This window comes from Glycine max, chromosome 6, assembly GCF_000004515.6.
Source record: "Glycine max cultivar Williams 82 chromosome 6, Glycine_max_v4.0, whole genome shotgun sequence".
Taxonomy (NCBI): Eukaryota; Viridiplantae; Streptophyta; class Magnoliopsida; order Fabales; family Fabaceae; genus Glycine; species Glycine max.
This window is the reverse complement of record NC_038242.2, coordinates 2674674-2745293: the sequence shown is the minus strand read 5'-3', so window position 1 is coordinate 2745293 and position 70620 is coordinate 2674674. Positions and strand designations below refer to the sequence as shown.

The 70620-nt window shown below is 32.3% G+C and overlaps 11 protein-coding genes and 3 pseudogenes across 26 annotated transcripts in view; 9 read left to right on the top strand and 5 right to left on the bottom strand.

Moving 5' to 3' along the window:
• The window catches only part of LOC121175033 (pollen-specific leucine-rich repeat extensin-like protein 3), a 3577-nt gene extending 2924 nt beyond the window's left edge, over window positions 1-653 (bottom strand). Inside the window, exon 1 of the mRNA XM_041016227.1 lies at window positions 1-653. This exon is cut by the window's left edge and continues 2924 nt beyond it. The gene's annotated coding sequence lies outside the window, so the exon portion shown is untranslated.
• A 3424-nt stretch (window positions 654-4077) lies between these two features.
• Window positions 4078-4797, top strand: LOC100500315 (cytochrome b6f complex subunit petM-like). Its single transcript, NM_001249320.3, has one exon. It carries the CDS (start codon window positions 4168-4170, stop codon window positions 4534-4536), a length of 369 nt encoding a protein of 122 aa, NP_001236249.1. The 5' UTR covers window positions 4078-4167; the 3' UTR covers window positions 4537-4797.
• Window positions 4798-6232: 1435 nt separating this feature from the next.
• On the bottom strand, window positions 6233-9581 carry LOC100500074 (uncharacterized). Its single transcript, NM_001249517.1, is given in 7 exon segments — window positions 6233-6385; window positions 6739-6863; window positions 7075-7190; window positions 7363-7477; window positions 8878-8937; window positions 9048-9117; window positions 9462-9581. Coding segments are annotated over 7 exon segments (687 nt in total). The 5' UTR covers window positions 9539-9581; the 3' UTR covers window positions 6233-6261.
• A 5755-nt stretch (window positions 9582-15336) lies between these two features.
• LOC100780143 (probable transcription factor KAN4) lies at window positions 15337-18417 on the top strand. Its single transcript, XM_006581165.4, has 6 exons — window positions 15337-16064; window positions 16380-16456; window positions 16644-16683; window positions 17225-17336; window positions 17720-17819; window positions 17945-18417. Exons 1-6 carry the CDS (start codon window positions 15554-15556, stop codon window positions 18095-18097), a joined length of 993 nt encoding a protein of 330 aa, XP_006581228.1. The 5' UTR covers window positions 15337-15553; the 3' UTR covers window positions 18098-18417.
• Window positions 18418-20754: 2337 nt separating this feature from the next.
• Window positions 20755-24017, top strand: LOC100779604 (xanthotoxin 5-hydroxylase CYP82C4-like; annotated as a pseudogene).
• A 131-nt stretch (window positions 24018-24148) lies between these two features.
• Window positions 24149-27188, top strand: LOC100779080 (cytochrome P450 CYP82D47). The gene is made up of 2 exons (XM_006581164.4): window positions 24149-25333; window positions 26332-27188. Exons 1-2 carry the CDS (start codon window positions 24398-24400, stop codon window positions 26989-26991), a joined length of 1596 nt encoding a protein of 531 aa, XP_006581227.1. The 5' UTR covers window positions 24149-24397; the 3' UTR covers window positions 26992-27188.
• Window positions 27189-30267: 3079 nt separating this feature from the next.
• LOC100787630 (cytochrome P450 CYP82D47) lies at window positions 30268-34499 on the top strand. The gene is made up of 2 exons (XM_003528163.4): window positions 30268-31417; window positions 33580-34499. Exons 1-2 carry the CDS (start codon window positions 30422-30424, stop codon window positions 34207-34209), a joined length of 1626 nt encoding a protein of 541 aa, XP_003528211.2. The 5' UTR covers window positions 30268-30421; the 3' UTR covers window positions 34210-34499.
• A 2169-nt stretch (window positions 34500-36668) lies between these two features.
• LOC100778017 (cytochrome P450 CYP82D47) lies at window positions 36669-39015 on the top strand. Its single transcript, XM_003527656.5, has 2 exons — window positions 36669-37904; window positions 38231-39015. Exons 1-2 carry the CDS (start codon window positions 36936-36938, stop codon window positions 38867-38869), a joined length of 1608 nt encoding a protein of 535 aa, XP_003527704.1. The 5' UTR covers window positions 36669-36935; the 3' UTR covers window positions 38870-39015.
• Window positions 39016-43923: 4908 nt separating this feature from the next.
• LOC100777480 (wall-associated receptor kinase-like 14) lies at window positions 43924-49748 on the top strand. The gene is made up of 4 exons (XM_003527655.5): window positions 43924-44959; window positions 47819-47893; window positions 47994-48579; window positions 48937-49748. Exons 1-4 carry the CDS (start codon window positions 44200-44202, stop codon window positions 49643-49645), a joined length of 2130 nt encoding a protein of 709 aa, XP_003527703.1. The 5' UTR covers window positions 43924-44199; the 3' UTR covers window positions 49646-49748.
• Window positions 49749-52073: 2325 nt separating this feature from the next.
• On the top strand, window positions 52074-54972 carry LOC100780682 (uncharacterized). The gene is made up of 5 exons (XM_003528156.5): window positions 52074-52235; window positions 52347-52419; window positions 52572-52937; window positions 54201-54541; window positions 54680-54972. The coding sequence occupies exons 1-5, from the start codon at window positions 52164-52166 to the stop codon at window positions 54896-54898; spliced, it is 1071 nt and encodes a 356-aa protein (XP_003528204.1). The 5' UTR covers window positions 52074-52163; the 3' UTR covers window positions 54899-54972.
• Window positions 54973-56496: 1524 nt separating this feature from the next.
• LOC106798997 (octanoyltransferase LIP2p2, chloroplastic-like) lies at window positions 56497-60497 on the bottom strand (annotated as a pseudogene).
• Window positions 60498-60767: 270 nt separating this feature from the next.
• LOC102666973 (exocyst complex component SEC3B-like) lies at window positions 60768-62818 on the bottom strand (annotated as a pseudogene).
• Window positions 62819-64350: 1532 nt separating this feature from the next.
• Window positions 64351-67277, top strand: LOC100778556 (UDP-N-acetylglucosamine transferase subunit ALG14). 16 transcript variants are annotated; one of them, XM_014777228.3, is made up of 7 exons: window positions 64372-64435; window positions 64619-64709; window positions 65201-65420; window positions 65489-65643; window positions 66441-66587; window positions 66675-66734; window positions 66906-67277. In XM_014777228.3, the coding sequence occupies exons 3-7, from the start codon at window positions 65243-65245 to the stop codon at window positions 67080-67082; spliced, it is 717 nt and encodes a 238-aa protein (XP_014632714.1). In that variant the 5' UTR covers window positions 64372-64435; window positions 64619-64709; window positions 65201-65242; the 3' UTR covers window positions 67083-67277. The 16 variants fall into 16 exon arrangements, with proteins under 16 accessions (XP_014632720.1, XP_040872197.1, XP_006581225.1 ...); XM_003528153.4 differs by having other exon boundaries at window positions 64373-64435; window positions 65504-65643; XM_014777233.3 differs by having other exon boundaries at window positions 64386-64435; window positions 64619-64662.
• A 907-nt stretch (window positions 67278-68184) lies between these two features.
• Window positions 68185-69266, bottom strand: LOC100775336 (probable calcium-binding protein CML41). Its single transcript, XM_003528150.5, has one exon. It carries the CDS (start codon window positions 68969-68971, stop codon window positions 68408-68410), a length of 564 nt encoding a protein of 187 aa, XP_003528198.1. The 5' UTR covers window positions 68972-69266; the 3' UTR covers window positions 68185-68407.
• Window positions 69267-70620: the final 1354 nt, after the last annotated feature.

Genomic DNA, 70620 nt, shown 5'->3' with positions numbered 1-70620 from the left:
TCTTTTGCGTTGTAATGTTTTTAATTTTAGACATGTTTGTTTCAATTATAGTTTAATTAGGCAAGCAAAGGTTGTAAAAGTTTCTTTCCTACATTTGCGTTTTGTGTAATATAGCTTAGGCATATACCAAAGTCAACAATCATGTATGGTTAATATCTACGCGGTAAAGAAACACACGATTCCACTTTGTTAGCTTGTCCAGTTTATTTTTATATCTTTCACTCTCTTTTTTTTTGTGATTTTTTTATAGGCATTTCAAATTTTTATTTTCCTACTTTCTCTATTCCTTAAGAAATTTCCCTTTTACTAAATAGGATCATTCAAATGTTTCCGTAGACTAATCTTTAATGTCTTTGTTTTAAGTTTTTTTTCCTCCAAAAATGCTCCATTCCTTTTTCTTTTTCTTTTTTTTTTTAATTTTGAATACTACTCATGATACAATATCCTTCTTCCTATAAGTAAATATATTTGAACAAACACACTATTGAAATTCATTATTTTTTGTATGTTTTTTTTTTCTCTCATATCATATCTATACATCTTCCTCTAAGTATTTAGTATCAGGTGTTCATGCAATATTTTTCTTTCATATACTTAATTTTCTTTTATATTACATTATCTCCCTATATTTTTTTGGATGAATATTTACTATAACATTTATGTTTAAAACCTATAACATAAAATATATACCAATGACATAATATAAATAGCCTTTTTAACTTGTTTCATTTCATTACTAAATAAAATCTCATATAATACTATCCGCTATGTAAGAATTCAAATTATATATTCAATTAGATAAACGTAAAATTTCACATAATAATACATTCTCTTAAACTATGATTCTTTTAGATACATGAATTTTAAAAACTCTCATATTCAATGTTTTATGTATAATCTTATGTAAAAAATAAAATAAAAAATCTACAGACTTTTTATCAACGCCTATCATTTTTATGTCACAGTTTATTTATTTATTATTATTGAGCATTATATTTTTTTCATAGGAAATGTGCATAAATATATAAACATCAAATATGTACGTAAACAACACAATTTTTTTTTGAAACGTACGTAAACGAGTATTATATTGAGGTCTATTAGTTGAGAACTAAGGTATTTATTATAGTCTCAAACTTACTATAACTTGGGAGATAATAGGTAGTACCCAAGCGATACACGAGTAATTTTTTTTATTATATAGATAATTATATTAAAAATTTTGATTATTTTTTAATACTCTCGAAAGAAGAAAAAATCAATTTTAATACCTAAAATATAAAATTTATTGATTAATAAAAAATAATAGAAGAACAATAAAAATAAAAATAATATAATATAATTAATATTCAATATAACTGTAAAATTAATTTTGACACTACTAGTTTTCCAAGATCAAATAAACTTGCATAAACAAATGAAATTACATAACAAAATCAATATTTTGATTTTATGGTATGAATGCAATGTTATCCCATTTAAAATATCATTAAGTTGATGACATTAATTAAAAAATTTAATGGTAATAGTTATGGACAAAAATCATAAAAATCACTAATATACAATTACACATGATTGCCAATTAAATTAAATGCTAATGATTTTTGTAACTTTCAACCATTTAATCAAAATTAGTATATTATTAACATTTTACTTTGTACGGGATTTCCTTTAGGTGAACTTTTTGTTCGGGAAAATATATATTATTTTTTGAAGAGAGATCATGAAAAAACTTATTGTAGTAAAACATGCAAATGATGGACATTCTCAAGCCGACTTATCTCTTTATTACAAATAAAAGCAAAATTACCTAATTGATGGGGAAAAAAAATCTAAGAGATACAATATATTTTAAGATGAGTTTAATGGTCACCATGTGATCTTGATCTAGTTACAAATTATTATTGATATAACTTTTAAAGTAATTATCATAAAAATCAATAATCTTATCCTACATGATAGGTTGTGATTGAATGATTATGTAATTTTTTTTATAAGTGCATAATCTTTTTTTTCTTGTAAGATTCAATCACTTATAAGAAACATCATTTCTCTATGACATATTTCAAATCCATATTTTTATTTAAGAAGCACATATGACCGAAAGGAGGCCGGTAGGGGTTCAGATATTTGATATTCTAATTTTTATTTAAGATCAAAATGAAGTTTTTCTAATTTTTGGATTTTTTTTAGTAAACACTTATGGATTTGTTGATAAAAAAAAATTACTATAACTTATGGGATCAACTATATGGGCAATGATCCATGTACAAGCCTCATTAATCAATGAGATTAAGCATTTTGCTTCGTCAAATGATTGTGTTTTGTTATATATATATATATATATATCAAGAAGAAATTTAGTGATTGATGGTGTAGCTAGTTTGGAGCTTTGGCCCATTCTCTCCCCCTAGTGTTAGATGCTATAATGTTCTTAGTTTGCGTGGAGATGTTATTTGATTCCTATAAGTATTTTTTTGAGTATCCAGGTCTTAGATATCTTGTTATAATCTTTTTGTAGAATGTAAAACATACTTAATTTCCAACATAATTTAAGCATAAATATACAATGCATGAGAAATATCGGTAAGAACATGGTGACCAACATGATAGCTAGCAAGAGAATGAACAACTAAATTTGCTGGTCTCCTTACAAAGCCAATTTTATAGTTAGGCAAAGATTGAAGCAGTAACCTAGCTACGTTGTTGTACTAGACCTCGATCCATTCTGTCAGATTCTCCACCTCCTTCTGTAATTAATATTCGTGGAAGAGTCGTTGACATGACAATCTATTTGGATGAAAACCTGATCAATATGCATGTCCTTCAGTCAACTAATGGTTTACCTGATAGCAACACAGCAGCAGATCAACACTCAGCCCACATCACAGAAAACATACACAAACAGGCCTAAGAGAGGGAGTAAGAAGCCCGCTTACCTGCAGGACTTCGTGTAATCGCATTTGGCGCTAAAGCTCTTTAGTTCCTTAGTCCCGTGTGCTTGTAGAACTCTCCAGAATCTGTTATAGCATTCTGTTAGTTGGTTGAAGAGGAAATTCTGTTAGCTTCAATAGTATAAATGTAATAAGAGGTGAAATGAATGGGATATCAGAAAGCTTATCTCTATTTTTGCTCTTCCTTATCTCCTCCTATAGCTTAGAATCGTATCATAGCCTCACCTTCGTGTACTTGTGGGAACACATCTTTGATAATTGATTTGGCTATCACAAACTGCCCCCCATCACCATGGTACACACGCCCATGCCCAATAAAGCTGCATCCACGAAATCACCCTTGGGATAGTATTTTGCTTTGAGAGCTCGCGATATCATAGCATAGAAACGTCACCCTTGCTTACTCATGGACTGATCCAGAAAATACTTGCATTTTTATTTGGTAAAATTTTTCTTAATTAATCAAATATTATGAGAAAAAATATATTGTGTGGGAACAATTGCCCCATAATCATTAACATGCATCCGTCCTGTGCTTGTCCAACATGACCAAATCAAAGCCATAGATATCTTGGAAGCCAAGGCTGCCATTATCTGTCCTCTCAATGAGTTTTTCTCATCTCTAAAGTTCTTTTATAGTTTACACTAAAAGTGCATACCAATTAAAATCTAAAGTTGAGGAAAAAATTTAAAATTATTATTTTTTGAATAAATAAAGATCGACCGAATGATTAAATTATAACATTTAACAAAATTAAAAACAGAGATCCAAAATATAATTAATCTTTATTTTTTAAAAATATTCACACACATACAATAAAAAAGTAATTTATATATTTTTCTGACAAATATAATTTATATATTTACAAATATTTGTTTACTACATATTTTAATTATATAAAATAAATATTTGACCCGTGGCTAAAATTAAAATACTTGTTCCTAGGTATAGCAAGTGAATTGAGAATAAAATAATAGGTGAGACGCGGAGTTGTGACCCACCATTCCATTTTTGTTAAGCATCAAAATCTGATCTTCAGTTGTCATTCGTGGGCTACGAGCCAATCAGTTTGAGAGTCCCTTATCCAAATAAATACCCACTTTTCGTGCCATTAGATTTTCCGTCGTTGAAAATCCCTTCCTATCCACAGGTAAGTTTGGTTGATCAATATTTTTTTTTTTTTTGCTGGGTAGCAGTGAGGATCAAATTCAAATGGCTATGGCCACAGCTGTCGTGTGTCCTCAGAACATCACCGGAGCCATCGTGGGCTCACCCAAGAAGAGAGTGGTGCACGTGAGAGGGTTAAATTCATTTGGGGGACTGAAGGCTAGCAATGGTGTTGTCTCTTTGGGACTTCCTATGAGCACTGAGAAGTGCTTTGCTAAGGTTGTGAGTTCAGTGAAAGCAGCAACATCAAATGGAAAAGGAAAGGGTGGAGGGGCACTCTCCTCCACGTGCAACGCCGCAGGTGAGATATTCACGATTGCTGCTATCATCAATGGACTTGTTCTTGTCGGGGTCGCAGTTGGGTTTGTGCTCCTGCGAGTTGAAGCATGGGTCGAGGAGTCCGAGGCAGAATGAAACTTTGTTGAATCAGATAAGCAAGTGATTAATTAATATCCAGAAAGTTGTATGTTTCTATATTGATGCTCTGCTTGTTCTTGTTTTCATAATGACTTGTATATTTACCTGTGAAGTTTCATCATTTTCTTGTTTTGTTCATAATTGGCATGAGCTGCTGCATTGAACCTAGAAGTGAGTCTCTGGCTCTCTCCAACGAGAAATCATATGTAATGTAATTCTTGCACACCCATTAAATATGAGAAAGAAGTATACATCAAATAAATTAATTTTTGAAATTACAGACTCGACAGTTTAAATCTTATCACAAAAATTTATTTTTAATTTTAAAGTTGTTGATATTGATAATTTTTTTTTTTATAATTTTAATTTTAAAGCTGTTAAATATTGATTTTTTGATCATTTTAATTTTGGTAATTTCAAAGGTTAAAAATATTTTTAAACACTAAAGTAATATGTTTTTATATTTTAAAGATTAAATTAACCGTACTCGAAATTTCTGTGAACCGGCTAACATCGCATGAGGCAGTAGGATTGTTCCGACTTCCGGTAGCAATCCACACGGAGCGAACGGTATGAGAATGAAGAAAATCGTGTAAGGTCACAGATAATCTTCCATGGATAAAATTCTTTCCAAATTTAAGACTGCGGAAAGGAGATTTATATCTTAGTAAAACTATATTGCCACCTTCTTACTTCGATTTCATGCACACACGACTTGTATTCCGCTCAAGAAAATTAACTGATGATATATGAAAGATAAAAAACGAACTTATCAAATTATAAATATTTAATAAAATTAACAGTTAAAATAACTAAAAAAGGTAAACTAAAAAAGTTATAATTTATTTTAAAAAATAACAAACAAATAAATAAATATATTAAAAATAAAAATAATGAAAATATAAAAATTTAAAAATTAGAAATTATTAAAAAAAATTATTTATCAAACCTTTAATTTTTTTTCAACTAATAAAAAAAATTAAAAATTAATTAAATATTTTGCGGAATATAATTTATATCACCTTAATAAAAAAATTATTATATCGGCAGAAAATGATTAATGTCAATCACTTCTTTTTATCTCATCTTAAATCATCGTAATTCGCAGGGATGTGTAGAAATTTAGTGGGACCAGATAAAGATACTAAAAACCATAATTTGCGTAATGATAACTAGAAAAGTGCTTACAGCACTCCCGTGTTACCAAAACCAGCCAAACGTGCGTGATTTTATGCGACGTGCGTGCGCATACATAAAGGGAAAGCGACTGCATGCTGCGAGTTAACGTGAAATTTAATAAGTTGTTTATGATAAAAAATTGCAGCCAGCATTCTAAAAGAATGAGGTAAATAATATAGTTTGCAATGGTCAGGGTGTGATTGGGTTAATAATGGAAGGGACATGGATTAACGAGATATCCAACGGGGTTTCAAAAAAGAGAAAGTGTTTGCAACCTATCAATCCCAGATGTATGGGGTTAACGATGTCTCTAATTTTCTGAATAAACCAAATTTCTAATGAATTGCAGCCAACATTCTACCGCAAGAAAGCGTGTTAAATTAATTAAATCAAACTGGTAAGAAAAAGAAACTAAAATTGATAAAAACATTTATGGAATTTAAAGAAACAGCATTGCAGCTGCCAAAAAAGCAGATGACCCTGGATCAAAACTCTAGCCAGAAAATAGTTAAGCAGGATTCGATCAGTATGTAATGAGCTTTCTCACACTGAAGGTCTCTGACATACAGAAAACAGTTGCCAGCTTATAAAAGCCATCACCAGGGATGTGAAGAGCTCAAAACCGACCACTTTGGGAAAGTGCCACCCCAATCCACGCCTCAGATAGCTGCAGAAGACACAGTTCATCAAACACTAAACTACAGCAAATGACATAAAAAGTTCATGTTATGGCTGACTAAATAATTACTACCATCTAGCTAAGTAACATATCTAATACGTCTACCGACACCATATGAACGGCCATCTTATCCTAATGGACCATTTGTACAGGGAGACTAAAAGGAAAAATATGATAGCAACAGTCTATGAAAAAGGTAGGCTCAAGAAATATTTTATGCATGGTCCTCAATTCAAAGACTTGAATAGCATAGGAAAAAAATCATAGAAAAAATTAATTTGAGCATGAAATTACACATTTACATATCATCATAACAATAATTGTAATGAGCCAGGAAAGACCTTGTGATAGATGGCATGGTTGCTACAATCCCTGCACTCAAATATATAATAGGGATGAGGGTCTTGGGTTTATTTTTTCGAAGCCACATCAAAGATCCAAGTGCAGCAAGGGATATGCTCAACACCTGTGCAGATGCAAGTGCAGAAATCTTTTAAATTACAGATAATACATATACTACAAACTGCACATGAATTGAAATGTGTTTTCATTTTTCAATTATAGCACATACCAACATAGAATTAAAAGAAGTTCCAAATTCCAGGAGAATATTATTGACCAAATGTATTTCAATCTTAGAATGAAAAACAAAAGACTCTTAACATGAAAGAACATACCAAATTTGCATTAGCCTCAAGGCCCTGAAGAATGTAATCCCAAGTAAATTCTAATCCTCTGGCACCAACCCAAAGTGGAGCCAACCGATGCAGCACAGAGTCAGCAAATGCCCAGCCTGTCACAAGAAAAGTGTCAACAAGACCCAGATGAAGATCAGAGAAGCAAAGTAACAGACAAGAGACATCAGGGGCTGGCCCTAGAAGGAGAATATCACTTCAAGATATACCAAATCGAGACATAAATATTAAAAAAAAATGAACAAAATGATATTAGCCTGTGAGACATACCAAGTCCAACTGCTTGAAATTTATGATTCTGAGAGATGTTCCTGTGAGTCAACTGGGTCAAGGCAAAATAAAGCCCAGCAACATCTATAAAACCTATTAACGCCTTCAAAAACTCCTGAAGAATAAAGCCATTTGTTATCATTCAAGACAATAAGCGTAATAACAAGAACTATAAATAGCCATTGAGAACATCCAAGGGCATTGTATTATAAATTCACAGCCATCTATTGTTAATTTGTTATGTGTCTAATTTTTTATCGTCTAATACAGAAGAAGACCTCTGTAATTCCTCAAAACATAAGCAACACAACAGAAATGAAAAGAAAGGATGGCAACAATAAGGGGGAATGCTCATTCCTTTCCATTCACACTCCAATTCTCATCTTGATATAGGAAAAATCCATTGTAATAAACATGAACTTATTTCTTCTGATAACTCAGTCTGAATATTAAAAACACCTGCCCAGTTCTCATTTTTGCATACCATTCTCTTTCTTTATCAATATATGCAACTGTAACCTGTACCCTCCATGTTCATGTATGTACATAGTTCAACACATGGAATGCACAGCCAATTCACTATCACTAACTCCATCTCAACGGAGAAAACACAAAGTAGTATATTGGTGGAAGGAGTGTCAGCAATCAAAAAACAAAGAAATAGACGACAGAATCCAAACATAATACTGAGAGTTGATTTATTTATTTAATTTTTACAGAAACACAGTTTGTTTATAAAATTTGGCTGTTCTAGCAAGTAATGGGCAACTTCCAATGGCACATAAGAGATCAAACTTCACTGTCTCAACTCTCAACAGTCCACCTTAGAATTTAAGATAAAACTATGAACTGAGCAAAAGTTGACATAAAAATAGTTCTGTTAGGTAGGAAACACAGATACAGGATATAGAAAATTTTTAAAAATCACAGGATACGACACAGCTATAATAAACATATAAAATTAATATGAAATGACCGTAAAATAAAGATCTTAAATTACAAGAGAGAATTCATGTTTTAGAAGTGAACATAGTCATCGTAGATGCTAAGATTTATGGTATTTCAATTTGTATCGGTGAAAAAGTTAAAAGGAAAAGTAAAAATACCCCCCCCCCCCCCCCCCCCATAAAAAATACAATTAAAAGTATTCTAAATTTTCATTCAGTGTTCAACATGAATATTATCCAACACAACTACTATATTTAGAGTCAGTTTGGATAAGGCTAAAAGTCCTTTTGACAGATTTTGAGAGCTTCTATACTGGGAAAAGCTCTATATTTCCAGTAGAGAAGCTCTCAAAAACACTTATACCTTGTATTGAAACAGGCCCTTGGAAGTTTTCTGCTTCTTAGCATGCTAACCATTTGCAATAGCTTTCAGCAATGGAATAAAAACTTTGGCTATAAATATGGAGGTCTTCCTTTAAGGCTTAAAACTTAAATTGTTATATAGCATCCCTCCATAAACAGTATACACATCAATTCAAACATATACATAAGTAATTCAAAGACATACCTGATACGGATCAAAGCTATCGCTCTCTGATACCTTGAGAAAAGTAGCTAGACAAATAAGCTGCCACAGTATCAGACCAAAAAAAAAAAAAAAAAGAATGAGATTGTTCATTGTTATCTATCTTTGTACAACTACACAACAATAGTAGAGAATTCAGTATATTCACCAACCTTCACTAATGCCGTTGCAAGATAAACAACAGCGGCTTTGATAGAGGTGCCGAGTGTATCATACTCAGATCTGCATATTGAAACTTATTACTATACTAACATAAGAAACCACGTACGAGACCTAGCTTTTCGAGCACGCAGAAAAAAAGGGAGGGAAATTCCAAAATTCATCACAAACACAAGATTTATAGTTCATCGATATACTGGACAGACTTCACGATAAGCTATTGATTACAGGTATTCGTTGAAAGAACATTACATCAAGCAATTTCTCGGCTATAAGTAACAATTGAAGCAGGCGAAGTTGCGAGAGCATAAAATTAATAAGGGAAAGGCTAATTGTTTAAGCAATTGAAAGAAACAGGTATAGATCTGATGTGCAAATTGTGAAGAAAAAGGGAAAGAGAGAGTTACAAGGGCGTGGCAGAATAGTAGACGGCGTGGGGGCCGAAGGTGAGAATCGCGCAATTGAAGAAATGAAAGACCGTCATCTCTCGCAGATCCAGATGAAATCAGAAGAAAACACTCCACAGGCTCACTTCTCCTCAATCCACTCCTGTTAGTAAGTATATTGCTGCTTTTGATTGTTTTAACTTTTAATTTTCATATTAATTATTTTTTCTTTTTATTAATAACTTTTACTTCCTAAGAGAAAGGATGTTCTCTCCCAAGTTGGAGAAATGCTCGGTCTAAGAACATCTTTTTGGACGAAATACAAATGTTTTAAATATAGGATCCATAATCGAAGAGGTGAAAGCATTTCTTAATGATTTATTAGTTTATTACTAATTAAATTTATATTTCAATATTGTGTAATATTTTAATTAATTGAATAATATAAAATTATAAGAATTAGAATATAAAAATATGTAAATTAATATAAGTAATTAAATTATGTTATGTGATAAAAAAAGAAAATAATAATTAACAAAGTAATTTATGTGTGTAACCCTTACATATGTATTTTTTTATTTTAAAAATAATTTAAATAAAATAAAAAATAAAAAACCCTTTTGCATTGTCATGCTTACAATTAAATTTCTACATGAGGAAATTTAGCTTGTAGCATTTTATTTTTCATATGCTGCTTGAAATAACATTTGATTTTAAAAATACATATTTTTATACCATTAATTATTAACCAATTATTTCAACAAATAATTTTATAAAAAAATAACTTAATTAGTTGGCTTAACAAATTTCAAGTAATTTTTTTTAGTTTTCAGTCATTTTCTTAAAATATTTATGCAAGATATAACTTAATATTAGTCAATAAAAAAATAGAGTGTTTAACCAGTCATTTAAGTTAAATCACAATTTATCAAACCATCTTATAATTTTATTTGATGAAGATAGAGACAATCAGTAAGTGCCTTTATTTCATGATCTTATAACCTTTTTTAAAACATGACTCAAACTAGTATTTAAGTATATAACTTATTATTATAATTCAACCCAAAGATTTTACATAATAATATAAGATTTCATTATATTTATATGAGAATGATGTATTTATTAATAGGAGAATCGTCGTTTAATTCCTATTATGTGTAAATTAGACAACTGATATAAATAATGATTAAGATTAATTTTTTATCTATCATGTTGTGACTTATGAAAAAATTGTGATATCTGACTTATAAAAAAGTATAATTTGTTATTATTTTATCCTCAATATTATTTAATTTTTAATTTATAGATGCACACATGTCTTTTTGTTTTTTATATATAAAATTTTACACTATTTATATTATTTATGTTATTTTTAATGAAGTATTTCATATTTAAATAAAAATAAAAAGAATTTAAAATTAATTAAAAACCTAAAAATACAATTACTTAAAAATACATTTTTTCTCTATAAAACACAATAAAATTTATATGAAAATATAGATTCCTTTGTATATAATAATAGATTTTATTGAATATTTTTACCAAAGATGCTAAAGTGCCATAAATGAAATAGGAAAGTTACACGCTTCCAACTAATTTTTTCAAGGTACAATAAATTTATATTAAACATTTATTTATCTTTTTTAGTCATCTATCCTTTTCTTTGAGTGAACTCATGATATATACTTTTAACTTAAAGTTAAGGATTAATGTTTTAAAATATTAAAATTTGTTTAAATAATTCACTTTTTTTAAGAAATGTTTTTTATATATACAAATATAAAAATCAGATCTTTAATTTATTATCAAGGCTGGTAAAAAATTATTATAAAAAATATCTCAATTGATTAAACGACATACATGAGTTGTTTTTTTTTTTTTTACATAAAAAGTACATGTATTATTCATCCAAAGAATCAAATACATCTTCGATAAAAGAAATCCACATGATGAGAAACATCTTCAAACCACTCCATACTGTGAAAAGTAAAAGAAGCCATCTAATGTGCAGCTTGGTTTCCTTCTCTCTGTGAAAGTTAATCCTAGAAGAAATTTGCATCTTCAACTATACCAGCAAAGTAACTTGTATTTGAGGCTATATTGGAAAACCAGAAATCAAATAAGCGCTTGCATCAAGTTTAAAAAATTGCTCCAAATAAGCACATATCTGCTGCCACTTGCAATGCCCACCGAAATTCAAGAGCTTCAGTTACTTCAGGTTAAAAAACTGAATTTGACATCCTTGTGGCTCCCGCTTACTTCACCAACATCAGTTTTGATGCCTCAATTGTTCAAGGTGTAAGATCCAGTTGGAATTGTTATAAACTACGAGATACCATGAGTTTGTTTGATTCATAATTTCCAATAGATAAATAAAAAAAAAAATCTATTTACTTGTGACCACAGATTGTAAATATGTGTCCTTTTCTATCCTTCTTTCCGTTTCTGACAAACACATAATGCCTGCCATAAATGATAGAAAAGCCTGTCGTCTTGTACTGAATTTATCTCGACCAATAATCATATAATGTACATCTAAAATCATCTTAAATATCTGGCCTTTTCCATTCTTCTCTCCGTTTCTCACAAACTCGAAATTACCCTTAATTTCATACTACTAGGATCATGGAATATTCAATATTCAATAGGCAAATTAGTTACACCCATTCCGGTTGCCAAAACGTAGCTAACATCACACATATATGATATGACCATTTAATTCTTGGTCTTCGCCTATCTCTTTGCTTCATTGTTAGCTGATCTTCAAGATTAGCCTGATTCATAACCTCTATGGATTTATGAAAATTTGATTTCAAAATTCTGATTTCCACATCGATTATGCACGTTTTCGTTATTGGGACACTAGAACCAAATGCGCATTAAGATTTTTACTATTAAATCAGAACATAAAATCATGCATGTTAAATATATAGTAGAGATCCTGTCCACCTTTCACAATAAATTGCCATCTCCATTTCTATGGTTTTGCTGTACGTCATTGTGGATGCATGGGGGTGGGGGGAGTTGGTTTTTATTTGGTGAAAGGGACTTTACGATTTTATTTTGTTGTCATCACATTCGCTGCCGGGTTTGATTGCTCAGTAACTTGTCAATGCAAGAAGGAATGTTGGAGAATATGACAATTGACAAATGCAATAAGAAAGGGAGGGAGAGATGTTAGAAACGTTCAAATCATTAGACTAAAATACGAGTATGATAATCCGCCCGTTGATTAAAATCAATATAAGAACTTTGGTTTCTTCACTTTCTTTCTTAAACCAAATATATTGCGGTAGTGTATATAGGAATTATGGTAAATTATTAGTCGTTCGATTGATGTCCTTCTCTCACACGTAATGTGACTGTGCTAATTAATTGTCAATGTAATTTGGACTATTTGTCTCCTTTTTTATTTATTGGGAGTAGCATGACCCGAGTAATCGAGGAGGAGATTAAGAATCATTTTGGTAGATGTAACTAAAACCAATTTTCAGTGGCAGCTGCCATATGCCCAACAAAACTGATTACAGGCACATGACCTTCTGCACGAGAGTGGACCCTTGACACAAGTAGCTACGTGCAGTGCTCCTGCAGCCACTACATATTTGCAGCTGATCAATTAGCTAGCTTGTTGAACCACTTATTTATCTCTCTGCTTCCCACGACACAAATTAAACCTCTTCCACTTTTTCTGCGCAAGAGTTCCATCTCCTTTTTCTATTTTTTTTCTTATTTATTTAGTGCACGTTGATTTCAATTTTCTTAACAAATATATATATATATATATATATATTTTTGAAATCAAGCTCTCTTAAGAAAGCTGTCATTTTTTTTTACTTGGAAAATTAATATCAAACACACATAGGATAATTCTATTCCCACGCTTAAAAGCAGTATTCCATAATCAGTTGTCGGTACCAGTAGACCAGGAGTACGTACTAGTATTTATTATCATAGTTTCAAAATCTACGGTCCTTGTTGGACCATGAATAATAAATTGACGAGTGAATTTAGGTCTACGTATGCTCTGATTTCATTCTCCCTGCTCTGCGACCAGCGTCTATCCATGTTGCATTTTGGGGTTAGAATATCGCTGTTAGCCTGTTAGGTTTGACTGATATGTGAAAGAAAAAGAAGCTACATATATTGAGGAGTTAATTAGCTTAGCTAAAGGTTATCAGTGATGTCTTTTGAAAATGAAGGGAGCTTTTGACCTTCGTGTTCACTCATCAGCGCATTATTATCGCATGATCACTACTTTTGAATGACAATGTGCCATTTGCGTAACAGACTTGCTTGCCTAAAAGCTGCCATGCTTGACAAAGTTGGTACCTAGCTACTACCTGGACACAATATACAAAGTTAATTTACTTTCATCATGTCGTTATGATTAATGAAGTATACAATAATTTATATATCAAGTAATATTGTGGAGCACATAAGCCTAAACGGCGTTGATTTCGGTGATTTCATCCTTTTGGTCAAATTTTAAGGGGAAAAAGCTAGCTGGAACTCAAAATTTGAAGCTTTCTTCACATGGTTGTACATTTTTTTTTTGAATTAGTGATCCTTATTTCCTCAATAGTTACCGCAATCTTGTATAACTAGATTTACGCCGTCATCCTACTGGTCCTAACTAACTTAGCTAGCTACAACAATGAAGGCATGTACATTTTTTGTATGCAAAATAATTAAGCTTCTTAATTACAAAATATTTATAACTTGTAGAATATATATAATTAGAAGAATCTTAGCGACATTTTCTCTACAATTCTTTCATATACTTTTACATGATTTTGAAAATTACAAATTTTGATAGGTTTTATTAAAGAAATATTAATTGAGAAATAAAATCTACTAAAATTAATGATTTTTAATAAATTATAACAAATTATAGATAAAAAAAATATTCTAAAAAAAGTGTCTACCAACATTATAGGGTGACTCCAATTTTCATTTCAATATTCTTAAAATAGTACTCATCATTTTGTTTTTCTCCAATTCCAACCATTCCTGACATAACCTCCATTATATCGCCCCAACCTAATTAAGTAAAAAGAAAAGAAAAAACATTTTACCTGCATTCCGCGTACCTGCTTCCCTCTTTTCTCTTTGCATATTCCTTTGAAGATTAATCCATTAATAACAACTCCCTTTTGGCTAAAACCAGTACTGTCCCAAAAGAAAAAACTCCAATCCATTCTCTTTCCCCAGTGACAACTAGTCTCTGCAATATTAATATAATTTCGTCACCGCAATTAAAGCTTTCCGTGTCTTCCTTCATCCCTAGCTAGTGAGATGCTACTTAAATTAAAGGTTTTTACCACCTCACGAAAGTAACATAAATCATAAGCCTTTCTTGATATATTTTTTATGGATAAATTTTAATTATTAATTTTTTTATTAACGGAAAAATCAAATTTACTATACATTTTTTTCTTTCTTTTTACTACTAAGTCAAGATTTTAATTTCTATAATTCAATCATACATAAACACATCTATTCATGTATAAAAGATAAAACCTGTAGTTTTTTTTAAAGAGACTACTAATAAACTACAAAAGACAATTCAATTTGAATCCAATAGAATTCCTATATTTAATACAATTGCATCTTGAAACTAGATGGTATAGTGTTACTCTAGTTTTCTTTTTAATAAGCTCTTTCAATCATTCATTTCATTTTCTACTTCATATATATCTCAGCTCCTCCTATTTTCTACTTCTATAATTCAATCATACATAAACACATCTATTCATGTATAAAAGATAAAACCTGTAGTTTTTCTAAAGAGACTACTAATAAACTACAAAAGACAATTCAATTTGAATCCAATAGAATTCCTATATTTAATACAATTGCATCTTGAAACTAGATGGTATAGTGTTACTCTAGTTTTCTTTTTAATAAGCTCTTTCAATCATTCATTTCATTTTCTACTTCATATATATCTCAGCTCCTCCTATTTTCCATGTCTTACTATATTTGCTTCACTATGTCATATACACATCCTTGATTAAACTCTATCATTCTTTTCCTTTCGATCTTATGTATATTGTACCACCGCACTGGTCACTTCTGTAACTGATCCAGATCTCTAGCTACAAATCCCCATGTACACTACTTGGCATACAGGAATGGCAACCTTTGCACCCTTGCCAGAGCCAGACCTATCCTTAAACATAAGCCCACCCTTCATTTCAGATTCTGATGCCAAACAAGTGGGAATAAGCTGCAACGGATTAACATTAACTACCAAAATGCTTTACAACGATATGTGCTCAACCTCGGATTCTGGTAGCAGTGAAAGCGATTTAAGCCACGAAAATGGTTTTTTCCTCATGGACACTGCCTACAACCTTGGCCATCATGAACCGACTTTGAGCTTAGGCATCGAAACAGAAAATTTGAATCCTTATCCTGTCCAACAAGGAGCACTCTCGAGAAACAACTTCAGTCATCACCTCCACAACTACCAACCTCACACCAATACCCTTGATTTCAAGAGAAATGCTAGAGTCATTCATGGTGTGAAAAGAAACATCAGAGCTCCTAGAATGCGATGGACTACGACCCTCCATGCTCATTTTGTTCATGCGGTTCAGCTTCTTGGTGGTCATGAAAGTAAATCGATCAATTCAAGATTCTAAACTTACTTGCATGCTATGATTAGCAAGGTTTTAAATTGTTTTCATGGTTACTGTCGCGATTTCTTCCTGAACCTTTATATATATTATAGGAAATTGTAGACAAATGGTCGATGCAGTTGTGGTTGCAAGTGTAGACTTCAAAAACCATGGTGTCATGGCTGAAATCGCGGTTGCAGACCAATTTTTAAAACCTTGATGATTAGTTTCTCCATTGCTCCATTATGAAAGTTTGATATCGTTAATTCATTTGGGATGTTTATCTAATTTTGAGTTATTTTGCCGGTCGCAGGGGCAACTCCGAAGTCAGTGTTAGAGTTAATGAATGTTAAGGATCTAACTCTATCTCACGTGAAGAGTCACTTGCAGGTGTGGGGTTATACTGTTCCTATCTCTCTGCATTCTCCCTAGACTAAATATGCAATAAAGTTCCTTAGTCATTTCCTCCACTAGTGGGGGAAGCTAGAACAAAGACTAAGGACAAAGGGGTATCTAGATGGTAATCTTAGCGTTGTGGACTTTTCTTCTCATTTTATTTCATTGGGTGTTCATGCAGATGTATAGAACAGTGAAGAGCTCTGACAAAGGCAGCGCAGGTAGTTGGATGTTTCCTCTCAAGGACTCCATTTTCGTGTCTTCTATTATTGTTATTCTCTTTGTTTGAAATCCTTGGTGATTCGTGTGTGACAGAAGTTCTATGATTTGCTCTAGTACCGTTTTGCATTAAATATAAGAGAAATTATATTCTTATAACTTTTTTTCTAACCATTTTTGTTTTATAAAAGAGTTGCTATGATACCCTTAAAAGTCTAAGGGTTTTGGACCAATAAATAAATGAGTTTGAACAACTAAAAGAAAGAAAGAAGAGTTTCCTTAATAATAGTGTTACAATTTCTCTTTTTTTATTATTAAGAGAAAATAGAGAAAATGAATTATATGTGATAAAACGAGATAAATGATAAAGAGATAAACATATATAATAAAAGGAAAGAAAATATATATTCAAAAAGAGAGTTCTATAAGAATAGTATATGTAAAATTGGTTGGGATACGACTAACTTTTAAGTCTACATGTGAATTATTAAGCTGGTGTCTGATAAAGCAAGAGCAATGGCTCTATCGGTTGTGAAATTGTAGGTTATGGGCAGACAGGTATAGGATTGAGCCAAAAGCCAGGGATTGTCGATCTGCATGGAGTCTTAGCTTGCGAGAGACCCGATTTACCACAGCCACTGCTAAAATTCCAAAGGTATTGATTGCATTCCACACCTCCTCTCTCCTATAATTTAAGTTTCTTTCTTTGTAGATATTAATAATTCTTTGTTCTTTTATCAGCTAAATTAAAGTGAACATAATTTCTTTTTGCTGAGAATGCAAACATAAACAGTACTAGGATATTATAGTGGCTTTCACCTAATCGTTATTCTGATCTTAAGTTTTCACCGCAAATCTGATTACGTTCAATTTTAGCTTAGAAAAACTGAGATTATGATTGGTATTTATTTCGAATTTTGGACTCTCAGTATTTTGCTTTGCCTCTATAGTGTGCTAAAATAAGCTTAACTATTTCTTTAGTTCTTTATAACAAATTTACGTACGTTCTAATTTTCTTCACTTACTTTTTACACTCAGGGCGTCATGGCAATCATCAAAAGAGACAAATTCAATAAATTATACACAGAACCCCATAATCAATTCGATGTATTCTCATCTCAAAGGAAACCAAACCATGGTAAGTTGTAACCCATAGACTCAAACACGGCTTACAATTACACTGGTCTCGGTGCAGTTTGCATGTACTATATGTCTTCGAAATAGCTAGTTAATTATATTGGTGTAATAATAATATTTAAACAGGTGGGTGGACAGCATTATGGAGGCCTGTCAAATTGCATGAAGGAGAAATTGGATTCTTGCTCTTTGTCACGTTCCGATATGACGCTTGACCTAGAATTTACCCTTGGAAGGCCCACTAGTTGCAAACAGACCACGCGGAATCAAGAGAATTAACTATTCTCAAGTGTTGTCGAATATATTGTAACCCTTTTCCTTTGTCAATTAAGCACTCCTCCAACATTATATGGAGGAAGAGTTCGTATGAATGATTTTTTATCCATGATATATATGTTTTTATGAGCTTTTGTCTAGCTAGAAAAAAGGATGAGGGAAGAGGATAAATCTTTACTAGGAATCACTGGCTTCTGTCCATAGAATTCAGAATATGTCTTTGATGTCATTTTCAGTGCAAAGTATAAGCGTAGAAGAAATATAAATAGCTCTTTTAGACAATGGACCATATGTTGTAATTGTTCGGAAGAGGACCCATGTTGAACAGGTGGGTCAAGATTTATGCTTGATTGTCATGATATCATTCTAAGAGCATATTTCATATTTGTAATTGTATCTAAGAGAAGAGATTTGTGCTTCGTTTTTAAAAGCCATAATTTTTTTTTTATCAAAATGTTCAGCATTTATAATTCCATTTTTCTTCGGAATTTAATAGCTTTGAATTTTTTATTATTTTTGTTTACAATTTTTATAATTAATTATAAAAGTATCTCTTAAATTTATTTCCAAATATTTATTTAAGAAATCACTAAAAAATAATAATTTATTTTCAATATTTTTAAAATAAAATAATATGATATTTAATAATTTTTCATAACAGAAATATTTTTTAAAATCCTAAAATAATTTATTTTCTTTTTCCTCTGAATCTGTTCAAACTTTTAAAAATAAAGATCTTTAAGATTATGTAAAAAGGTGATTTATGTTTAAGAAAATTTACGTAAAATAATTAAAAGTTATTTTTCGTTTAATTATAATTGCCAAAGATAATATTTATGTTGCAAAATATTTATAATTTCGTTTTATTCAAAAGTAAAAAAAAAAAAAGAGTCCATTAACCTTTGTTCTTGCGAAAGTAAAAAATTAAGAAAAAAAGGCAAATAATTAAAGCCCAGCCGTTCAGGGCACTAATATGCTAGAAATGATGCTTGCACAATTTATTATTATGAACTCCTTGCAGGCTTTATAGGGCCGAGTACTCTAAATCATTTAATTAATTAATGCAACCACAAGTGCGTTATTTATTTATTTATACTGAAATTCACTTCTTTTTTTTAGAAATACTGAAATATACTTATATCATTCCATTCATAACCAATCATTCAATAAAAAAATAACATGATAACAAATATAGAGATTAATAAAATATAATCACTCTGGCAAGCTCATGACTTTGTCTCATTACAAAATCAATACAAAAGGTTGGATTTTGGGCTAACAAGCTTCTACAATCATCTATTAAAGCTCCCAACTCAGAAGTTATTGAGTAGCATAGTCTTAGGTAAAGATTGCGAGGGTAAAGTTTTGAATATGTATTCATTAGTTCAACTCATCACTTTGGCAATTTTTTAAAAGATTTAATTGTATTTTTACTAATTTGGACCCGGTCCAATTTTAATCTCCTTCCAACTTTTTTGAGTAAATTTAAATTTTGTTTTGTCAAAAAGATGAATATATATATTTGAGTTATAAATAATGTATACAAAGATTTAAGGCTAAATTAGATAAAAGTTGAGAACGTATTAGAAATTTTAATATTTCTGAATTTCAAGACATAAAATAAAGAAGGCAATTTTTTTTTAATCTTAAGAATAAAAATGCTTTAAGACGATCTCTCAACTCATTTAAACATTGACTAACTGAATTGCTGTGATGCTTTCTCTAGGAGTAATGAATCAATTTTTAATCCAAAACAAACATTTTTTTGTATGTTAGATTAAATGGTTGACTAATTGATGATTTGGCATTGTGAACACTAACTGAACTATTATTATCTAACCTCGTTCTGATCACAACATCATCGATTCTTGTCGTTTACTCAGTGTATCTATTCTAGTGTTGAATTTTTTGAGCGAGTCAGCAATTAAACATGAAACAACCAAGCTTTATGACCATCAAACTCGATCGATGATGAGTCTCCTTTAGTTTTTAGTAAAGGTTCTTCCCTCTTAACAGAATGGGAGGGTAAATAAATTAGACTACCAATGATTTTTATACCGAAATGGTATTTCATCCCTGTTCAACATTAATTATGTTGTGTTTGGTATGTCATTTTAAGATGGAATGAAGAGATTAGATGGATAAAATCTATTTCTTGTTTTGTTTTGGGTGACGTAATTTTAGTGATACCAAATAAAACCTCAAAGTGGAGAAACAGATGGTAAGTCATGTTGCATCAATATCATGTTAATTTTGCTAATAACCTAAATTTCGTTTTCGCATCGAAGCAGGTCCAGAAAACTTCTCAAAATAAGTAGATTTCCACTTATTTTTAAAAATTTATCCAAACATCTAAAAAATTACAATAAAAATTATAATAAGTAATTTTTTAATTAAAATAAATGTTTTTATTTTAAAATAAGTTTACCCAAATCCACCATTATCATTAATTTCCCTCTATACAACACCATTAAAACCATCACTTCAATCACCAATAAATATAAATATAAGGGGAAGAAATAAAATAATTACAAATGAGGTAGTGGCAGATGTTAGCGTAAAAACTATATAAAATTATTAGATATGAGGAAGTGGCATGAACAAATGTTCTTCACAACTTCAGTAGTTGGTTGTTGAGAAAATGCTGTCTGACTTCCCAAGTTCGCTAACACCTTTCCTAGTGTTTTAGCTTATACTAGTTTGAAATACTGAGATATCTAACAAACAGAATTAGTTAATAAAGACACGGCATGCTTGATGCTATTAAATTCAGTACGATTTTTGCATTATAAATTGATTGAGCGCTATCTCCGTTCTGTGCAACTTGCTCTGAACCATGGATTACTCCCTGCAATTAACCATCATAGCCATTTTGGTGTCCTTGTTAGTATTTGTCTGGCACAGTACTATTCAGGGAAAGAAGAGAAATAAAGGAGATACTGATAGCAACAAGAAGAGTAAAGAGGCTCCTGTCCCAGCTGGTGCATGGCCACTAATTGGTCACCTACACCTTCTGGGCGGCGATGATCAACTTCTCTACCGAACACTAGGAACAATGGCTGACTAATATTGACAGCATTCAACATCGTCGTGAGTACATGGAATTTGGCAAAAGAATGTTTCACGACCAATGACAAGCCACTCTCGCTTCACGCCCCACAACGGTTGCCGCAAAGCACATGGGCTACAACTACGCAGAACTCTTGAACTTCTCTCCAATCGAAGACTCGAAATGCTGAAGCATGTGAGAGTGTCCGAACTCAACATGGGGATGAGGGACCTTTACAACTCTCGGGTCCAAAGCTGTGCTTGTGGAACTGAACCGGTGGTTGGAGGATTTGACTCTCAACATGGTGGTTTGAATGGTGGCGGGGAAACGCTACTTCGGGGCCCGGGCTAGCTGTGATGATGATGAAGCGAGGAGGTGCCAGAAGGCTATTAATCAGTTCTTTCATCTTATTGGGATTTTTGTGGTTTCGGACGCGGTTCGTTTTTGCGTTGGTTTGATGTGCAGGGGCATGAGAGGGCAATGAAGAAGACTGCCAAGGACTTGGATTACATACTTGAAGGGTGGCTGAAGGAGTACCGTGACCAAGGAGTGGATGGTGGAGTTAAGGCAGAGGCCGTAGACCTGGCAACCGGGTGGAACAGGGGCGGGACGCATATTACCTCTCAAGTTTCCATCTTGACTTCCGAACATATTTCATATCCATCTCCCAAAGATAAGTTAAAATTTATTATCTTAACTATTTATATATTAATAAATTCATTATAATATATTTATCAACAAAAATAATCAAATAAAAAATATTAAATTATGTAAAAATTCAAAAATAAAGACTAATACACTTGTCTTTCGTCATTCAATTATTTTTTAAGATAAAAAAATGCACAAAATATTAAACAACATAACTCAAAGTCATAGATATTAAACCCAATGTTCATCAGTTCAAATTACATCAAATTAGAAATAACTAGAAAATAAAAATAATATTCATCATCAAAATAACCACCAACTTCACTAAAGATGTCATCAATATTTCTTACTCAACATGATATTTATAAAATCAAATATCATATTTTAGATCTTGTTTTAAATCTTAAAATTAAACATCACATTAGTAAATAAGTACCGTCGTTACTTTACAATGGTAAGAAAATAAAATAAGAAAACACGAAAGGAATAGAACCAGCTTAACACGAAAGAAACAAGAAGAGTTGGATCTGAATGTTGGCATGGAACGGCAAGTTGAGGAGTTAGATATTAGAAATCTTGCATATGTTCTAGCAATTATCAAGGAAACCTTGCGGCTATACCCAGAGCTGGTCCCCTCCTAGGACCAAGGGAGGCCCAAGAAGATTGCAATGTTGCCGGCTATCATGTCCCTGCTGGGACCCGCTTGGTGGTTAACCTGTGGAAGCTTCATAGGGATCCAAGGGTGTGGGAAGAACCTTCTGCTTTTAGACCTGAGAGATTTCTCACAAGTGATGCTGTTGATGTGAGAGGCCAAAACTTTGAACTCATTCCCTTTGGCTCTGGTAGAAGGTCATGCCCTGGCATGTCCTTTGCACTCCAAGTTCTTCACTTGACACTGGCTCGTCTGCTTCATGCTTTTGAATTTGCTACCCCATCAGATCAACCAGTTGATATGACTGAGAGCCCTGGTTTAACAATGCCTAAGGCAACTCTTTTGGAGGTTCTTCTTACTTCACGCCTTCCAGCCAAATTATATGCCTACTAAATTAAACTTATAAATAGTTGCATGTTCTAATTAAACTTTTAGATTATTAAATATTGAAAATGGAATTGATGAAATTCCAGTTGTTTGATGTTAGGCCACGAGGCCGTTACAATGAAAAGTCAATGTTATATGACATGGCTACATTTGTCCCTATTCTTCATTCTTATGCAGAGAAAAGAAAATGTCTTTAATTTCAATGTACATGAAAAGTTAAAATTGTTAAAAAAATGGACCATACCATATGATTTAATGGATAAAATTTTCTATAAAAAAACATAATTACTTAAGTAACAAATAATCATACAGTAACAAGTCAGTCACCTGTAAAAGTTTCTTTTAGCTTCATGACTCTAATTAACAACTTTATTAATTTATAATCGTTAATTAGCCACTATGATGACTCGTCATTTACTTGCTCTCTGTCTCTGCTACTCCTCGAATCCCATAATCTCTCAGTTTCCTCAAGCTTAAAATGGTAGTTCAAAGGTGTAACAACGTTGATATTACTAGGAAAAATTGAATTCCCTGATGAATATTTAGCCATTCATATGGTTGAAAATAAAAATGGGACCAATATGAAAGTTGCCAACGAGGAATAATTATTAAAATAGTCTAAAACTACCATATGACCATGGTTCCAACTATATTTTTTATGTGATATAAGTAATTTTTAAAAAATTTATTAAAGAAAATTAATATCATTTTACATATCTCATATAAAGATTAGAGTTTCTCATTATCTAACGATTTCTCGCGTAGGAGAGAGGGGAGGCAGACTCTGCAGAAAAATCTCACCACACAAATTTGGCGAGGAAACAAGATAGAAGCAACCAATTTGCTGGGCTCTCTGCGAAACCACTCACTAAATAGACTTCTGATTATTTCAGTGGTTCCAATTCACTAATTTCACTTTCCTTACAAAGATTCTTTCTTCATTCAGAAAGCATCTCCAGTCCAGTGACCTTATTACCTCATGAAGCTAGTGGTGCATGGCCATTGTTTGGGCACCTGCACGTAACGTTGGCCAACATGGCTGACAAACAATGCTTTACTGTCAACTACAGAGCGTTTACAAGCCGTCCAAAAGGTTTAGCCCAGGAAGTGTTGGGCAATAACTTTTCCATGATTGGGTTCAGCCCCTATTGGTTCTTATTGGCGTCATTTTTTGATTCTGTGAATAAAATGAGATACAAACCAACAAATTATTAGTATGAGCCAAATTTGATTCAAAATTACTTAAACAATTAAACAATATTTTATTGTGAACTCTAAATTTATTGAAATTAATGAACTATATATATATATATATATTTTTAAATATTTCCTAAATTATAAAATGATTTACAAAAATAATTTTCGTATCTTTCATTGTTTTCCTTTGAAGCATGCGTGCACGTTTTTCTATTGTTGGCGCGCTACTAAAAGAAAAACCAACCGTTCAAGTCAGTGAGACAGAGACATCACTCGCACAGGAAACAGATAAGAGAAACGACACAAAGAGAAATTATTTCCAAAATAGCACTAGTTGATCCACAAGTCGTTACAGCGCTCGCAACTTGTCATGGACGCAGCAACGGGTGTTGGAGTTTGTGTCTTCCTATTAATTTCTTACATGGCGTTCTTAATCAAACGGGCTACAGCAGGTTCTGCTCGCAAGCCACCGGCAGCATCCGGTGGCTGGCCTTTGATCGGTCATCTTCACCTCTTGGGTGGCTCCGGTCAGCCTCTTTACGAAACCCTAGGAACGTTAGCAGACATGTATGGCCCAATATTCAGCATCCGAATTGGTGTTCACCCTGCCGTTGTGGTGAGCTCTTGGGAGTTAGCAAAAGAGTGTTTCACCACTCTTGACGTCACTGTCTCCTCTCGTCCCAAATTCACCGCCGCAAAAATCTTGACATACAACTATGCTAGTTTCGCGTTCGCCCCATACGGAGATTTCTGGCGCGATATGCACAAGATTACGGTTTCAGAGCTACTCTCCACTCGCCAGGCTGAAATGCTTCGAGGTATTAGAGATTCCGAGGTAAAGAGCTCGTTGAGAGAACTACAGAGAGCGTGGGCGGAGAAAAGAGGCGTGTCCTCTGGTGATTTGTTGGTGGAGATGAAGCAGTGGTTTGGAGAAATGAATCTGAACGTGATTCTGAGGATGGTTGCTGGAAAGCGATACTGTGTGGGGAGTGTAGATCAGGAACAGGCAAGGCGAGTTCGGGGGGTGCTGAGAGACTTCTTTCATTTGATGGGGTCGCTTGTGATTGGGGACGCGATTCCCTTTCTTGGGTGGCTTGATTTGGGAGGTGAAGTGAAGGAGATGAAAAAGACGGCTGTAGAAATAGATAACATCGTTTCTGAATGGTTAGAAGAACATAAGCAGCTGAGAAGAGATTCAAGTGAGGCCAAAACAGAGCAAGACTTCATGGGTGCGTTGCTGTCTGCACTTGACGGTGTCGACCTTGCTGGTTATGATGCTGACACTGTCATAAAAGCCACATGCTCAGTAAGCTGCCTTCAAACTTTTCATTATATATTAAGTAGATAAAATAAAATAAAATTATCATTGAGGGTTGAATCCAGAGCTAGTTTCTACTCAGAATGTTTGCTAATTAAGATTTGAATTTATGCTAAAAGAGTTATCTATTTAGGATAAATTATTAGGTGTTTCAACATCATAACATTAATTATAATCCCAACCAATAATCAGTATCACCTAAAACCTCAATGTCCAAGATATTTTATTAAATTAAAATATAATTAATAAATATTTAACAAGAATTAATTATATTATTCCTTAATATAAGAGATTGATGTAAATATTAAGTTATTTAGGTGTCATATATGATTATTGATCGAAATTATAAATAATATGATGATCTCATGTTACTTAATAATTTCTCATATTTTAATTTCTCATTGGATTGTGTTAAGTATGATGGTCTCTAGAAAATAATTTATCTAGGGAAAAAAAATTTCCTCGATCACAAGTTAAAATCAAAACTTTTATTTTAAAATTTAAAATTTAAAATTAATTTTAAACTTAAGTTTAATTTCTTGATGTATAATAAGATACACAAACATTTATTTTAAATTATGTTAGCAGATGCTTCAATATAATTTTAAACGCTTCACAAAAAAAAAAGTTGAATGATTTAACTGAATCTAGCTTATAAATACCTCCAAACTCAATTTTAGTGGTTCCATTTAGTTATATCTTTTTACTGTGTTTAATATGAATTATATCGAACCTATTAATTAATTTTATTATTTTTTGATAATTCTAAATGTCCATTCTATTTTGAGTGGCAAAAAGAGAGATAAGAAGAGAAAAAAAAGAAAGAAAATAAATGTAATAAGTGACGCGATATATAAAAAAGAAAGATAAGTTGTTTAGCTATGGTTAAGATCGCTAGAGGATAGTCATTATCACCCAAGAGGATGAAATACATGGGTGTTCTGTTTAAAATTTTAAATTGTTAATGACATTGCTACATCTTGCAGACGCTAATTGCTGCGGCAACGGATACTACAACTGTTACCATGATTTGGACACTATCGTTATTGTTGAATAATCGTCACGCCTTAAACAAAGTTCAAGATGAATTGGATGAGCATGTGGGCAAGGGAAGACTAGTGAATGAATCTGATATTAACAAATTAATATACCTTCAAGCCGTAGTTAAAGAAACGATGAGGTTGTATGCAGCTGCACCACTTCCAGGTCCACGTGAATTCACAAGTGAGTGTACCTTAGGTGGCTACCGTATCCAAGCAGGTACCAGATTTATTTTGAACATTTGGAAGATGCAGAGAGACCCACGTGTATGGTCAGACCCATTAGAATTTCAACCAGAAAGGTTCCTCACGAACCACAAGGGTGTGGATGTAAAAGGTCAACATTTTGAGCTACTTCCCTTTGGTGGTGGAAGAAGGTCTTGTCCTGGCATGTCATTTGCCCTTCAAATGACATACTTGGCATTAGCAACTTTTTTGCAGGCATTTGAAGTCACAACCTTGAACAATGAAAATGTTGACATGAGTGCCACATTTGGACTCACACTTATTAAAACCACACCACTAGAGGTTTTAGCCAAACCTCGTTTACCATATCAACTTTTCTTCACTGATGAAACTAAGGAAAATCCAACACATTCACCATGAATTAGATTATTGCCTTTCCCCCACTAGCACCGTGAATTGGTGAACACCAAAAGCTAGTTTATGGTGTGAAAGTTATCCCAACTGATATGCATTATTTTTGGTCATATTTATATTGGTAAGGGAAATAGTTTGTAAGATTGAACATACCAGGAAGTGATCTAATAACAGTTCAATAATGATTGATATAATAGTACTAACTCAAAATCCTTCAATCATTATCACCACCTGAGCAAGTTGAATTTTCCACTATTTTATGGTGCTTATGGCACAGGAGAAACGAGAAGGCATCGGAAAATGTTGAAAATCCTCCCTTGCTTTCCATCCATTTAGCTCGTGAAAATATTATGCAGTGGCAGAAAGTTTGCGAACCACATTTGAATCCAGCAGCTAATTTTCCCCACCTGATTCTCAATGGACAAACCGAATGGAGGGATTTATCAAATGCAATGTTGGTGCTGCCATATTCAGGGAGTCCTATACCTATTCTGGTGCTTGCTCGAGAAATAATGAGGGTCATTATATCAAATAGAAAATGTGGTGGAATTATGGTTTTTCATCTGTTCAAGAGGCTGAGGCTGCAGCATTACTTTTGCATGCTTTAACGCGGATATATGAATTGGACCTGAATAACGTTATCGTGGAGATTCATTGCAAGTTTGTTGCTGACCCTTTGCTGCATAACAGATCAAATTATACTGAGTTTGGAGTCATTGTGGATAAATGTAGATAGTTTCTTAACTCTTTCCCAAAACTTCATGATCAGTTTTAGTCGGAAACAAACTAATGGAGTCGCCCATGAATTTGTTAGGGGGTCTAGAATTTTTTGTTATTGACCATGTTTATTATAGTTTATTATTATATCATATATATAGTCTATTGTTATAAATAAAATGATATATATAAGTTAATTTCTCCTTTTAAAAAAAATACCAACAATACCTACTAGATCGAATAGTTTTTTTTGTATCTCTTGAATTTGATTTTCAGTTTATCTATTGGGATAAAAACTATTCCACACTTATATTATACTATTTTAACTATATTACTAGTAATTAATGTGGGATCTTCAACATTTTTAGCCCCAAAATTTCTTTTGTAGCTGCTATATGAATTTCTATCAGTCGACCTCTACCTGACTTTTTCCATATTCTCTTCTCCGGCCAACTCTTTCTGATTTGTTGGTTAAGTGGCTAACAGAGGAGCTTGAAAAGGTCTCATGACCAATGTAATTTAGGTTTTTCTATTTTGGTTTTAAATATAAACATATGTATTTCTTTACAAAAAGATATGTTCTTGTTTTTCCGCTTCAAAATTTGAATATAATTTTTTAGCAACATATCTATATAATTTTAAATTATATATTTTAATATATATATATATATATATATATATATATATATATATATATATAGAAAGAGAGAGAGATTGATATTAAATTAATTATACATCTCTCTCTCATAATTTAAAGTACTTGTCTTAACCTGAATTAAAAATTTCCAAGGCAGGTTTTCACTTTGTAGCGCATGAACTGAATTCAAGTTATTTGTGTTTTGTTTTAAAATTATGTATCAATTTTTTATACTTTATGGTAAAGTAATGTTTTTTTAGTATTCATTCATTCAGTCGGCTTAATGTTAATTTCTTAACATACATTTAAATTATGAATTCTGTTTACCAATCTTCGTAAAAATAATAAATTTAAATCTAGACAGGTGAACGAATAGTAAAATTAAGGATCGTCGTAGGAATCTAATCTTGTTTGCAATTTTAGTGAAGACCGCACAATGAAGTTTTAGAAGCCCTAATTCCTAATAAATCTTGTTTTTGGTACACTGGAAAATTAAGACGCATCAAAAGCAAAACTAACAAGATAAAGGAGGGGTGACAGAATAGATGGATCATATCAGATAAATTCTATTCCAGATTATAATGGACGGGATAAAATTAATCCATTTATGGAAGTTGCTGTTTAGTGTGTGGACAGGCTAGCGTTTTTTTTTTTTTCTGCATCATTGGATCTGGTAAGTGAAAGTCTCTTCCCTGATTAAGGCATTATTTGTCTTCTTTGGTGGACTTGGGATTATAAGATAGGGTTGGGTATTATTATGTATTCTGTTGTTTAAATTTGGGGAGCATACAGTTAAATACTGGTGTTAGATGCCTTATGTGGAGAGCTGGTAGGGTTCTGTGTGAAGGGGTTTATTTATTGTTTTTATGTTTGAACTCTGCTTTTATGTTTTAGCACCCAGAGTGCTGTGTTAGTCTTTCATGGTACCTTTTCATCTACAGAACAATATTTCATTTGTTGGCTGTTAAATAAAAAAATTAATTTATTTTGATCTATTAAAAATTTATTTAAAAAATCTAATCTAATTTGATCCAATGTTGTTCAAAAAAACATTACTAACTGATGTCGACGGAAAAAATGATGGATGATGTTGGTCAACAAAACCATTAAAATTCTCTCCTAATAAAGTGTCAGAGGTATGATACCCACCCGCCATCCATGTAAGGACGATTTGCCACCGAATACTGTCGCCACACCTCTGGCAGCCCCAGTACCTTGAATTTTTGAAGGTGCATTTACCATGCATGTCGCTTAGGTGTAATTGTTCTAGATTGAGCTTCTTTCGTTTCATTCCACTAAGCATATGCTATGTTTTTGCTAGTTGGTGGTGTGGAGATCGTGTGCGTACACTCAATTATTTTGGTGTAAATGCAATGCATTTCCAAACCAGTTACACATGGGAATGCATACTTTTATTCCAATTCACATGGCAGGGTTCAGTAAGTCATGGATATATAGTTGACAAGTTCGATATTTATACTGCTTTGTGAAGTTATAAAAACAATTTTCTACTTTAGAAATATTAAAAATTAAAAAAGACTTTTGTATCTCCCATACAATTTCTAATAAAAAAATTCTTCTTTGAATTCCTTAATAAGACCCTCACTATTATAACCAATTTAATTGACATATAACATTATACACTAATAATAATATATTGCATTTATCAAAAAATTAATAACTAACATTTAACTATCAAAAAAGTTGCATTCTTCCGTGACAACTACTTCATTAGTATCCATTATATTTTTTACCACACAAATTTTTGTTATAAAAAAATCGCAACTCTCCATATAAAATAGGCGAGGGAAGCTGCGTCGGTAATCTGTATTCATTTTTTTAATTAACCCCAACTGCTAATTATTATGTATAATGTGACAAAAAAGTTAACAACAATGTGACACTATGTACGGGTAATATTAGTATTTTAATCTGTATTCACACTATTTTATTTTTTATTATCCCCAATTTGTATTCAAAAAGCATTTTCCTTGCTACAGCTAGTCAACTGAACAGAGCACAAACACAAACCCGATTGCTTTTTGTTTCTGTATTTATATTTATACCAGGAATTAAGCAGAAATGATAATCCATTATCAAAATCAATCATACCCAACAACATCCTCCGACACCATGTTGCACATGGAAAACCCCCTCCTGCAGTCAACAAACTCAATTACCTTCACATTCTTTGGGCTGTTGTTATTTCTCTTTGTTCTTTCATCCATATTCAGAAACCGCGGTGCTGCAACAAGAAAAGCACCACCAGAAGCAAGAGGCGCGTGGCCTTTAATTGGTCACATCCACCTCTTAGGTGGCTCAAAACCACCCCATGTCACGTTGGGCCACATGGCGGACAAATATGGTCCCGTCTTCACCTTGCGTCTGGGTGCTCACAAAACGTTGGTTGTGAGCAATTGGGAAATGGCCAAACAGTGCTTTACCGTCAACGACAAAGCGTTTGCTAGCCGTCCTAAATCAGTGTCCTTTGAATTGTTGGGATACAACTATTCCATGATTGGGTTCATCCCTTACGGTTCTTATTGGCGTCACGTGCGCAAAATTATCACGCTGGAGCTTCTCTCTACTCACTGCATAGACATGCTCAAGCACGTGATGGTGGCCGAGGTTAAGGCGGCAGTGAAAGAGACTTACAAGAACCTAAAGGGTTCCGAAAAGGCAACAACTGAAATGAAGAGGTGGTTCGGGGACATAACGTTAAACGTTATGTTCAGAACGGTGGTAGGAAAACGTTTTGTTGGTGAGAATGAAGAGAACGAACGGATCCGAAAGGCGCTGAGAGAATTTTTTGACCTGACGGGGGCGTTCAATGTGTCTGATGCTCTTCCTTATTTGAGATGGTTGGATTTGGATGGTGCAGAGAAGAAAATGAAAAAGACGGCGAAAGAGTTAGATGGGTTTGTTCAAGTTTGGCTGGAAGAACACAAAAGTAAAAGGAATAGTGAAGCTGAACCCAAAAGTAACCAGGACTTGATGGACGTGCTTCTTAGCCTTGTTGAGGAGGGTCAAGAGTTTGACGGCCAGGATGCTGACACCACAATCAAAGCTACTTGCCTGGTACTTATCAATTCTCACAATTTTAGGACATCTTTTCTGAACTTCATATACTAAATTAAATATAATTAATTGATGGAGAAATACATTAACATAATAATAAATTTTCTATAATAGAGTAATAAGAAGGAAAATAAATTCTTTCAAACTTAGAATATAAAAAAAATATAGAGTAAGATAAAAATGAAAGAAAATAAATAAGAAAATAAAATTCTAAAATATATAGTCAATAATGTGAAATATTTATCTTTTTAGATATTTTTTTCTCGATTCAACCGAACAACTTAAAATATAAGTGTGAATTTGTTGTCCAAAAATCAGTCTAATTCAATAATAAATAAATTTATAATTGTAATCTAAAAAATAATCTCTAATGCTTATGTGAAAATCAAAAGATGTTCCAAAAGAAATAGGAAAGTTGGTTAAGGAACTAATCCATCTAATCTGACCCCTTATTTCCCTAATCAAAGGTAAAAGAAATAGTTGATTTTCCCTCTCGCTTTCTAATTTAACCTCTTTTCATTTAAACAACTGAGATAAAATGGTTTTTTTTCATTTGAGGATTTATTAGAGTGATATTTTAATGAAGGAAGGGAGTCGAAAATCCCAACATTAATTTACTTTTTTTTTCTTCTTTCCTCACCCATTCACTGTACTATCTTCTTCAATTTTCTTCTTTTTTCCTCTTTCTCCCTGCTCTCCTTCTTCCCCACTTCTTCTTCTTCCCCTCCGCGCGACTCCCCCCTTTCCCCTGTCATGATGTGTTTGTTTTTTTTTGGATATGCAGTTGTTGGTTTGGTTTTTTTTTTCTTCTTCATCTCCTTTTTCCTTTGTGTATTTCAACTGTTTTTCTTCCTTCATGGGTTTTTCAACTGTTCTTCTTCCTTCATGGGTTGTGCTGTTACCAGATGAATAATATTTAAAAAAAAAAACAACTGCAGATCTACAAAATTCTTTTTCGAACTAAATTTCTAACATGAAGATCTTGTGGGATATTTTATTGGTGAATCTGAGAAAGATCAGATTTTCACTGTAAGATTTATCCCAAGATTCAACATTAAATATACTTTTAAGATTAATATTTTTAGTTGATGTTATTATAAAGAAGATAAATACTAAACAATTTCTTAGAAGTTGGTTAAGGAACTAACATCAATTTTTTTTTACTGAAATGCATGAAATTATACTTTTTATAATTTTTTATATTTTTATATGATTTTCACAACAGATTTTATTTTTAATTTTGTAACTAATATTCTAAGAATATTAATTACTCAGACCTCGTAAAAAATAAATAGTAGTATAAATCAGTGATAGTAACGGGAAATAAGTATTTTTATTAATAGAATTACAACATATTGCTTTAATAAAATAAAATTAAAAAAAATTGCTCTCATTTTATTGCCAAATATAGATTTTACAATAAAAAAAGAAAGAGAAATTTTATATCAACGATATAGTTATGTTTCTTTTGATTCGTCGATTATATTTTACTTCTTCTATAGGCTAGTTAATGTTCAGCCACTCTCGAATTAATCCATTTAACTGTGGATGTAAAATTTATAGTTTAGAATAACTTTAGCACACATTAATTATATTAGAATAAATTTTATCTAATTTGAAACAAACTAACCATATGTTTTGTAAATTTACAGCAAGAATTGTCATCGTTTTCTAAATTTGCGAACTGTTTTCCTAATTATATATGTATATAGGTCAGTGCAGTGGTTATTTGATCTAATTAAAATGGAATAATCCATCACCCATTTTTTAATCCTTATTTAAGCATGTAAGAAACATTTATTGATTAATAATTATAGTTAGAAAAAATTTATAATGTATTTATTTACTTTTAAGAAAACTTCCATCTGTTTTATTATAAATTTTGAAACTATTGACGATAAACATTTTTTTTTTTAATTTGAGTGAAGAACTTCGTTAAATTTAGTCTTTATTTAAAAAAAAAATCATCTGTTTTGAAAACATGCGAGAAGGCCAACATAAACAACGTCATGTATCACATAATTGATGACACAGATTGTATTTTCATAGAATTTTAATGTCAACATTATATATCGATCAATTTGTCATTTTTTTTTCTTTAAGTATAAGTTGGTAATGGAGTATACAAATGTAAAAGGATTTACAATTATTATATTTTGCAGGGCTTAATTTTAGCTGGCTCTGATACGACAACAACAACATTGTCTTGGGCTCTCTCATTACTTCTCAATAATCGTGAAGTCCTAAATAAGGCAATCCACGAATTAGACACACAAATTGGGAGTGAAAAAATTGTAGAGATATCAGACTTAAAAAAGCTAGAATATCTCCAATCTATCATCAAGGAAACATTACGTTTGTACCCAGCTGCACCACTTAATGTGCCACACGAGTCCTTAGAAGATTGCACCGTGGGTGGATATCATGTACCAACTGGCACGCGTCTGTTGACTAATATTTCAAAACTTCAACGAGACCCTTCATTATACCCTAATCCATTAGAATTTTGGCCAGAGAGATTCTTGACAACCCACAAGGATGTAGACATCAAAGGTCAACATTTTGAATTAATTCCATTTGGTGCAGGTAGAAGAATGTGCCCTGGACTTTCTTTCGGTCTTCAAGTAATGCAACTAACGCTTGCTACTCTATTGCATGGGTTTGACATTGTAACTAGTGATGGGGAACATGTCGATATGCTTGAACAAATTGGACTAACCAACATTAAGGCCTCTCCACTCCAAGTCATTCTTACACCACGTCTTTCTGGTCATATTTATGATGAAATTTAAATACTAAAAAAATAAGATAACATGTCATGCATGGATAAATTAGGAATGCTTGGCTTTTATCGTTTTGAATAAATTACGAATGCTAAGATTTTATTATTTAAATAAAATAGGAATATAAAACCTGGGATTAAGGAAAAGATTAGTCAAATCCTGAGTCATGGGATTCCTTTTTTATTTTTGGATTCTAATTTCTTATGATTAAGGGAATTGTCTCCCCCTATGTTTTCCTATGTAAGTTGTACCACTCTGTTATTATTTGAATCAATAAAGCAAATATTTATACATTCTAATTTATGGACAACAAACTTTAAACTTATTCCATCTCATCATACTTTTTCTTCCAAGTTTATTATTTATATCGACATTGATGAAGTCTCTCGGAAGATCTTAATTGTACTACATAAACAAAATCTTGTTCACGTGGATGGGAGGACTTAGAATTGGAATGAAATGTATCTCCTATATGTATGTATAAATTTAAGACTATTATTTAATTTGTGTTTGATATATATATATATATATATATATATATATATATATATATATATATATCATTTTGATTGAGTTTCTAGGAAAGATTAGAGTGTGAGTGAAGAAAGAATTTATGTATTCTAAAGGAACTTATGCAGCATAGAAGAGTTTCAAGGTAATTATGAGATCGAGTTGACTAAGATCGCAAAGAATCCAAGGTAAATTAAGAGAAAGCAAGAGAATGAAAACTCAAATATAGTTATAGAGAAAGATGAGAAAAAATAAATAAATTATTAATTCAAAGGTTAATGATCAAAATCTTCATGTTATTTTATTACGTTAGTTTTATAAATTTCTTGATGAATTTATATATATCAAATTAAATTAATATGCTTTTAGAATGATATTATAATAATGTTATAAAAAATGTTACATGAATAATATAGCTAAGCTTGCCTACTCTGGTATAAATCCCTGTTTATCTTATAAAAAAAGGTATGTATAAATCCCTGTTGATCCATCCTTGCCTTTAATACTTTATACTTACAGCATGAATGTTCTCCAGCATCCAGAATTATTGTGTATAATTGATTTGTACGTCTTATCTCAATTTATTTATTTTTTATTAGAAAAAAGAGAATTCATTAAAACGTTACCCGAAGCACCCAACACAATAAATAGTGTAAAGTACTTCAAGTAATTGGTGGCCCCAAAACATATGGTTATCACATATTTATGGTCAATATGGCACATAAATAAGAATTAACCAAATATATACAGAAGCATTAAATACAAAAAAAAAAAGCATCAATACATCCATCAAACAGGACCATATTGCACCACCCCCTACTAAAGCCAAGACCACGAAATTAAAGGGTGAAAGAGACTTTTGCGGCAGGCATACTAATTAGTTAAAGACAAAATCATAACAACTAATACCAGCAGATATCAAAGAGTAGAAACATATGGTCAGTAGCGGGAAGAGAAAAAGAGAAAATACTTAATTATATAGTGTGTGCGTATAACCTGCTGGAAAAGAGAGGAGAGAATCATTTATTTGATCTCTATATGTTTTTTACGAATGAATGATTAAAAATATTACAAGTTAAATAAATGTATGATAATCATCTTTTAATAACACACGTGAAATTTATGAAAAATAACCTATGTTCAGGATGATAAACTTTAAATATAACAAAATTCTGATAATTAATTTTATAATCAATTCAATTAAATTTACAAAGGGTTGAAGTTTGTGACAACCCACGAAAGAATTATAGATTATAATTACGGTGGTTATAAAAAAACATATAAGTAATTGAATTTTATTTTTAATTAATTAAAAATAATTATAAATCTTTGTTTTTATCCTATCTTAATGATTCTGATTTCTCAAACCATGTGGCTGTGTGTTCCAGTTACAAATTCAAATTTATAATTATCTCTTCAACCCAACTGATACTCACAGTTAGAAGCATCTAAAACCAAGTTGGAATTTGCTTGCCTCCAAATTTATTTCTGTGGCTAGAACTGTGGGAAAAGCGATCAAGTCACATTTCACGTAATTTCCTTAAAATTATTATTTTTAATTAATTATCCAATTTTGACTTTTAAATAATAAAATAGGCTTTTGGGCTGGATAAATACGTCCAGGCCGGCAGGCCCAAACTTTGACTAAAGTATTTTTTACTGGACTAAAAATATTTTTTATTAATATTTATTATTTATATGAATAGTTATATATATATATATATATATATATATATATATGATAAAAAAATCATTTTTAATTCATAATAAATTGAAATCATTCACGTAAACTTATGATGTTTTTCTAAACCCTAAACTTCTTTTAAATGATAAATTAATTTAACAATTATATAATCGTCACGTAACCTTGTGATGTTTTTCTAATCATAGGCGTATGATGGAGATATATATCAACAGACACGAGTTTCTGAACATGGTTATTTATTGAACATTCGAAACCGGGACCAAGTTCGGTTGCTACTGTGATAGCCAGCTACTGAAATATTGCATTGGGTGTGTAAGTCAATAATTGGTGTGTTTCATGAAAGATATGATACACGAGGCATGCACCCGTCGCCTTGTATAATTCCAGATCTTCTAGCTATCGGTGCTTCCGTGCCGCGCGTGGGCCCGTAGCCAACCCAAGTGTTTGAATTCTCTGTTATCTATATCATAGCTATCTATATATCCCCATAACCAATCATATCCTCCATTAATCCAACACCATGGACCTGCAATATCCCTTCTTACTATCAACACCATCATTTACCATCTTCTTCGGGCTGCTCTTATTTCTCTTTGTTCTTTCATCCATATGGAGAAGGAGCAGAACCCGCACGGCTACAACCAGAAAATCACCACCAGAAGCAAGTGGTGCGTGGCCTTTGATTGGTCACCTCCACCTCTTTGGTGCCTCAAAACCACCTCACGTTACGTTGGGCAACATGGCTGACAAATATGGCCCCATTTTCACCTTGCGTCTCGGTGTTCACAAAACGCTGGTTGTGAGCAATTGGGAAATGGCCAAACAGTGCTTTACCGTCAACGACAAAGCGTTTGCTAGCCGTCCTAAATCAGTGGCCTTTGAAGTGTTGGGGTACAACTTTTCCATGATTGGGTTCAGCCCCTACGGTTCTTATTGGCGTCACGTGCGCAAAATTGCGACGCTGGAGCTCCTCTCTTCTCACCGCATAGACATGATCAAGCACGTGATGGAGTCGGAGGTGAAGGCAGCAGTGAAAGAAATTTACGATATTTGGATAGACAAGAACAAGAGTGGTTCAGAAAAGGTAACAACTGAGATGAAGAGATGGTTTGGGGACATAATGCTAAAGGTTATGTTCAGAACGGTGGTTGGAAAACGTTTTGTTTTGGAGACTGAAGAGAACGAACGGATCCGAAAGGCAATGAGGGACTTGTTTGATCTTAGCGGTTCATTCTCTGTGTCTGATGCTCTGCCATATTTGAGATGGTTTGATTTGGATGGTGCAGAGAAGAAAATGAAGACAACAGCGAAAGAGTTAGATGGGTTTGTTGAAGTTTGGCTCCAAGAACACAAACGCAACAGAAATAATAGTGGTTCGGGTCAAGAGAAAGGTAACCACGACTTCATGGACTTGCTTCTTAACCTTGTTGAGGAGGGTCAAGAGTTTGACGGTCGTGACGGCGATACCACGATCAAAGCTACATGCCTGGTAAGTGGTAACTCATTATTTCTGTCCATATCTTTTAAACTGTATCCGAATAAAAAATTAAACTTTATTTATTTTATGTTTTTTTTTTTTTTGTCTTTTCTCTATTTGTATGGAGTTGATATTTTATATAGTTGAAAGAAACGAAAATCAAAGTAATGAGAAATAAGTAACTTTATTAATATTTTTCAACATGCTACTTACATTTTAATTAAAAAGATAAATATAAATTATTTTATGTAAAAAAAAATCATCTATCTTGAAAACTTACAAGAAGGCCACCAAAAAAAAAATTACCTGCATAAAAAGGTTTTTAATTATTTTTGTAGGCATTAATTTTAGCGGGCATGGATACTACAGCAGGGACAATGACTTGGGCTCTCTCATTACTTCTCAATAATCATGGGATCTTAAATAAGGTTGTCCATGAATTAGACACGCATATTGGAACGGAAAAGATGGTAAAGGTATCGGATTTGAAGAAGCTAGAGTATCTTCAATCTATCATTAAGGAAACATTGCGCTTGTACCCAGTTGGACCACTTAGTTTGCCACACGAGTCCATGCAAGACTGCACTGTGGGTGGATATCATGTGCCTAGTGGCACTCGCCTCTTGACTAACATTTCAAAACTTCAACGAGATCCCTTATTATATTCCAATCCTTTAGAGTTTTGCCCAGAGAGATTCCTGACAACCCACAAGGACATAGACGTTAAAGGTCAACATTTTGAGTTGATTCCATTTGGTGCAGGTAGAAGAATGTGTCCAGGACTCTCTTTCGGTCTTCAAATTATGCAACTAACACTAGCTACTCTATTGCATGGATTTGATATTGTAATCCATGATGCAAAACCTACGGATATGCTTGAACAAATTGGGCTAACCAACATCAAGGCCTCTCCACTTCAAGTCATTCTTACACCACGTCTCTCTACTTATATTTATGATGAAATTTATATAGTCTAAAATAAGACAGAGTATTAGGATGACCTACCTGTATGGACAATAAGCATTAAACCTACTCCACTCAAAGGTGTCATGAAATTACTTTATTCTATGTGTATATTTTGAAGCTTAAGATATTAAATGAACAAAACCGGTGACATTAATTACTTAGGATTGGAATCATATGTATCTCCTATATATAATTTCAAGACTATATTGTTTATGTTTGATTAATATTATATCATTTGATTGAGCTTATGAATTCTAAAGAAACTCAATGCACCATTCATATAGAAGAGTTCTTCAAGGTGATATCTCGTTGACAAAACACAATAAAGAGTTGGATAAAAAGTTAAGAGAAAACGAACAAGTTAAAACTAGTGCAGAGAGAATAACAAATATTCAAGGTTTAATGATCAAAATCTTGCATACAATTTTGTGACGGGAGCTTTATAAACTTGTAAATTTTGTTACACGTCTTGTACCAATTTAAATAAATATATATTTTTTAAAAACAATATTGTAACAAATATTATATAAAATGATAAATGAAAACATCCACCTAAGACAAGTTTTAGTTATATTTGACAAAAACAGCTAAAAATATTAAGCCTATAGATAAAAAGTTGTTAAGCTAAAAACTGTTTTTTTTTTGCCCATAAAAATTGAAAATTTTGAAATTAACTTATTGAAAGTTTTTGATAAAATTATATATTAAAATATTTAATTAATGTAAAAATCCACATAATTAAATTAATAGATATGTTTATACCGTATTTTTATATAAATTTTAATTTTATTATATGGATAAAATATTTTTTAGTAATTATAATTTAACTAAATTTAAGCTCTTATAAATTTTTATTTTAAGATCCATTATTTTAATTACATTTTCTATTTTTCAATTATTAGATCTTTTCAATTTTGTGCATTTTACTATTAATCTTATATTATATTTTCTTTATCCAGTTTAATATAAAATAAAAATAACATAAATTAAGGAGATGTTATATATATATATATATTAATTGAAATGTTGAATTTTTTATATTAACTTAATAATTAACGATCATCTATGTAAAATTTTAAATAAATTATATTTTATGAAGCATCAAATTATTTTAAAACATAAAATTTATAAACTTAATCTACCAAACAGAATAACAGATAATTCAAATTTAATGTTAGATTAACAAAATCTAAAGCATACAAATAGTTATTAAAATAAATAACTTCATCTAGTATTGCTCTCAAAATAACTTCCATTTTTTTCTCTCAATAGCTCTATATATATTTAGTTCACCAAAAAAAAAAAAAGCTCTCTCTCTCTATATGTATAGAAAGGGCGGGTATGCATAACGGATACATTACTGTACATTATTACTAAAGATATAGGTTATGCATAATTGATAAGGTCAAGTTGTGTAGATGTACCTAACGCATTAATTAGATTCATAAAAAAATTAGTGAGAAATAAGAAACTGCATAGAATCGGATTCTTGTGTAAGGTAGAAGTGATGCGTGCAGGGTGCAAAACATGTTCGAAGGGCAAGAAAGCCTAAAAGCAACCACCATAGCACCCAAGCACTGATGCCTGATTCTCCATCGTTGTCGGTGTCATCCAACGACACCTCGAATATCGCATCCCATGCACCTTCCTTTTAATTTAACCTTTTTTTTTTTACTTAACCAATAAAATAAGCAATAAACGAATGGTGTCTCAAACGAGATATTCTGTAACCACCTTGGCTATATATACGAGTCCCATCCGTTCCACCGCCACCACTCTTCATCACTAAAGATGTCTTCCCACTCCAAGACGGTGAAACGGCAAAGTCCAGTGTCAAACGGCAACCAAGTGGAAAATGGTATCAGCGAGGAACACGAATTATTTGGAGAGTTGGAGAAGAAAGATTCACTGTCAGTGACTAGCCAGTTGTGCATTAAACCAATTCAGAATTATGAGAAACTGGATAAGGAAGTGGTTCAGCGGCGAATTCGTCACCGGAAGCGGATGAATAAGTTGCGATCCGCAGTGGGAGCCTTCTTATTCTCCACCAACACAGCCGATGCATCTGCTCAGGGAAAGAAGTGGCTCGATGATGCATTTGCTGCCTTGTAAATTACTATGATTATTAATCTGACCCCTTTCCTTTTTCTAAACTAAATTTAACAAGATAATTTCTTAGTTCTTGGCTTCTGGGCTTTATTAGTGTGTAACTGTGTATCTATGAATTATATACTGGGAAAATAAAAATTATATTATCCTTATAATAATTTTTTACAATATTATTTTGTATTCTGTCCATCATGTTAACCTATTCTTTTTACAAAATTTTCTTTATACGTATATTTTTTTTTAACGAAATTTATGAATAAATGCAATTTCTCTTTAAAATATTGTTAGAGATCGAGATTGTCAAAATGTCAGATGAGATGATTTTATTTTATTTTCTTTTTTCCTGATTCTGGTATATGTTGGATAGTTTAGATAGATGACTGAGCTCGAACCCAATCCATTTTGCAAATTAAAATCGGAATCTCTTGATTCTAGACATCTTAGTCGGGCATTGATATGTAATGGGCCTGGTCTTCTTGTAAACCTTTGTGCACACATAAGAAGCGGAAATTTGAATCTGCTTCCTTATTTGAATCCTGCATCTTCCATCACAATCCGAAATATAATGAAAGTTGCAAGATTCAACGGTAAGAATGCAAAAAACAAAATGCCTAAGAAGCTACTAGTAAGTATTGGAGGAGCAGGGAGCGATTGAACATCCAATAGACAGATATTATATCAAACTTAACTCGTCAATGGGCACACACTGGTGGACTGAGCTGAAGGGAACTAAGTAAAGGCAGTTCCTAAAGTGCAGGAAAAAAAACACCCCTGAATAAAATTAGATTGGGCTTCACGAGTTAATCTAGTATTTAACCAAGTAAATGAAAATCAATTTGGAATCATTTAAATTACAAAACTACCATAATCCAAAATATTTAAAGAAATTAATTTCAAAATGGGGAAAAAAAATTGATTGTATAAATTTTCTTTTATTACATTGCATTCAATCACAAATTAAAAAATCATTACAAAATAATTAACCATTATAACTAATATTGAAAAACTTAATATTTTCAATGATATGTCAAACATCAGAGAATAGAATCCACAAAGAAAAAAAAACATCACTGAACAGCCGTATAAAACATTTTGTACAACTTATTTGTTCTAAGTTCTAAATGTAGTATATTGTTTCCTAAAAAAATAAAACCTAGTATATTGTAATGAAGTGGGCTTAAGTTCAATTCATACATGGAGCTACTATTGGCCCCAAAATCATTTCTAATAGTCTCTGTCATGTGGTTGAAATTATTATTTTTTCGAAAATACCATTCTCATGGAAATATATTTCTGTTGTATAATTGCATACAAAATCTATAACAGAAATATGTTCCCGTTGTAGTAGAAGATGTGCCGGACAAAATCTAGTATTACAAAATATGTTTCCGTGGCTGATTTTGTTTGCACCCATGTACTACAACAGAAATCCGTCTTCGTTGTAGATTTTGCACAAAACTACCGTATTACAACAAAAATGCATTTTTCATTGTTGTATACGAAATGCATACAAAATACTCAATGAAATCATGATTTCACGTATAAAATTTAAAAGAAAAAATGTTTTTGTTGAGTTTTTTCTATGTAGAAACTAAATTCTGTTAAGTATTTTGTACGCATTCTTTGTAATACCACAAAATAATTTGTACGAAACTCATACTGTCGTTGTAGTATACAAAGTGTGTATACAATACTCAACGAAATCACAATTTTTTCAAGTATTTTGTACATACAATCATGATTCTTTTTTTGACTTAAAAAATACAAGAAAACCATGATTCTGTGTTTCCAAAACAATGATATTATGATTTGGTTGCATCTAATAATAGAGGAGGGAAAGAGAAAAGATGGAAGGTGGTGGGGTTCGAACTCAGCTTTAAAAAAAAATATTATATGTTTTCAAGACAATGATATCATGATTTAATTTGTTACATCCAAAAATAGAGGAGGGAAAGAGAAAACATGTAATGTGATGCGATTTGAATTGAGAGATAAAGTTTTTTCTACAATTTTTTTTTATTTGTAGGGGGTCAATAACAAAGTTTGTAGGAATCAATAGCAACTTCATATCTCTCCATGCAGTGACTTTCCTAGGTTGAAATGTAAGGTCAATCCTAACTCACTAACATTGATCATGGTCATAATATAAAAAAAAAAAAAAAAAAACTAAACTACCTCATGAAGAATAAATCAAAATAGGATATAATTGCACACAGAAGCCATGAATCCTATGCAAGGAAATCTAATTCATCTCTAACACATATATATACCACTAACATCAATGTAATACTTAAGCCTTTAATATGCATTATCACTTTAGTACATTTTTGTGTCATAGCTTCCTTTATAAATATTTGCTAATGTTTTTGTGGTGTCTTTACTTTAACAAAATATCAATCGACCTCAAAAAAAAACTTAAACTCTGGTCCTCTGTAACACATCAATCAACATTTTTTCAGAATAATTTTAAGTCAACAATTCACTCAAATACATCAACAATTTACCTTAAACATACTATGTATATCCATATCAAATAACAATTATAAAAAAAATTATTCTATTTCAAAACATACTATCTATTTCAATTAAATTCCTGTTTAAAATCAATTTTCATGACTCAAAGTAAATTTGTTAAAATTGTTCACAAGTAATTTCTAAGATGATGCTGAAGTTATTTCAAGAAGATTTACAATTGCCCAAAAAGAAAAAAGCAAAATCCAAGTGTTTGCTTCATTTTTCTTGCACAATTTCTTGTAAATTCATCTTCCATGATCCCTACACTCATTCCTTGATCCCTTCCCGTCTCGAACGTTACCACCCGTGAGCAAGCAGCATCAACAGTTCAGCACCCACCAAGATTATTCAAAACATGTTTTTGGAAAGTGTCCTTTTATTATAATACTCTATTCCATTATGAACGTTACGCTCTTCTCTTTTCCATTATTTAATGTGATCAAACAATTATCTCTAGAATATGAAAAGAAGACAAAGAAAGAAAGAGATAGGTGTGGAAACAACAAACCCTCCACCTTCTTTAGTCAAGTCTTCTCCACAAATTCCATTTCTTTCCTCCATACGTTTTCCCAATCAAAACCCTCACCCCTATCTAGAAAATCACATGCACTCGCCCATCCTCTCATTATCCACACAAAAATTCTTGCATCAAACATATGTTTCTATCTTTCCCACTTTTCCCTAATGAAAAACACCCTTCCTTAAAACACTCTCCACTATGATCACTAAAAAAAAACAAGAACAACTTCTTTTGTTCATCATCATCTTTGTTTTGGGGAAAATAACATTTTTCATTCCAACAACGAATGCCCAAGTGAACCACCACGAGTGCCGCCAAACATGCGGTTCCTCCAAACCCGTCCCTTACCCATTCGGATTCTCCTCCGGCTGCGCAATACGCCTGAAATGCACCGCCGGCGTGGCCTCCGTCGGAGAATTCCCGGTCAAAGTCAACACAGACAGCATGATCGTGAGCATTGAAGCTCAATGCAATCGCCCATTCGATAGCCTCCACCATCTGTTCAGCCACAAATACGCACCCACTTCGCGAAACGTGATCCTCTTAGAGAACTGCACCGGAACGCCTTTACCTTGCTTCATACCGGAGACTCTGGTCCGGACCCACTTCGAATCCGTGGGTTGCAACAACGCCTCCGGCACCGGCGAATTGAGCTGCTACTTCGAGAACAGAACCAACGGATTCGTAGATCGTAGAACGTTGGATGAAATTGGATGCAAGTACTTTATGTCGTCCCTTGCAGCGCCAGATATCAAAAACATTTCCGGTGCGCCTTTGTCTTTGGATGTAAATATAATCCAACTTGGATGGTGGCTTCAGGGAGATCAGTGTTTATGTTCTGATCATGCCAATTGTACCACGCTTCAGTCTCCGATGGATGGAAAGCCCGGGTTCCGGTGTCGCTGCCGCGACGGGTTCGTCGGCGATGGGTTTTTGGCCGGAACTGGTTGCCGGAAAGGTTAGTTCTTTTTTATTATTATTATATCGCCAATTGTTTTGGATTTGTTTTTTGCACAATGATTTCCATGTTGGCTTGTTCGTTTAGCTTTTATCTGTTAGATTTTATTAGGCATTCATGATTCAACCTTGTTCTGCACTCACCCCGTCGTGTTCATAAGATGGCATTAGGTTGAAATTTGAAAACATAGCGTGGCACTAGCCAAATAATGACAACATCTTTGTTTTTTTCACGATAAAGTTAAAGCTTCACCTCCAATAAACAAATAATGCTGAGGTTTAATTTAAGCTAAAAGTTTTTCTTTGTTACCTTTGAAATTTTGCACAAACTTTAGTAATTTAAATCCCGCGTATTACTCTTGCTGATTGCTGACATATGGTGATCACGGACTTTTAGTTCTGTTGGAAATAATTGCATGATGAAAATGATATGTTTAATATATTATTAACTAGCAAGCGACAATGATACACATAAAAAAAAATCGTGTTTCTTTTGGAGTATAAATTTAAGTGAAGTCCCAAGTTGAGTATATATAAATAAGAAGAAAACTTATAAACCAGACTCTTAAAATTTTAGATTAAAATAAAATATGAGTTTATTAGACATAAAAGGAAGAATTTAACTAAAATAATAAAATGAATTATTTTAAATAAAATAGTAAAAATTACATAAATATAAATAAGGTGCGAATAAGTATGGAAAGAAGCCATCAATAACTGTAAATTCTTAATCACGAGAGTACCCCTGGGAAAGATTGCCATAAAGGAAGAAGAGTAGGACCCGGCAGCAACCGATATAAAGAAACGAAGGAAGCAAAAAAATAGTGGACCCGAAACATGCGTGTCACTTAATTTATTGGAGCAGCATGATTACGGGGAATTTAAGTCAACCAGACTAATCAATTAGCCAACTGGTCAAATTTTCTTTCCATAATTTGCTCCATAAGGGGCTTTTCATTCTTTTTATATTTCTCCCTTTTTTGTCTATATACATAAAAAGGAATGCTAACAATTTTCTTTTTATACTTTCTTTCGAATACTTTTTTATTATTGGTAAGGATTTATTAAAAATAATTAATTTTAATAGGTTTTATTTCTCAATGTTTCTTTTTTTATTTATATTAAATGAGAAACAAAACCTATCAAATTGATAATTTTTAAAAATTCTAATTAACCAAAGAAAGTGTAAAAAAAAAGTGTCATTAGTTTTCCTCATATATGAAAACTGTAACTTGGAAGAGTTTGATGCCCACATCACAAGAAAAGAAAGTTTCACCTAAAATTCTCTATTTTTTTAAAATAGGTTAGTTGTAATTCTTTATTCGCTAAAATAGTTTATATTAATAAAGAATAATAATTTTTTCAATGTTCCCCTTTCAATTAAGATTATTCTTTATGAAATATATTAGATAATAATAAAAAAAATATTTTTAATGCATTATATTCATAATTTACTGAATATTCTATTTTTTATAATAATAAATCTAAAAGTTTATTAATTAACCTGACAAGTTACGATTAATAATTTCTTTAGTATAATAATAATAAAGAGGTTTAAGTTTAGAATAATACTATATATTCTCAACATTTTATTAAAAAATACAAAAATAAAATATATTCAATATCCTAAATTATAAAAATATTTCATATTTTAAAATAATAAGTAAAAAGTTAATAAGAAAATGTGATAAAAGGGGGGAAATTACTTTCTTTCTTTGTTGATAAAAAATTAGCATTTATATATGTTTAAAATCAAGCTTAAATGCATAACCAAAATTCAATTTTTTTGTTAGATTTTATCACATTTATTTTTGTTGAATTCTATGTGAATGAAAACGAATATTTTTTTTAAATTATCACTTATATATGCTTAAAATCAAGCTTAAATACTTATGCTAACAAAACTGTAGAGAAATTAAAACTATTGATTAATTTATGATCTTAAATAAATAATTAAAATCCTCCCTTAACTATTAACCTAATTATTTGTAATTAAATATTAAAAAAATATATAAAAATTTTAATTAAAATTAATTAATCGGATAATAATTAATCTCAAATTTTATTATACTCCGTATATTTAACTTTTATCATAATTTTAACTATTAAGTTTTTAGTTAAAGATTTAAGTAATTTTATTCTTCAAAATATACTCTTGCTCTACAGGAACTGCATCGTTCCAATTGCAGAGTTCCAACAATCTCGCTGACCATAGTCCATTAACAACAAGGCATGACTCACAATTGAACTTTTTATTACTCCAATTCTCTCTCTTTTTCTTTTTCTTAAAATTTGTAAATAAAGAATGAAGAAAGAGACAGCCGCCTTTAACATGTAAATCTGGATTTGATGTTTGAGTTTGGCATTAATAATTCAGACATAGTTTCGCCAATTATTCAGCCTGCAATCCTGAGATATATATTAGCGGGATCAAGAAACAAAATTATACGGTACATGCTACATTTTAGTTTATTTTAATGTAGTACATTAGTTTTTTAGAGATATTTTTCTCTCTAATGTTTTGGCATGACGTAGCTAATTTGAACCTTTTATTACTATTTTTATAATTTTAGAAGATGATGAAATACAAAATTAAAAACTGAAAGTTGAAAATAAAAGTATTTAAAACTTCGTTTTATCTTTTAAAAGTTGAAAATATATTGTATGATGTACACAAACAGTTTTTAAAAACACTAGGAATGAGCACATGGTGTGTGAGTTTTTGAAATCAGTTGTATGATGCATGTACATACTCATTTCAGTTATCTTGTCGATTTCAAAACTCTATTTTTTATGTTCACTCGATGGATTTTAACATTTAATTCACTCTTTCATGTGATTTTGTCCTTGTAACGCACAGCCTCGTCATGCAACCCAGCGAAGTACATATCTGGTCGATGTGGAGGAACAACGAGATTCATTGTCTTAATTGGAGGTAACATGTGCTTATTTCATTATGAACCGCACATTTTGCTCTTCAACTATTACTTTTAGTACTTAGTAGTTACTCATTGAATTGATCGAATATCTTGCAGGGTTCGTTGTGGGTGTTTCGCTGATGGTTACTTTGGGTTCATTGTGTTGTTTCTATCGCCGACGCTCCAAATTGAGAGTCACAAATAGCACGAAAAGGCGCTTAACCGAAGCCACCGGCAAAAATAGCGTTCCTATCTATCCCTACAAAGACATTGAGAAAGCCACAAATAGTTTCTCCGAGAAGCAACGGCTTGGAACGGGAGCATACGGGACTGTTTATGCTGGGAAACTCTACAACAATGAATGGGTTGCCATTAAAAGGATAAAACACAGAGACACTGATAGTATTGAGCAAGTAATGAATGAGATCAAGCTCCTTTCTTCAGTGAGCCACACCAATTTAGTTCGTTTGTTGGGTTGCTCCATTGAATACGGAGAACAAATCCTAGTGTATGAGTTCATGCCCAATGGAACACTGAGTCAGCACTTGCAGAAGGAGAGGGGGAGTGGTCTTCCTTGGCCAATTCGACTCACGATTGCCACTGAAACTGCACAAGCCATAGCATATCTTCATTCAGCCATTTGTCCCCCCATTTACCACAGGGACATCAAGTCCAGTAACATACTTTTGGACTACAATTTCAGGCATGAGTAATGATATATGAACATGTTATAGTATAAATACTTTATTCACATCTCTCATTTCTTAGAAATTATTATATGATTCTCGAGCACCATTTATTCATGATCTTGGCCATTCTTCACGCAACATATAATTGAGATTTTCAATTTAAAAAAATAGTTAATAACACTCAATTACTTGTTACATAGAAATTGATCAAGAGGCAAGACCATAGTTCTCTTTAGACTATGTAATGATTTCTCATAGTTTCTTTTTATATCTCTACTTGACATATCATGTTACCTATCACATCTACATTTTTTATCTTTTTCTTTTTGTGTATATTAGCTCAAGGTGTTTATGGATCATTTTTGTTTCAGGTCCAAAGTGGCAGATTTCGGTCTTTCTAGACTAGGGATGACCGAAATATCCCACATTTCGACAACCCCACAAGGAACCCCCGGCTACGTTGATCCACAGTACCATCAAGACTTTCACCTCTCTGACAAGAGTGATGTATATAGCTTGGGTGTTGTTCTTGTTGAGATCATAACAGGATTGAAAGTGGTGGACTTTTCACGTCCGCATAATGAAGTGAATCTAGCTTCTCTTGCTGCGGACAAGATCGGGAAAGGGCTTTTAAATGAAATTATAGACCCATTCCTTGAACCTGAAGTAAGAAGTGATGCTTGGACCCTTTCATCCATACACAAGGTGGCTGAGCTCGCATTCAGATGCATTGCGTTCCATAGGGACATGAGGCCTTCAATGACAGAAGTGGCTTCAGAGTTAGAGCAGCTTAGGTTGAGTAGGTGGACTACATTGGGAGACAACAATTGTGCAACCTCGACGGAATTGTCCTCCTGTTCTTCCTCGTCAAATGAATGTGAGAAACCACTAAGCATTGCAACGAGGAATTTTGGGGCAAAGGGTAAAGGCCACCTCAAGCTCCAAACTGGGCCTATTAATTTAAAGTCATTACAAAGGCCCAATAGTAACTCACCAGTCTCGGTGCAAGACCAAGACTTGTGGTTGAGTGAGCAGAGCTCTCCTTCGTCAAGTAGTTTTCCAAGCAAGTCATTTGATTGATCCAATACAACTATCTTTTTTATGGAATAGTTTGTTTGTAAATCATTTGAATTACCTCGAAGGAGGCAAACAAACAAACAAGCAAACATGAATTAATTTCTCACTAAGGTGTTCGGGAAGGACATGCATTTGCACAGGGATAGCATCCTTTGTGTGTTACAAAGTGACATTTTAGGAGAAATATAGTGTTTATGGAAAAAATTAACCAAATCCACGAGACAAATGTTAGGAAGTACCTTAGGTTATGTTTAGATTAATTAATGGTAAAGAGTGGAATGGAGGAAAATGGAAAAGTTATTCTATTATTTAATTTGTAAAAATGACATTGATGGAAGAAGATAAAACTTAATCCATTGCATTTCATTATTTAATCTTGTTTTTGTCCTCCTCGATCAATTTAGGATGGTACTAGATATGGAGTTCTAAATTATAAAATGACTATTTTGACTTTCTTAATTTTTCCCTAAACATAATCCTTTCCTCACGCATTCTTCGATTGCTTCTTCTTACTTGTCTTGCTTCTTAGATATGCGTGTTGCTTTTTACTTGCTTCGGAGAGTAATAAACTTGCTTTCTACCAGTTGCTTGCTTCACTTGCACCCGCCTCAAATTGTTTTTTTTTTTTTTATATATATAAAAAAAAATGAACCAAGATTATTGCATTTCATTCATAATCTGAGAAAAGATACATTTTGAAATTCGATCAAAGAGTTAGATGTGAGCATTAAACTTAAAAGCCTTTGCAAGATTGTGGCCAACTATGTTTGCTTGTCTCCTTACAAAACTCACCATTGAGTTTGAGATTAAATTTAACAAAAGCTTACATTTATCAACCAACATGTGAAATTCAGAGGATCCGTTTTGTTTGGAGTAAATACTTTCCACTAACAATTTGCAGTCAGTTTCGAATATTGCACTTGAATGCATATTCCTACTCCATATTGCTGCTGTCTTTCAAAAATGGATGCATCAATGTTCAATTTCAGAGAACCTCGCTGGGGCTTTGTCCGTTGAACTAGAGCTGGCTGCGCCCCAAATTGTTATTCACTCGGTAAAAAAAAAATGTTTAATACAAATAGGTTACTCTCCCATAATACATAAGTAGTTGTTATTCCACTACATTTTATATTGTGGCCTTTGGTTCTTGTTAATTCTTAATTAGAAAAAGGATTATAATTGATAGTATAAAAAGTTTTACACAATTATTAAATTATAATTTATTATATAAGATAAGTTTATTAATTTTTAAAATAATTATTTTAAAGCAATTTAAATGATGATTTGTGATCGAATGATAATGTACAATTATTCTATACCATCAATGTATAGACATTAATCTTATTTTTAAATATCTAAGAAAGAATCTGTTATCCGTGATATTGCGTTACCAAATTAAGAATCACTTATCACCTTATAACCTTATTCACAAAAAAGCTTAGTAGCAAAAAACAGAACAAAATAGAGAGAGCCAAAAAAAACCAATAATAAAATATAGTGTTGTCACTCAAACTTTGTTTAAGTTTGAAGTGAGGATAGGGTGAGTTGTTTTCTTATTATTCGCATGCTCTTGTAAAGAGTGGTTCTAAAATAAAATAAACTAAATTGATATACTTATTTTTATATTAAAAATAATAAAGAAATTAGATAATCTAAGAGATTATAGAAATTATATTTTAAATAATAATATTGTATTTGAACACAATATCTTGAAATTATAACTTTTTAACACATAAAAGTTTACATGATGCTAGAAAAATCAGATAAATATAAAAACTAGCTAGTTTTTAGTTTTATGAAAATATTTTTTAAGAATTTTTATTTATCCTAATTATATTTGAACATAAGAATTGAAAACATGTATCATTAAATTTATAACAACTCAGTTCCCAATCAATTAAATAGACTCCATTATTTTTTGTTTGCTTATATTGTATTTTGAACACAAAATATTAATATTATATTTTGTTTGTTCTTGTATTGGTAAATACCCAATTTATAAGCAATAACAGTTACATTACAAGGACATTAACTACTAGGCTCCATTTACACTTCAGAGATCGATAGAATAAATGACTAGTTACAAGAAAATATAAGGAGATGAATGACTAATAGTAAAAAAATAAAAAATAAAATAGGATTTTCCTCTAAGAGAGAGGCTCAAACTTTTTATAGACATGAAATAGTTTACTTTTAAATTATAAATTCATAAAATAAAAATTATTGTTTTCAATTGTTCCTGAAAATTATAACACTATGCTTATGATGAAACAAAGATTTAAAATTATTATTTCATCTTTTTGTTGACTGGACAATGAGGTCTTCAAGTTATCACTTTGACCATCAACCTTGATCAAAATAAACCCATGACAATAATTTATTTTAGAAATAACCTATTTTAGTAAGAAAATTGTAAAAGTAATCAAAAGGATTAATCACTCCAGCGAATATAACAACGGGTTTTAGAAGCAGGGGATAGCCTCGCAAGCTCATAGTTCTAAAACCCTAAAGTGAGTGAGTGATGGAACTTCAGACCCTTTGTTGCGCTCTTCCCTCTCAACCACTTCACTTTTCCAATCATCGTATTCTATCAGTGAGTAAACCTTAACCGACACCTTCGAATCAATTTTTCTTTGTTACCATTCTAACCCTTCTCTGCAATTCCCGATTACTATTCACCAACTCGTTAATGTTATATTCGCAGTCACCAGCGTTTGGAACCCACGCTCCATTAACAAACCAAATTCATAGATTTCGGTTCGGAAACCCCTCAAAATGTACGTTTATCCCTCCCACTCATCGTATGGGTGCTGCATTCGCCGGTTCAGAATTTCACCAATTTATTTTTAAAAAAATGATTTTGTTGTCTGTGGTTATCGGGTCTCTGTTTACACCAGAAAATTCAACAAATTGATTTTTTTTATTACAGGTTTAAAATGGGTGATTAAAGAGACTTCACTTTTGGGATTGAGCGAATCCAAGAAGCTTCTAGTACATGCTTCTGATTCCAATTTAAATGGTGGCTTGGAAGTTCATCCAAAACAAAGTTCTAGTGTACCCGTTACTACATTTAACGGGGTGGAACCGTTTCATGGTAAATCAGGTTCTGTCTCCTTTTGTGGCTTGACACACCAATCGGTAGAAGAAGGGAAATTGGAATCTTCCCCCTTTGGAGTAAAGGGTGGCTCTTTCTTGTGGGTCTTAGCTCCTGCTGCGTTCATAGCATCTTTGACTTTGCCACAGTTTTTTGTTGACAATGTGGTTGAAGCTTTCCTTAATAATGTGATGTTAATAGGTATGGAATGGATGCAATTTTGTGCTTTTTCTTACCCTCTTTGAATTTTGACCCTTATGTTCTTGAAATTGGATGGTAGTTTGTGTTGCAGAAAGTCAAACTTTGAAAAAACTACCAAAACATAGGTTGGGTGTAGTTGTGTTCATAATCATTAAATGTGATGCCCCCCCCCCCCCCCCTCTATTTTGTCTGCATTATGAATACATTGTTAAGATTTCTTGCTGCTGTTAATACCAAATTAGTTATTGTGTTAGGACTATGAGGAAGAGGGAGTTAGTTACTACAGTTATGATATTGATTAGTTAGTTAGTTAGAGGGGTTTATTAGATATAAATAGGGGAAGAAGGATAGGCGGGAGGAGGATCTTATCATTTGTAGATTGAGCATTAGCTCTTTTTGAAAGGAGAAATCTTTGTAAAGGGGAAACCCTTGGTGGAGAATTTTCTCTCCTATTTTCTGTTCTTCTCATCCTATTAAATAAAATTCTTTCAAATTCTTTCTTTTCTTTGCCATTTCAATTTTTGGTTCCTAACATATTGGCTCAATATAAGTTGCAGAGTGATATCCAAATTTCAAAATCATCTCATTATTATTATTATTTTATCAAAACCTTAATTGAATTCATACAATTTCTTTCAAGAGTCCTCTGATTCTGTACAGACACTATTACTTATCTAGTATTTGTCTGTCTATGTACTGGGAAAACCGAGAAGTTGAGAACCTACCTAACCCTCACTGGTTATCCTACCAATCTTAAGCCAAACATGTGGGGGAAGAACAATGTCAAAGAACTTTGACATTTATGTGAAAATAAATTCTTAGACAAAAGCACAAGAGATGTTAGGTATTGACATTGTTATCTTATCTCTGGAATAATAACTGTTGTGAAATTGACAATGTCTGATGCTACTGCATTCCCGTTGCATTTTGCTGTATTTCTGGAGGTTATCAGTGGTGTGGATGTAGGCTTAAGTAATTAGTTCACTTACCTGTTGGTAGAGTTCTCACTAGCACATATTGAGGATTGAATCAAACCCTTTGTTGCTTGTATAACTTTTAGCTATTTTGGTAAAATTGTGTTTCCATAGAGTTCTTTTAGACAGTGGACTGCTGAGCTATATGTCTTTGGACAAGGAAGTCGAATTTTCTATTAAAAGAAGTTTGGATGTCTGGATGGAGTTCTGTAATTTTCATAGCTTTGTTTTTGTAAGAACCCTTATACTAGCATCTCTTATGCACATTTCTTTTACCAATAAAATGCAGATATTGTGACTACATTCTCTCATGAGGTCCTGTTCTACATTGGACTGGCAACATTCTTGCATGTGACTGATCGTGTCCAGAGGCCGTATTTGCAGTACAGCTCAAAAAGATGGGGTCTTATCACTGGCCTCAGAGGATACCTATTCTCTGCTTTCTTCACCATGGGTTTGAAGATTATTGCTCCTCTCATTCTTTTGTTTGTGACCTGGTCAGCAATTCGCATTGCAGCATTTGTTGCTATAACTCCATTTTTAGTTGGCTGTGTTGCACAAATGGCATTTGAGAAAGCTTTGGACAATCGTGGGTCATCTTGCTGGCCTCTAGTCCCTGCTATATTTGAGGTTTGCCTATTTGTTTGATTTAAGATCGATTTAAGATCTGATGCAGCTTGACTCTTCTGTCAACAGATGGCAGGGGTGTATAACTGAAATTTGGCTTTACCTGTAATTAGTTTATAACATTCTAAATTGTTTTGCCAGGTATACAGACTGTATCAGCTTACAAAAGCTGCTAATTTTGCCGAGAAGTTGTTATTCTCTATGAAGGGGCTTCCTGCGAGTCCTGAATTGGCAGAACGAAGTGGAGCTTTGTTCGCAATGTTAATCACCTTCCAAGTACTAGGGATTGTGTGCCTTTGGTCATTGATGACTTTTCTTTTGAGGCTATTCCCTTCTAGACCTGTAGCAGATCATTACTGAGTTTATTGTGGATTAGGGAAGAGTGTTGTGAGCACTATTAGTATATTAACTTTAATGCAGGCTTTTCATTGAAATGTCTTGTCACCATCTCTTTCATTTTTTTTTTCTTAAGTACAATGCCGTCATTTACCGAGAAAATGAAGGTTGCAATCTTTGCAAGAATTGAACCTGAAAGGACTGTTGGAAAATAAAACAAAAAAATAAAAATGAAGGAAAATAAATACGAAGAAGATGCACAGTCTTGAATTAAATAACAAAATAGCAATGACAAATTAAATTTAATTGATAGCACATAAATAATGCATTATATCATACAATGAGCACAAGGAAAAATTAAATTAAGGGAAAGAATTAAATAGCCTGGGTTGGAGCGCGTAAACGCTATCCTTAGAGAGAAAACGCCCCCACTGCACGGGTAAGAAATTCTGATTGCGCTCCTCTCCCAAGATACGACAACCCGTTGGTTCCGATCGTGTGCAGCGAAAGGATCCCCGAACCTTATGAACACCAATGCTCTTGCTCTCACAAAAATTAAGTTTTGTATAGGAAAAGAAAGAGATAAATTGTTGGCAGAAAGAAACCAGAGCTCTCAGTCTGTCATTTCTAGAAAGGAGGGAAGAGATATATATAGGCATTTTGTAACAACAAAATATGACCGTTAGAAATATGACCGTTGGAAAACCAACCTACAGTTGTCACAACAAATATAACAAACTAGTTTGACTCATTAAAACAAAATCTAAAGAGAATCTAAAATAAATATTATTTTATAAAATAAAATTAATATATATATTTATAAATTTTAAATTAAAACACAAATATTTACCAACATTCCCCCACATAATTTAAAATTTTAAAATATATTTTCTAAAAGATAATTTGTATAAAAACATAAGAGAAAGAGCATGTGATATTGTATTTCGGTATAAGGAACCTTCCGGGTTTGAGCCTTATACCTAGTGTTTATGAACTTCCATCCGAGAAATATGTAGTGACTTGATTGTCTTGAACTACATATTCTTTAACCGGACTTTAGTACACAACCCCTACAATATTGACGTTCAATTAGGTTCTAATCAGTGGTAGCGCGTTACACGGCCTTGCGCTTGTATCTTGTTTCATGAGTGTCACTTAGAGATTAGCCCATATCTCACAGTGGCGGCCCCACCACCACACTCACTAGGTGAATCCTCAAAGAGTGGGTTGTGACCCCCACCCCTACAATAATTGTCATCGGATTCATTAAGAGGTATTTTTTTTTTTACCAAAAATACACATATATAAATACCTCAACCTTAATATTGCCACAATTTATAATACACCTCGTCATAGGAATGAGAAACGGACAACTCCGCTAAATTTCATTTTGGTGTACTTTAGTCAACAAACAATTTCGTTGTTACCCGTTGAACTCCATTCATGGGATCACCAATCACACGGAGACGGGTGTCCATTGTTGTAACTAAATAATGGGCTTTAATCTCATTCCCCTCGACGACTCAAATACTTGTTGACATGTCAATCTTTTTGTAAGCGGATCCACAATATTATTTACTGACCTGACAAAGTCAAGAGAAATGACACCATGAGAAATCAAATTTCTTATAAACTTATGTCTCACTCTTAAGTGTCTTCTTTTTTCATTAAAATTTTGCTTGTCACTTTAGATATAGCAATTTGACTATCACAATGCATTGGAATTGGAGGTATAGGCTTATTCAACAATGGTAGATCACATGATACTGCACCACTAGTAGCAGTATCTAAATCAATAATTTCTACTTCCATAGTAGAACGTGAAATAATAGTTTATTTAGCAGAGTTCCATGATACTCACAACCAGCTAAAGCAAAAACATAACCACTTATCAATTTTATTTCATCAAAATTAGAACTTCAAGTTTGTATCACTAAATCTCTCAATTATTTTCCAATCTACCAACTGCATATGCAATATCAGACAAGCCTAGAGAAGTTTGTCAAATGCAATAAAGAACCGATACTTTGAGAGTATTTATGTGAAGAAATTCCTTTACTCAAATTTTCTTTAACTTCATGGATGAGTCATAAGGAGTAAAAGCATGTTTCGCATCAAAATAATTAAACTTCTTCAATAGCTTTTCAACATACTAAGATTGGGTAAAAGTCATGTCATCATTTTTCTTTATAAGCTTAATACCCAAAATCACATCTACACAACCAAGGTCTTTCATACCAAAATTTCTAAACAAGAAAAACTTCACATCATTTATGAAATTCATTTACTACCAAATATCAATATGTCATCCAGATACATAAAATGGCGCATCCATTATCATCAAATTGTTTCACATACACACATTTATCACTAACATTAATTTGAAAATCATACAAAAGAATAACTTGATCAAACTTTTGTGTCAATGCTTTGGAGCTTGTTTCAAACCATACAAAGATTTAACAATTTATTTTTCAAGAAAAAATATTTTCAAAGAAAGTCACATCTCTAGACTCCATAATAGTACCATTAGAAATTTGAGATACTTCTGAATTAATAACTAAGAATCTATAAGTAGTATTATGTAAAAAATATCCAACAAAATATAATTAATATTTTTTTTTCAATTTTCCTTTTCTTATTAATAGAGATATTAACATTTACTACACACCCCCACACTTTAAGATATTTCAGATTTGGTTCTCTTTTTCTCCATAACTCATAAAGATTTTTTTTTTTGTTTATAAGGTATTCTTTTAAGAATACGACATGCAAAATATAAAGTTTCACCAAAGTGTTTATTTTATTATTTTTGTGTGTTATATTTTCACAGACTTATTTTTATCAATGAGTTATATATAAAGAGACAATCAGTCAACATGTAACAACAAAATATTTGCAGTAATAATAATAACGTTAAACAATAAAAATTAAAAAACCTAACAACAAATGTCTTGATTTTAAAGACTTGTGTTCACTTGATCATTTGATCAAGTAAAAGATAACTTCCTAAGGCAGGAATAGAAGTAGTGAGATATTTTTAATTTTTCACATAAACTAATTCTAAAAGCATTTTATCTTAAACAAAAATATAATTGACAAAGAAAATATTTTTCAACAATCTCATACTAATTTAAAATTTCAGGAAATAAAATAATATAATAAAAACATTTTTAATGGAACATAATGCTTTGCATTTTCATCCATTAATTTTTCATGCTTACTAGAAAGGAACTCAATCATATTGACGACATACATTTTTGATAAAACAGAATGCTATTGTAGAAAAGACTATGCAAAAAGAAAGTGATAACGCTTTTCTCTCTAAAACAATTTTCTCTCTAAAACTGTTGGAAAATAAAACAAAAAAATAAAAATGAAGGAAAATAAATACGAAGAAGATGCACAGTCTTGAATTAAATAACAAAATAGCAATGACAAATTAAATTTAATTGATAGCACATAAATAATGCATTATATCATACAATGAGCACAAGGAAAAATTAAATTAAGGGAAAGAATTAAATAGCCTGGGTTGGAGCGCGTAAACGCTATCCTTAGAGAGAAAACGCCCCCACTGCACGGGTAAGAAATTCTGATTGCGCTCCTCTCCCAAGATACGACAACCCGTTGGTTCCGATCGTGTGCAGCGAAAGGATCCCCGAACCTTATGAACATCAATGCTCTTGCTCTCACAAAAATTAAGTTTTGTATAGGAAAAGAAAGAGATAAATTGTTGGCAGAAAGAAACCAGAGCTCTCAGTCTGTCATTTCTAGAAAGGAGGGAAGAGATATATATAGGCATTTTGTAACAACAAAATATGACCGTTAGAAATATGACCGTTGGAAAACCAACCTACAGTTGTCACAACAAATATAACAAACTAGTTTGACTCATTAAAACAAAATCTAAAGAGAATCTAAAATAAATATTATTTTATAAAATAAAATTAATATATATATTTATAAATTTTAAATTAAAACACAAATATTTACCAACAAGGACTACCGTCAAAGCAAAAGGAGGTTCATTCATTCTGTTTTTGAAAATGTCACTTGGTTGCTTTCCAGGTCCAGATGAATCAAGCTAAATAAGTATCTGACACCAAATTTACAAGTTGTTGATGTAGATAGTTGAGACTTACTAACCCAAACACCAGTTAAACCTTCTACCCGAGAAGCCTGAATTGAAAACGTTGAAGAGCACGAATAACGACCTCCTCAAGAGTCCTGAGGTACCAATGAAGATCCATCTTGTGTCTTCGGAGGTTGATAATGGGGTACATAACTAGCTGCAATGCAAAATCCAAATACATTTACAAGTTATTAATCCAAACTCCAAAGTAAAAAATAAGAGCGATTATTATTCAAACTAATAATATCATACGATAAAAAACAAGAAAAATGAAAAGAGGAAGGACCTGGCCAGGGCCGTGGAACGTAACTTCTCCACCGCGTTCAGTGCGATAAATAGGAAAGGGTGGATTTTCGATGTCAAAGTTGAGGTTGTGGTGGGTACTGGCGGTACCCAATGTGTAAACAGAAGGGTGTTGCAGAATAATAAGGGTGTCGCTGCAATCACCTCCGTTCTCAATCTGTAACTTCTTTTCCCTCAATGTCTTTTTGCCAAGACCATGCTACCGTTATAAGGGATCAGCTCCTGATGCAGATCGAAGAGCTCGCACCTGCGCGGAGGATGATAACTTGGGGTGGGAGCGGAGAGGTAGAGGAGATGAGGGAATTGAAGCCAAAGAATATGAACCCAACAAACTCATGTTTGAGTCGGAAAACTACGGAGGGATTAATGTTTCTATTTTGTCGCCGCCTCCATTTTAGTTACACCCATTTCATTTTGAGGCCCTTTTCATTTCACTCTTCTATAAACTATTTCTCCTCGTCTTAAGTTAAATATATGGATGGGTGGGTCTATTTCAGCCGTGACACACTTTCATTTTATAATACGTTTTGTTTTTTTTTTTTGTTTCTTATGTACATTATTATCTTTGTAAATTAGGGTTTATTATTATAATGTATTCGCTTTAGATATTCTGTTCATCTTAGGTGAATTTAAATCATTTTAGGGAGTCTTCTAAGAGAAGCAGGGGAAATGTTATATATAAAAACAGAGAAGCAGGGGAAATGCTATAAAAAAAAAAAAAAACTTTTGAATACACTTGTAGTGATTACAAATTAAGAGTATCTCTTTGTATTGGATACATATGAATCCTATCATTTGAGATTTTATTCTTTATTAAAAGTTGGCAGTTGAGAGTAAATTTGAAATTGATGGCGTTAGACGCAAAACATGCTCCTAGAAGAATTTTGAAGCTTGTACAAGTGATAAGTTAAGCACTCTTGTGGAGATAATGATAAATTTGATATTGCAAAAACAAAAAACTTACAAAACTATTTTTATTTTTTTAGTATGGAAGTTGATAAAGAATTAGAGGGTTTGATTTTTTTTGGGGAGATGGTTAAGGTATAGAGTTGATCCTTGGTTCATCCCTGCATACACTCCATAGACCCCTCTATCCTCGTAGTCGTAGCAACACTCTGTAATGCCTCCTTCACATACTCCATCCTCCACATTTTCAAGTCTTTTCCCAACTCCGCACATCTTCATTGTTTAGACTTCTCAACAAAGGTCTGAAAGTTGGTACATTGATTCTGGTGCTTCTCGTCCAGTGATTGCCATTCCACAAAATTAGACTCACGAAGCTCCAATGAGCAATTAAGAACATGTTTTTCTCAGTAATGGGCAAGGTTTGCTTATCCTTCTTTTCCTTCTCATACTCATCCAAATTCATCTAAATAACCGACTATTGGTTCCTTCCATTGCTTGGTACTCAATTACACAAGATACCGTTAGAAAGAATCACACTTTCAACTGCTGACCATAACGAATTAGTTTAGTTTTAATATACTTCACTGTCGATTATGTAAAATTTATAAACTAATATAAAAGATTAAAATAAACCTTTAAAATTATACAATTTATGATTAAAAGTGTACTCTAATTATGTTCTAAACAAATACATGACTATCAAATAGTAATCAAAATATTAAAATTAAAGATGAGCTAAGATATTCATCACATTCTTTCTATGATGCATTATAGTGCTTGTTTCAAGTAATTAAAACCACAAAATGCACTTTATTAAGTAAATAAAATTACGTTGTCGTAAAAAGAATGATTACAGGCCAAAAAAATGGAAACAAGGCATATGTGTATAAACCTTTACATGGAAGCTAAAAGGACTCGCAACTCTGCTACAGAAGGGACCGACTCAGCAGGGTAAATCCTCGCGACAAGTTGAACAAAGGTTTCGTACTTATCAAGAAAATCATTCTGTAAAAATTGTGGAAACAACAATCAGAATTTGTCGCACGCATTTTTACTAAGATATAGCAGAAATTCTTAGGTGTTCGTGGTCTTTCGTTCTGTATCATTAATAATTGTTAGAAAAATCATTTTTGACAATTTTTTATTTTTTATTCTATTCATTTTAAATTAATCTTACTGCCGTTGAGAAAACCGTTAAAAAGTAGTTGAAATAGAAAATAGCTGATTTTTCTAACAATTGTTTACTTTAGTTATTTATGTTTGGTAAGTCACTCTAACAGCTTGTAAGCCTTAAAAAAAACTCTTGACAGCTTATTAGCTACCTTAACTAACTTGCTAGTTAGTCAAAGTAAGTTATCAAAGTGCGTATAGTAATTGACAATACTTAAAATGTTGAGGATGAAGTAGTTAGAAGTCTGAGCATTGAATACAAAAAATATTCTTTATTGTATTTCTTATGCTCATTTTCAAAGTTTATGGAATTTCAGTAGTCATGCCCTCGGCCAAACTGCCAAAGCAATCACAAGACCCTTGAAATTACCATATGATTGTCGGTTCATTCTTTTTTTGGTCAATTGGAAGTAAGAAGGCATACCTTGCATTTATCCCATAAGGAAGGTAATAGTTCCTCCGAAGTCAAGTTCTTCTGCAACTTCTTATACATGGCAGCAATGGACTTGTCCACCTACAATGCAAAGACAATTTACAATGTAAGAATGTCACTTACGAAAGTGTTTTCAGAATATATAGGAACCACCTTACCCCGGATAAACTGGATTTTAACGTCTTCCAATAGATCCACTTCTGACAGACCAACTTGGAAAGGAATCTGAAATTGATGTAGAACATTAGACAATTATAAATTTTAGTTGTTAGTATGTTAGTTTTTGTTAATTGGGGGATACAAACACACTATCTCTCCTTCCCTCCCTTCTCCATTCACCTCCCAGTCAACCTTAACTGCAAAATTATCAATATTTTATAATAAAGTAATGCTAACAATTTACTCTCAATAGATAATATGGTTAATCCACACTAATTTATGTTGTAACATTTAATTGATATCAAATATGATTTAAATAATTTTAGGTCTTTACAGTGATGTTCTATGTTTACATGAAGCAAAATGAATACCACGATACAAGTAGATAAAGTTTGATAACTTAGTCTGCTTTTCGTTGTTAACACTGGGAGGGAAATCCCAAATATTAGTATAACGATCTATTTAGTTTCCCACAATGTAGGAGAAACGTTGCAATCAATTGTTTGATAAAATAAATCCAAATATATTGAGATGCTGTACAGCACAGCAGGAGAGTGTATGAAGATTAACAAACTGAATTATATACAAAAAATCATAGTTGTCAATACTGTGGTGTAGCGAACACCCCTGGGATAAAGGGAGAGCAGATAGCGGGATGACCTGCTATTCTAATGTTGGCTTTTTTTTTTTTTTATCTTTTTTGAAAACAGTTTTTACCCCTATTAAAAAACAATAAAAATTGGTCTGTGGATTATGGTTTCTGTTTTAATCCTAAGTTGCTTTCTCCCCTGTCTCTTACGTGGTCTCACTCCACCTCACATCGGTGGTCTCCCCTCATTGTTGGTCATTGGTCATCCTAAGTCACTTGATCATTGCTGCCTTTGTGCCTCTGTGACTTCTCTTTTCCCCTCCTCTATTTGTCTCACTATCTCTCCTTCTCGTTTTGGATTTTGTTTGCAACACACTGCCGTTTACTGTCTCTCCTTCTATATTTTGTTCTATCCCTCCTCTCCTTTTGTCGTTCTTTCACTGTCAATGCATGTGAAAGGGTTTTTTTTCCTAGCAGTTAATGAAAGGGAACCCAATCCCTATTTAAATTAAGGCTGAGAATTACTGTTTCAAATTGAATTAAAGCTTGAAATTTGTAAATTGGGGATTAAGACTAGAAATTTGTGTTTTGTTGTTCTGTCAAATGGAAAATTGTTTGTGTGAAAATGTGTAGGATGAGAATTGAAATTATCCTTGCTGGTTTGAATGTGCATGATGTGTGGCCAATATATTTTGTGTTGTTCTTTTATTGATAATTTTGCTGAGCTGAATTTATGAGTAGAATTTGTGAGTGAGTTGAATTTGATTAAATGATTCTACCTGCTAACTAAGTTGAAATTATTCTTCTTTGAGAATGCTAAAATACATGCATGGAAATGGTTAAAAGGGCTAAAAGAAAGGGATTCTGTTATGCACCGTTAAATTGGATGCTTAATACAATCACATCTTTGGGGGCATGTTTGCATGATATTACGGAGGTTATTGAAGATAGAAAGTTAGGTGGACATGTGATATAGAATGGTTGACGGTTGTAGTTGGAATTGTGTAATGTGGCTGGTTGAAGAAGATATGGGCATCATATATCTAAAATTCCTCTCTTTGCTTGTTATGGCAGTTGGTGGTAGGTGTAGGGTTAAAGCTAGGATATATTTGCAACAAACAAGCTTTCCAGATATGATGAAATACATATGGGATAAATGCATTTGCTATGATGGAAGATTGAAACTTGAAAGAGTAATAAAAGTCTGGTCGTGGAAATTTTGGTCTCATTTTTTGAAAGCAATTATGGTTTTCTACATTATTGACCACATTTACTCTTTAATATTATTATCATGTACATGGTAGGAAAGATGACTTTTAGATTCCTCGAGGAGGCAGTACAAAGTACACAACAATAATAAAGATACAAAACTATATGAGCTTGATTTGAATGAGTACTTAATGCATTTCTTCTTTAAACTTCAAACAACATTTCTAGCCATAGAGATATGAAATGAGAATAACTTTTCTTTTATTTTTGTTTTCTTTGTGTGTCATGTCCTCCTTTCTGTTAATAAAGTGATCTTTTACATATGTCACATCCAAATAAATTAATAATTACTTTTAATTATAAAATTTTTTTTTATAATTATAATCAAACACAAAATAAGCAATTTTCTTTCTAAACAGACTCACCCAAAATAAAATAATTAACTTATTTTATTTATTTTCAATTTACAATAATTTTTTAAAATTTCAAAACAAAAATAAACTGAAACCCGACTCTGCGACTTCACTCCCTCGTGTCAAACAAGTTTTTAATTTTTAATTTTAAAAAATAAAATTTGTTTTTGACAAGAGTAATTAAAATTTAAAAAGGTCCTAATTTTGCTAACCTTACGTTACAACACGAACCCCAAATTCCGGCGTAAGTATCAAACCCTAAGTCGTCAATTTGATTATCAAATAAGAATTGTCAGACATGATCTTTTAAGTCTATGATTATTCTCGTCAGATTGCATTTCTTCTTGTTCAATTACTTATTTAATTGCGCCTCTTCTTGTTGGGAATTCTCATTTGTTTGATTACTCCTTCGATTCTCCTGCTCAAGCTGCTTCAATGGTTGCTGACAAAAAAAAAAAAGCTGCTCCAATGGTTCTCCCTCGTCCTTGCTTCTTAGTTCTTAGTTCTTATAGAATATGGTAATTGACATTTTTATCCATGGCAACATTTTACGATCCATGATAATCTGATTCTTATTTGATAATATGTTTGTTCTCCACTCTGCGCCTTAGCTGAGTTAAGATGACATGTTCTGTTCTAAAGTTGCATTTTTCAGTTGTAAATGATCATGAGCGTAATATTGTTGAGATAAAGGACTTCTCTGTGTGTGTTTTATATAAAAAAAAAAAAATGGGGCGAGGGGGCGCAGTGGCAGGGATTTGTAAGGGGGATGGTTAATCTGATTTGGCCAGATCAAGCATCTTGTATGTGTACTTATTTTGTATTTCTGTTTCTGCCCTTTGGCTAGTTTTCTACACTTGCTTATGTAAAATCTTGTCTTCTATGTAGTGTTTTGTTATAACAATGACTCTTTATTTTCCATATTTGTAGTTGTGTGCCTGTAAATATAAATACATGATGATGAAACTAATCATGTCTACAAACATTGATTTTTTCCTGGATTCTGTAGTGAAGATGTGTACCTCTGACTGAAATCTTGAAGCTACCTCTGATGGACAAAAGCAATGGCTGCCGCTTCTCTAGTGTGACTTCAATTGCTGTCTTCTCAAGTGCCATTTTTGTTGTAACTTTGATTTTGGTTCGTCTCCTTTATGTCATGTATTGTAGCAGCAGATCCTTGAGCAAAAGGGTTTTAAAACCTGCCAGTACCCTTATTATTTTAGGATCAGGTTTGAACTTACTTTTCCTTCTTTTCCATCGATATCAAAACATTTCATGACTATTCCACAATTTTTAGTCTTATCTGTTGTAGGTGGTCATACTGCTGAGATGCTTAATCTATTGGCAGTGTTGCAGAAAGATAGGTTCAAGCCAAGATTCTACATTGCTGCTGCTACTGATAATATGAGTCTTCAAAAAGCTCAGTTGTTGGAGAATTCCTTGGCTGCTGAGGTTCTATTTTTGCTTTGTCTCTAGAAGTACCTTTTATTATGAGCTCCATTTTTCTTTTCTTTTTTTTCAGGGGGGGTTCTACAATTTAAGATTGGATAATTTTTTATTTGTTGCGCCATTATTGCTATATATGGATCAATTATTAATCATGTATGTTAATGGCTATAGAAATAGGTGCTCAACATTTTGTTTTATATTGTCATTTGATAATTATAGGGAACTTAGAGAGGAGATTCCATGGAACTCTTTTTGTTTGGGGATATTGTATTGGCTGAAGCCCTTTTTTTTGGATGTGATGACAATTACTTTTGACTGATGATTACAAACGTGACTAATACTAATGATTCAACCTATTGATCCTTGAATAGGTAGATTCAAAGCAATACTGCCCAGTCCCTTATAGGTTTCTTGCAGGAGTGTATTTAGGAATCTAATAGCTAATTGTCACAAGAAGTTGTAGTCTTTAATTAGATGCTATTAACCTTGATGGAAATTATTTTCAAATAATAAATTCTGGTCAAAGTCAGTATTTTATGAATGGTATCTGTAATTTCTTTGCTGATTTCTGCCATTGTTTCTGGTTTGGCAATTGTGAACTTTTTCCAGTTGTGGATTTGGGGACAGGAAATAGAGAATATATATCTATCAAGCTTGATCTTTTCTGTTTTTCTATATTTTGTTTCTGTTGACATAGGTGCAATATGTCAATTTTTATTAGAGCTTGATGGGCTCTGAATTTTTCTTCTGCTTGGTGTTGCTGGTTTACAGATTCTGATCAGAAATAAATTTTACTGCAGAATGCAGCAAGGGTAACTGATACTGCACAGTTCATGAAGATATATCGGAGTAGGGAAGTTGGTCAATCATATATAACCTCAATTTGGACTACTTTAATTGCAATGGTGCATGCACTGTGGCTAATGATTAAAATTAGACCTGAAGTGGTACCAAGCTTACCATCATTTGCTTGACGCTTATATCATTTAGTTTATTGTTACAATTTGCGGTAACTCTGTATTGCTATTATCCAGATACTTTGTAATGGACCTGGAACTTGCATTCCCCTATGTTCAATTGCATTCATATTTAAGGTTCTTTTTCCCTTCATTATTCTTCTATCATTTTCATTACTTCAACTTCATAACTTTCATTTATCCACTTTATGGAACTATCATTATTCTTCTATCGTTTCCATAACTTGAACTTTATAACTTTCATTTATAATTTATGATGCTATTGAAATTGTTCAAGCTTCTGTGCAGATACTGGGAATTAGATGGTCATCAATTTTCTATGTTGAGAGTATTGCAAGAGTCAGAAGGCTCTCCTTGAGTGGCCTGCTCCTATACAAGTTGCGGATGGTTGATCAACTATTTGTTCAGTGGCCACAGTTGCAACGACAATATCCCCGTGCTACCTATGTTGGTCGACTCATGTAACCAATTGGTTCCTTTAAATATCATTCAAGAGAAATTTGTATGATGAAGTCGGTTGGTGACTTACAGTATTGCTTAGGATGATTCAGATAGATTGTTATTAGCAAACGATAATATTTTGGCTGCTATAACACTCCATACGTGCATCAAAAACGTGGAAAATGAGAAATTATACTGCTTCTGCTTGGACGTGAGAAATGGACGTAAGTCACCTTTAACGTGATGCTAAACCAAACATCCACATATTCACTTAGTATGTGTCATAATGGAAAAAAAAAAAGTCATGTGAATTCCGATGGACTCTTTATGAAGTAGTGTGAGGTGGTATATCAAATGAGAAAAAATCAAGTTATTCCACTGGAATAACTCATGATAAAATTACTCCCTTTAATTTTTATTTTTATTTTTATTTTTACAGGATCTACTCCCTTTAATAAGTCTTTGTACAAATTAATTTTTATTAATCTAATTATTGAACAATTTGTTTAATTTAACGATCATATACATGAAATTTTAGATAAATGATATATTTATAATTATGTAATCTTATCGTCAACATTTACTTATACTTTAAAAATGTATATTATACATTAAATTATACTCTGCTTAGCTTAATGTATAATATAATCTACATTAAATGTATTTATTTAATAAAATATCAAATAAATTTAAAATTTTATACAAAGAATTAATTATCAAAAGCATAATTACTCTTTAAATAAATTAACCTCTATCTATGAGATATTTTTGTTTAGAGATGAGAATATATTTAAAACTTTTAAAATTTTGAATATAATTATACACTTTATATCATCTAAAATCTAATATAAATTTTAACCGTTCATGTAATGTTACCAGATATTTATATTATTTAGAGTAAATTAAAGTAACCACTCCTGAAATTTTATAAAATCACAAACTTCTTTTTTCTTTTCTATTCTTACACTAATCCTCTTAACTACACTCATTATACATCACATTAATCTTTTTAAATTGTTTAAAAACTATTATATATATATATATATATATATATATATATATATATATATATATATATATATATATAATCTTGTAAATGTTAATAAGTAACAAGTGTCTGGAATAATTAGTATAATTTACTCTTCCTCTATATCATCTAATATAGATATTTAAAGTTCATGTAAATGTAACAACCAAAGAGATCGCAAAATGACAGACAAATGGAGCGCTTATGAGTGCAGGAAACCGCGTTTCTTTATCTTACGTCAAGAAAGCGTTTAATTTCATTTTAAACTTTGACTAAAGTGGATTTGAGGGTAGATAGAGAGAGAAGCAAAGCAAAACCAAACCTAAGAAGCTGGAGACATCATCTGCTGAAATTCGTTGAAATCAAGGAAGCCATTGCCGTCAAGATCGAATGCTTGAATCATGGCCGCACACTCGTCGTGGGACTTGACGTCTCCTAGTTGGCGCAACATTTGTTGCAAGCCCTTGGGCGTTATGCACCCACACCCTTTCTCAACCTCGAACATCTCGAACGCGCTTCTCAGAACATCCTCCAATTCCTCACTGTCCTCTTGCTTCATCAGTTTCTCAAAGTCTCCGAAATCGAGTAACTCGTCACCATCGGAGTCAAACTCGTTTATCACTCTCTCTGCCACTTTATGGCTCAGGGACTCACCCACGGACGCGAAATAATCCATTAACTCGCTGCTCGAAATCTTTCCATCTTTGTCAATGTCCAAGTGATCAAAAACGTCTTTGAGCCTCTCATCGTCGTCTTTTGGGCCCGAAGGCCCAATTAGAGGAGGTGGTGTAGTGGTGTCACCGTCTATTGCCGGTAATGATTTGGGCCTGGGAGGAGTTATGCATGGAAACGTTATTATCTTGAATAACCATTTAGCTGATGCCATGGCGTGCTAGCTTCTTGTAATTGTAATTACAGCTACGATTACAAGGGATGGTTTTGTTGGTGTTGTGGCATGTTTAATTGATTATATAGAAAGAGAAGTAGGAGATCATGGCTCCCAAAACAAGGAGTTTGAATGAATGTCTGCTGTGATTGCAAGGAAATTGCCTCAGAGACTGACCTATGAACACGAGACTTGACTTCTTTAATAAATTTCAACAAGGCAGAAAAATCCTGCCCAACTTCTTTGCATTTTCCGGATTCAACCCAAGAAAAGGGTTAAAGAAGGTGGAAAAAAATACATGACTGGAATGTGAAACGGGTCGATATAACTACCATCAACTCAAACTGAATATCCATTTCTTAGACTATTTTTTAAGTGTATAACAGCCAACTTAAAATATAGGTAAAGAGTTATGCTTATAAAAAATATGTCCAATTAAACCTTGATACATGAATTCGTAACTTTCGTCTCACTTTCTTTACACGGTAAAAGCATATTCACTCTTAATTTACGTTATGAATTATTTTAATTTAAATTGAGAGTCTATATTTTTGTCACTTTATACATGTACTTATTTTAACCTTTGTATGCAGGATATAGGAAAGAAATAAGTAAGAGAGAGAAAATTGGAAGAGAAGTCACACATTTTTATTTTTCAACCACGAAAATTGGACAAAAAATTTGTAAGAATTAAAAATCAATTTTGAATATTTTACAGGAATGAAAAATATATTTTACACTTGTGTAAATAATTATATAATCCTTAATTTTTTTATTTGATTATAAATTTTAAGATATACCCTTTTTTTAGTTTGGTGCATGAAGGCACCAACTCTACAATCACATTTTTTTTGTGTGTGTGCGTGGTGGAAGGTTTGTAGAGTTTATTTTAACAAAATACATAATATATATATGGCTATAAGCAATCAGAGCATGAATACAGCCTCATCAGCAAGGTGCATGCTTCATAGTATCCACTTTTTGTTACAAAATTAGTTAAAAATTACTTGCACAGTACGAAGCGCCCTTCTTCGCTTCTTGTTGTTGTATGAAAGTAAAGTAAGACTTATAGTTTTGGATAAACATGTAACCATGGACGAATTCTACAATGCTCCTGGTTGAGTTTGGACTTTGGAGTATCGATGCTCTTTTTTTGTTTTAACTTGGGGTATTGTTAGGTGCACCCAGCATTTTTTATTAACACCCAAAATACCCCTGACTTATTGTTCCTTTTTACGTTGCTTTCTCTGACTGGTAATCCATAAGCAGATTTTTCACATACCAATCAACTTGATCCGTATGAATTATATGGATGAAGTTGATCCGTAAGTATGAAGTTCATTTGTATAAGACATACAAATCAAGTTGATCCGTATGGTTTATACAGATGAAGTTTATCCGTATAAATCATATGTATGAACTTAATCCACATGCTTTATATGGATGAACTTCATTCGTATTGGTTTTTTGTTTTTTTTTTAATTCCTTAAAGTTTTATTTTTTTTAATTATTAATATGTTAAATTACTCATTTGCGCATTAAAATTTTATTATTATTACAAAATTTAATATATATTAAATTTTTTAATAGTAAATATTTTTTATTTATAAAAAAATATACGGATTAAATAATTCATATGAGTTATATCA

Excerpts from the sequence above, each read along its gene's own strand:
- LOC100500315 (NM_001249320.3), top strand. The coding sequence starts at position 4,168 with ATGGCTATGGCCACAGCTGTCGTGTGTCCTCAGAACATCACCGGAGCC.
- LOC100780143 (XM_006581165.4), top strand. The coding sequence starts at position 15,554 with ATGTACACTACTTGGCATACAGGAATGGCAACCTTTGCACCCTTGCCA. Across the intron at positions 16,065-16,379 it reads GCTTCTTGGTGGTCATGAAA|GGGCAACTCCGAAGTCAGTG; the intron begins GTAAATCGATCA and ends TGCCGGTCGCAG. Across the intron at positions 16,457-16,643 it reads ACGTGAAGAGTCACTTGCAG|ATGTATAGAACAGTGAAGAG; the intron begins GTGTGGGGTTAT and ends GTGTTCATGCAG.
- LOC100779080 (XM_006581164.4), top strand. The coding sequence starts at position 24,398 with ATGGACGCAGCAACGGGTGTTGGAGTTTGTGTCTTCCTATTAATTTCT. Across the intron at positions 25,334-26,331 it reads TCATAAAAGCCACATGCTCA|ACGCTAATTGCTGCGGCAAC; the intron begins GTAAGCTGCCTT and ends TACATCTTGCAG.
- LOC100787630 (XM_003528163.4), top strand. The coding sequence starts at position 30,422 with ATGATAATCCATTATCAAAATCAATCATACCCAACAACATCCTCCGAC. Across the intron at positions 31,418-33,579 it reads CAATCAAAGCTACTTGCCTG|GGCTTAATTTTAGCTGGCTC; the intron begins GTACTTATCAAT and ends TATATTTTGCAG.
- LOC100778017 (XM_003527656.5), top strand. The coding sequence starts at position 36,936 with ATGGACCTGCAATATCCCTTCTTACTATCAACACCATCATTTACCATC. Across the intron at positions 37,905-38,230 it reads CGATCAAAGCTACATGCCTG|GCATTAATTTTAGCGGGCAT; the intron begins GTAAGTGGTAAC and ends TTATTTTTGTAG.
- LOC100777480 (XM_003527655.5), top strand. The coding sequence starts at position 44,200 with ATGATCACTAAAAAAAAACAAGAACAACTTCTTTTGTTCATCATCATC. Across the intron at positions 44,960-47,818 it reads CGGAACTGGTTGCCGGAAAG|CCTCGTCATGCAACCCAGCG; the intron begins GTTAGTTCTTTT and ends TGTAACGCACAG. Across the intron at positions 47,894-47,993 it reads ATTCATTGTCTTAATTGGAG|GGTTCGTTGTGGGTGTTTCG; the intron begins GTAACATGTGCT and ends AATATCTTGCAG.
- LOC100780682 (XM_003528156.5), top strand. The coding sequence starts at position 52,164 with ATGGAACTTCAGACCCTTTGTTGCGCTCTTCCCTCTCAACCACTTCAC. Across the intron at positions 52,236-52,346 it reads CCAATCATCGTATTCTATCA|TCACCAGCGTTTGGAACCCA; the intron begins GTGAGTAAACCT and ends TTATATTCGCAG. Across the intron at positions 52,938-54,200 it reads TAATAATGTGATGTTAATAG|ATATTGTGACTACATTCTCT; the intron begins GTATGGAATGGA and ends AATAAAATGCAG.
- LOC100778556 (XM_014777234.3), top strand. The coding sequence starts at position 65,243 with ATGGACAAAAGCAATGGCTGCCGCTTCTCTAGTGTGACTTCAATTGCT. Across the intron at positions 65,644-66,440 it reads AGAATTCCTTGGCTGCTGAG|AATGCAGCAAGGGTAACTGA; the intron begins GTTCTATTTTTG and ends ATTTTACTGCAG. Across the intron at positions 66,735-66,905 it reads CAATTGCATTCATATTTAAG|ATACTGGGAATTAGATGGTC; the intron begins GTTCTTTTTCCC and ends GCTTCTGTGCAG.
- LOC100775336 (XM_003528150.5), bottom strand. The coding sequence starts at position 68,971 with ATGGCATCAGCTAAATGGTTATTCAAGATAATAACGTTTCCATGCATA.